Source organism: Tenrec ecaudatus, chromosome 12 (assembly GCF_050624435.1).
Source record: "Tenrec ecaudatus isolate mTenEca1 chromosome 12, mTenEca1.hap1, whole genome shotgun sequence".
In the NCBI taxonomy this organism is placed as follows: Eukaryota; Metazoa; Chordata; class Mammalia; order Afrosoricida; family Tenrecidae; genus Tenrec; species Tenrec ecaudatus.
Genome location: NC_134541.1, coordinates 5217432 through 5286800, shown reverse-complemented (window position 1 = coordinate 5286800; position 69369 = coordinate 5217432). Strand labels below are relative to the sequence as shown.

Here is a 69369-nt window from a genome sequence, read left to right as displayed (position 1 = left end):
AAGACAACTCGCGTTAGATTTCCCCCTTAAGTCCTATTTTGGGGCCCAGAGAGTTTGTCACTTGTGTCCAGGTTGATGGATATTTCCTGGTTGAGCTGTGAACAACTTGTGGTTTGAGACTGTTCATTTGGTCCTGAGCTGCAGCTTGTTCTGTGATTGGTCTCTGGGATGCACCTGGCACAGATGTCATCTGGAAATTTATGCAAATGAAGTGACTACTGTCTGCTATGCAAATGAAGTGCCTGTGGCCTACTGAGAAGGATTGGTCAGTTCATGGGCCTGATGGGAGGGCTGAGGTTTGAATTTGACTTGGAGTTTTCTTATCCATCCAGTCAGCCTGCGGTAACAAGGAAAAGGAAAAGGCCCAGGGAAGAGCAAAGACAAGAGGGGAAAAGAGATAACGACAGAAGAGAGAGGGAAATCTACCAGATCTCTCTCAGGGGCTGAAGGCAGGGAGTGAAAGGCCCAGAAGAGATCTTGCACAGGGTCAGTGGTGACAGATAGCAGGGCTAGGCGCCCTGTCCTGGAGACTCAGGTTAAGGAGACTCAGGGGACATCTGTGAGGCAGGAAGAAGCATCGCCTGACTGTTTGCTGGGTGGAGAGCTTCCCTGCCCGGAAGAAGGGAGAGCTTCCCCTTCGGTGCTGCTGTCAGGCTTTCCAGCCCTGCTCCAGATCCCAGTGTACTCCTTTACAACCTCGATCAGAACCCACGGCCATGGTCACAGTGAGCCGGCATCGGGTTTCTGAGACTGTACATCTTTACGGCAGCAGCGAGCCTCATCGTTCTCCTTCAGAGCTGCTGGTGGCTTTGAACCAACGACATTGCAGTTAGCAGCCCCACCCCTAACCCTCAGTGTCACCAGAGCTCATTGACTTCCTTAATAAAACGACTTAACTGGTCAGGGTCGTCTGTGAGACTCCTGCCACACATGCCCGGACCCAGCGAGAAGGGGAGAGCGTCACGAGGAAGACAGCTGGTGCCACAGTCGGCAGAACGGTGGAGTTGGAGAGCGGAGGTCTGTCTCACATCCACCTCACAGGGACCTGCCTTGGGCTGATCTTCATGCTCCCGAACCCCAGAGGCATGTTGTTGTGAGGTGCCGCTGAGTCATTTCTGGCTCACAGTGACGCTATGGACACCAGAATAAAATACTGCCTGGCCCTGCAGCATCCTCACGATCTGCCGCCATTGTGTCAGTCCAGCTCCTTGAGGATCATGTTAGTCCGGGTGGACTAGAGAAACAAATCCAGAGACACTCGTCCATGTAAAAGAAAGAGCGTTATATAAAAGCAATTGTATATTGAGAAAACATCCTAGCCCTGTCCAGTTCAAGTCTGTAAGTCCGATATTAGCTCATATGTCCGATGCCAGTCCATAAATTCCTCTTCAGACTCACGCAACACATGCAATGACGCCGAGTGCAGGGAGATCACAGGCCAGTGGGTGGGAAGTCTCGTGGATCCAGTGGTGGTGGAAGCATCTCAGCACTGCCATGGGTCTCCAGGTGGCTCCTCCAGCTCCCGAGCTCTGGCTCCATCAGCGTCGTTCTATGCGGCTTGTCAACAGGTATGTCTCGCAGGGAGACAAGCAGCGAGAGTGGGTCTGGCCTCCAGTGAGCTATTTATCTCCTTAGCACCTCCAAATGAGGTCATCAAGTTGCGACCGGACTGAAAGGCTAATCTCTCCCACTTCACTCTCAATAGTCTCAAATTGACACCAGATTATGTAACCACCACAGGGTCTCCCTCTTTTCGTTATTTATTTATTTTCAAGACTTCCTATAACGAATATGGAGCCCAGTGGCTGGTGTCCAGCCCCAAGTCAGACGATGGACTAGAGCCCTGTGCAGCCCCACGCCCTCTAATACATCCCAGATGTGCACCTTCTGCTCGCCTCTCCCCTTCACTGGAGTCTACCTGTAGCCCAGGGAGGTTTTCCTTCCCCAGGATGGAAGGCGCTAGCTAGCTTCATGTTTTGTGGCCACGTCCTTGCTTGTTGGGGGGACAAGTAGATGCCAGTCCATCCCCCCCACCCCCCAGCATCTGTCAGTTGCATGTGCCTCCCGGGAGGGTCCATTCCTTCCATTCAAGAGAGCATCTGCTCAGCTGATTTTCTTTCTCTATTTATTTCTCCAATAAACAAGCGGGCACAGGCAGGGTTCAGTTATATTTTGACAACTCCTACTGCTCGTGCCAAGATCTAATGGGATACAGAGATAATGGTGTTGAAATGCAGGCCCCGTGACCTGAACAGAACAGAGCATGAGGCTCTGGAATCGCCACGCAGAAGCTGAGTCTGTGCTGGGACCACTGGGCACTAGAGGTCTGGGCTGAGTTGACCAGGCCAGGGGACAGCTGAGGCCATGGCCTTGTGGAATCCCCTCTTTCCTAGTTCAGGAGTTTCAAGGTGGGCCGGAAGTTCTTCCCTAGGTTTCCAGCAAGGACCATAGAACCCAGGCCTGACCACTAGACGCATTCCATTTTCCAACTCTTGTGATTGGGGCCACAGTGGTCATGTGACCAAGAATGTTCTAGAGCCCAGGCTGACCACCGGACTCATTCTCTGTCCCAGCCCCTGTGATTGGTTCCACCATGGCCGTGGGGCCCAAGTTGGGCCAATGCCAGTCAGCCCGGGACATGGAGGGAAACTGTAGAAGCAAAGATGGATTCTACTTGGATCCAGGTAATTCCACTTGGATAACTGCAAAGATGTGTGGGCAAGCCAGAACTGCTGGCGACCCCCTAGGTCAGTGGGGAGGGAGTGGGTAAAGCCTGCCTGAGCATGAAGACTCCACAGCGAAGACCAAAGCGGAGGGATGGAAAGACCCAGGTGTCTGAAAATTCTGTTTGAGCGACTGAATCGAGCTCAGCCTGAAGTCCCCGGATGTGGGGATTCAGTCATTTATTTTTGGCATCCTGGCACTTGCAACTGGCACAGCCCAGACTGATTCACACACATGCAGCCACAGGGAGGTGGAAGGATGGCACACATGGCTCACGTGCTCACTTGGTGGCTCCCAAATAGGCTGGAGCGTCAAGGTTACCTAGAAGGGCCTTGGAAGGGAAGCCGGGCCTCCAGCTTCTGGACGACCATTCACCGTTAGCCTCTGAAACCTGGGCTACTCTGAAAGTCCTGGCGTCACCGTGGGGAGGAGTCTCCAGCTGGTTTAGGGTTTTGGGTGGGAGAGGGAGGCCCACAGATGGGTGATAGCGGAAGAGAGGGCTGGGAACTGGGAAGACACTCCGGGTGGACCCTCTGGTGTGTTCCCAAGCCTGGAAATCGGGGGACAGGAAGGGGCACCCCCAGAAGTGCCAGCTCACCTGCTCCTGGCACCAAGCTCACCTTCTTGGATTTTGCAGAAGAAGCCTCCTTCTAGCAAAACCAATATCCAGGAGCCCTTTTTGAAACATGGAAAACAAACAAGAAAAGCAGCAGCCGACAGGGAGGAGAATTATTGAAGAAGTCTTAAAGTCTCCTTAAATCAAAGCAACTCTCTGTAGTGTCGAACAACTTTCAAAGAGGAAAGTGAACAAGATGTCGGTGCTGTCTGAGAGCTGTTGTGGTGGGGTGTCCCAAGGTCATGGCCTCAGCGGTCCTGACCTAGGGGGAGGTGGAGGACAGGGGGAGGGGTGGAACCATTAGCAGCCTGGCCCAACTGTGAGGGAGAAAGACATAAAGCTCTGAGCAAGTGCAGGAATCCGGCTGGGCCAGCAGGAAACAGCCAACCCGCATTCTCCGGGAACCATTTCAGGACCTCCTGCAGATCCGGCTCTGTGCACTGAGCAAGGGCTGCTCCTGCCTGACGCTCCATCCCAGTGCCTGGGCCAGTTTGGAGGACTTTTGTACAAGAGCCCTGGTGGGGTAATGTGTTACATGTGGGGTGCTAACCTCAAGGCCAGCAGTTCAAAACCACCAGCTGCTCCGTGAGAGAATCCCACGCCTTTCCACTCCAAGAAGGCGAACAGACTCAAGACCCACGGGCTGGTCTACCTTGGGGGTCGCTACAAGTTTGAATGACTCCATGGCAGTGAGGGTGGGATCAGGCTGGTGGGCGAGTCAGCTGGAACCGTGTTTAGCAATGAGAGGCCCAGACCAGCTCGGGACTTCCCAACCTTAGGGCTCTCCCATCAAAGGCCTACACATAGAGCGGAGAGCCCCAACTTTCAAGCCACACATGAAATCCTGCCCCCTAAGTCATCAAACTTCAATGAAATCTTTAAATAGGACCCTCCATGGGCGACAAATACCAAGGGCAGGGAAGGTGAGGGTGGTGGGCTGTCTGGGGTGTTTCCTTCGGTTAGACAGGAGGTCACTATGAGTCGGAACCCGCCTGACAGCACTTGACCACCACAGGACCCAAACATATTCTGATGGCAGAGATGGCACAGGACCAGGTAAGGTTTCCTGCTGCCCCACAGAAGGCCGCCATGAGGCAGAGCCGACTCTGCGGCAAAAAGGGCCGTAGCAACCCAGGGCCAGCCACGACCCGCTGTGATTCCTGAGAGCTCGAACAGACGACTTTTGAAAACCAGGACCCGACTTTTGGAATTTCTCTCTTCGGCTGAAAGGAAGGAGTCCTTAGTTTGCAGAATCACATCAAAGAACAAGCCACACCTCTCCTGTGCTGCCAAGGGCCCTTATGAATACATGGGTGTTGAAGCCTCCCTCCTTTTGAATTAAAATTTCCCGCTCTCCTTTGTGGAACAAGAAGGCTTTGTTAGCCAAGTTGCATTGATTTAAACACAAGCAGAGGAAACAGAAAGATTGCTAGATGCCTTTCATTTGCATTTTAATATTGCTTTAAAATAAAAGTGATTGTATTAAAATGAAAAGATAGAAATCCAGACTGGAGAAGGCTCAGCAGTGACGAGGAGATGGGCCCTGAAAGTGGCATCGTCGGCAGCCGTCCTCTGGCCGTGGGATTGCGATTCGGGGGTGTTCCTGGTCTTAGGGTGCTTGTTTTCAGGGGTGCAGACAGGTCAGGGCTCAGGGACTCGCCTCAAGGTGGGTAGTGTGAACCCAGCTAGGAATGCCTCAGGAGATAAGGCTGGCAGCCAGGCTCCCTGACCGTCCCAGCCTTGAAGCCCCTGTGGAGCAGTCTCCTAGGCACAACGGCTCACCCCGAGTTGGGACGGACTTGGCAACAACTAGGTGTCTCTCGCAGACACAGGTTGGAGTATTTGTGTGCAGAAGAGGATGAGCCCTGAGCTTTGCTGGAAGGAGAAGTGGGCATGAAACCAGGTTAGCCGGGAGTTGTCAGTGATGGAAAATGATGCTGAGGGCGGCTGGGCAGTGAGCTGTCCCCCTCTCTCTGAGAGCAAACAAACAGACTTGTTCATCTGTGACAAGTAGGACAGCCTCTTCCTTGGCTACTTGTCCCTTGCCTCCCCCTCCTCCCCCCTTTTTTGAAGGAGGTGTTAGAACTGGAAGGCGCAGCCCTGGAAGCACAGTGCTGCTCATCCAAAGGTCAGAGGTCATATCTCCATGGGAGGAAGAGGAGGCAGACTGCCCCTGGAAGGGCCACGGGCTCGGCCCCTCTGGGGTGGCTATCCTCTGTTTGGTGGGCTTGGGTTTGGTTTCCCGAGCTGAAACACTAATTGTGCCTGTGTTCAACATGACTCGAAGAGGAGGGTTGGACCTGAGATTCTGGGGTCAGGTTGGCTGCTGGGAAAGACTCGCCAGTGTGGATTTGATGGTGAAGTCTTTGTTTCCCCCAATGAGTGAAGCTGGGGACACTGGGAGAGGACCTGGGAGTGGGTACCTGCCAGCTTCAGTTGCCAGCTGCCAGAGTAATTTAGCTGGGTTTCTGTCTTTGATCTGGGGTGCTGTAAACCGCTGATGGGGAGGGGGGAGGGGCTCTGCTCCTGTACCTGCATGGAGGCAGGTACCTGGAGGCCCCAGACGGAGGAGGAGGGCAGACACATCTGGGCTGGAAGGAAGGCCAGGCTAGCACTGCCTGCTTTTGTCTGCCCAGGTGGGAGCCCCTTCCAGGCCTTTCAAGTCTGCCCCTGGGGCTCCTCCCCACAGGAATGCCAGGTTTATTACAGGGTCTGCTCCCTGTGGACTTTTATTCCCTGTCTGTGCCCCTTCCCTCCCCAACCCTCCAGGCCCGGACTTTCATTCTGTGTTGGATCTTGTAAGGCCGATGCCCTAGGCTGACTCCAATGCCAAGGGGTAGAGAAAGGGTCTGTGCAGTGCAAAGATTCATTCCAAAGAGCCAGAGCCATGCCCACCCACCCCCGATAACATGCCCAGATTGACCCGCTGGCCTTCAAGGCCATTCATGAGCAGGAAGGAGAGCCCCTTTGGCAGGCAGGGCCATACACGCAGAAGCCCCCCTGAAATGCTGACATACTGCTACCAGGTTCTGGGTTACCTCATATGCTAGGGGTCACTGAGGTCAGATTAGAGTCCTGGGGAGCCCCTAAGCCTTTCACTTAGAACGCTTCATTCATTCCGCCTCATAGCAACCCCAGAAGATAGAAACCTGCCCCATAGCACAGAGACCACCCCCATAGGACAGAGACCAACCCTATAAGACAAAGACCGACCCTGTAGGACAGAGACTGAACCCAAAGGGCTTCCAAGACTGCACCCCTGATGGGATCTGGCTACTCCATCTTTCCCCCCCTGATCCAACAGCCAAGCTTAACCACTGTGCCACCAAGGTGGGGGTGCTCTGTAATTTGGGGGAGGCGGTGCCATCTTGTTCAAATGGTTCAGCCTCTCCCAGCCTATGAAAGAGGAAGGTGATTGTATTTACCTCTTTGTCTGATTCTAAATGCATTTACTGGTCTGTCAACCCAAGTGTTGAGATGGTCCCCTGCTTCTCCTCAGAGTCTGCCTCCCCTTGGGCTGTGAGCAGCGTTACGTGCGATGCAAAGCCAGCTTCCATTTTGGGAACTGCCTGGTATCTGGGAGCTGAGGGATCAACACGGTTCTCGGGAGTAGGTGGAGTGGGGCCTTAGGGGTCCAGTCTCCGACCCCCATCTGTGCAGGAACAGGCTCCCACAGGCTCCGAGGCCCCACCCAGTCCAGAGAGGAGCTTGCTCCTGTCTCTCCCATGCAGGCATACAGACAAGAACTCCGTCCCTGGTGCTTCAAAATTCCTACCATCGGCTCCGAAGAGCCCTGGTGGCTGTTTGGGGGGCACAAAAGAGACCCCAATCACAAATGTAATTTAAGGAGACAAAGACACATCTTCCGGGGAGGGAGGCCATTAGCATGCGGTTGTAGTAAGCATTCGTAACCACTTACTTATCGAAACTTTCATGGTCATCGAGGTAATGGTGACTCAGAGACCCCCTGTGGGTTTCCAAGACTGTCACCATTTATGAGAGTGGAAAGCCCAGTGTTTCTCCCAAGGAGCTGCTGCTGGTGGTTTTGAACTGCTGACCACGGAGACCACAGCTCAACTCATAACCGCTACACCAGGACTCCCTTCATAACCACACTACTGTTTAAATAAGGCAGGGAACACAAGGGAAACTCCTGGGTGGGACCACAGAAGTGGAAAGGGCACCATGGGTGGGAGACATTATGTCAGAAGAATTTACAAGATTGGCCTCCTGACCAAATCACTCAGGGCATGGCTGACAGGGCATTAACACCCTCCACCCATCGCACTCACCTTCAAGGATCTCCATAGAGGGTGCATCCAGGCAAGTCCCTAAGGGGCACTGGGCTTCCCTGGGCTGGCTGGAGAGGGGTGGAGGTAATCCACTTTTCAATGCACTCTGTACCAGGGCAAGACTGTTCTCATCCCAAGTTCATGATCAGACAGAATTCAGTGGAGGCTTAACCCACGTGGGGACTCTGCAAATGGGTGTTGGCTTTTCACTGCTATCCGCAGCCTTCTGCAAACCGGGTGCTCAGAGCATCCGCTCTAGTACATGGTGCAGTAGTTAAAACACTTGACTGTCACCCCAAGGCTGGTCCTGGAACCCAGAAAGTCATCAGCTGGAGAAAGATGTGGCAGGCTGCTTTTCTGTGGTTCTAGTCTGCCCTGTAGGGTCCCAATTCACTTGATCCATGGCAGTGGGCTTGGGGTTTCAGGACTTCTGTTCCAGAAGGGTATGTGCCCCTAATGCCTTAGCGGGAAAACTGGGTGCAGCTGCAGCGTCAAAAGCAACAAGACAACAGCAACAGAAGGATTCCAATTAAATCTGCCCTTCAGATAAAACCTGAATACTATTTTTCTTAATAAAATTGTGTGCCCCAATAGCCGTTGTTTTCTTTGAATTCCCATTTTCACCCGGGTGTTCTATATTCCATTTGCTGACTCTGAGAGCCCTCCAAAGTGGTCCATCTGGAATTTGAAACCAGGGCTGCCAGAGCAATATGGACCTCACTTCCTCCTCCTAACGAAACCGGGGTGATGGCATTAGGGACCCCTTGGTTGCTGTAAGAATTAGAAGAGATCGGCTATGTGAAATGAATATTGTAAGACTTCAACCACGATGGAAACGGTAATAAGGGTAGGGTTTTTGTTTGGCCTTAATCAAGGCCGAACCCAGAGTCTAACTTGCTAATGGGACATGCTGTACTTGAGCCCATTGTCGGAGCCATGATGGCAATCCACCTCGCTGAGGGCCTTCCTCTTGTCCACTGTTCTACTTTACCAAGCATGACAGCCTTCTCCAGGGACTGGTCTCTCCAGACAATGTGTCCAAAGTACATGAGAGCAAGCTTGGCCATCCTTGCCTCTAAGCAGCACTCTGGCTATACTTCTTCCAAGACAGACTCCTTTTTGCAGTTCGGAGTACTTTCAATATCCAAACGCATCAATTTTCTTCAGTCTTCTGTATTCAATGTCCAACTTTCTCACGCATATGGAGCGATTGAAAATACCACGGCTTGGGTCAAGCACCCTTTAGTCCTCATAGTAACATCCTTACTTTCAACCCTCTAAACAGGTCCCGTGCAGCCGATTTGCCCGATGCAATGCAGCCTTTGATCTGAATGCCTAACTGGGCCTCCATAATTCTGTTTTAATGAAAGTCGCTGCTGCTACTTCAATCAGCAAGAAGAAAGGGAAGCTAAATATAATCATCTCAAGGAATTCTAGGTCCACAATTCCAAGCTGCCTTGCACATCCACGTCCTCATTCACCACACCTTGTGGCCCAGGAGGCGAGCACCACCCACACCGACTAGCTTCCAAGGCGGGACCACACCTGAGAAGTGGGCCCTGGGCGCATCCGCTCAGCCCGGGGGAGGAGCTGCGACAAGCCCCGCCTCCTCATGGCCCCGCCCCTCCTGACCCCGCCTCCTTCTGGCCCCGCCTCCCACGGATGACGTGTGCGCATGTGTGGCCAATGAAAAGCCCGGAAAGGCGTGCTTCCCTCAGAAGGGCTTGCGGCGGCCAAGAGCTCCGTGCCCTCATGGCCTTGGCGCCCGAGGGGCCTGCGGCCTCCTTCTTCGAGGCCCTGGACCGGCACAGGGCTTCGCTGCGGGCCGCCCTGAGGAGAGGGGGCGAGGCGCCCGCTCGAGGGGAGACGAGCCGGGCCTCGAGGTATATGAGGGACCGAGCATGTTCAAGGAAGGGGCGGACTGAGGAGGGGCGAACGTGGGGCGCCCATCACCACCTGTCTGTCTGACGTCACGGGAGCAGGGCCTCCTCACTGCTCCCCCACTAAGGGCACCCCTGGGCGGCCCACCCCGAGCCCGCTCTGCCGCCCCCCAAAGCCTGGTTAGGGCGCCCCTTGCGCGGCTTCTAGAATGTTCCCTTCCTAGACGTGCCCCTTCTGCAATGCTCCGGAACCCCCACAGCCAGACTGACGAGGGTGGTGGGTTTCTTTTGCTTTGATTATACTAATGTTTAAAAGATTTTGGAGCTTCTTTTTTTCCCATTTTTTTCTTTTAAGGGAAATTCAATAGTCATTAGTCAACAACCGTTTTCTCAAAATTACCAGGTAGTCAACATAAATGTTTGAATTGAATTCTATTAAGACAAAGGGGAGGTTTTCTTGACATGTAGATGGAAATGGAAAGAATGTGCATATTTTCATTATTTTTTCTTTAATATTAATTTTTTAAAATGAATCTCAAAAATTGACCAGTTACCCAATCAGAATTCACTGCAGGAACACATTTCTGCTGTTGGTCTCCTTTACTTCCGGTGCTTTGTTGCTTGGCTCCGGTCATCTGCCCTCTGGTTGCACCAACAGGGGTTTTCATGGCTAAACAAATGCCTGCCTGTGATTTGTAAGTCTGAGCCAACTCCCTGAAACAAAACAAAAACAACCATAAACAAACACATTTTTAACAGAAGAATTTCCTTGGAAGGAGTGGGAAGCCCCTTGTTTATACCACAGATATAAATTAATTTGTTTGTGTCTTTCAGGTTGGTTACAGTTTTGTGGAGCATTTTCCCATCCTCCAACAGGAAAACTTAATGAGATGTTTGTGTCCGTTTTTACTTACCTCTCACTGTTAGAAAATCTTGATTTTAAACTTCATCCTCGGAGATCTGATTTTTCAGTGAAAGCTTTGGCGTGGGCATAACATTAAAACGTTGCGCTCTTTTCTGTATTTCATTTGGGTCACCCACTCCAGGCAATAGGCTAATTGTGTTTGGAACAGAACATTTTTTAAAGCTAATGGCTTATGAAATTAAAGAGTCAGCTGACAGAAAACTGGGCTCAATCTTAATTTTGTGCTGTAAAACGGTCTAATAGTTGCCAAGTCAACCATTTGGTACAGGCCTGACACTTTATTTTCATGGTAATGATTAAACTTTTTTTTTTTCCTTTCTGTATCACCAAAATTCAAGAGTTGATTCCAGGCATGAGATCAATTAGGGCGATGTGCTGCAAGCCTGTTTCTTTTGGAATAGTGTTGTCCTACGTTTTAGAAAGGGGGAAAAAATGGAGCTCAAAGCCAGTGGTCCGTCACTTCTAATAGAAAACATTTATCAGTAGACGCTCAAACCAATGTGTTTGTTTCTAAATTCTAGATGAAAAGTTGATAGAAAAATTAGAAAGGATACATTTATAAACTATATTGTCTACTTGATTGAAAGGGAACCCTGACTTCAAGTGGAAATTATTTGAGGCTTGCAGGAAGTTGTAAGCAAATGACACGTCTCCCTAAGTACTCGCTATGAAGGCAATGGTCCTGGTGTGCTGCTGTCAAGGTTCAGTGGGAGAGAGCATTACTGACATGGACTTCCAGTCTTAAAAAACCACAGACAAAATCAAAAGTTCCTCTTGTGTTGTTCTCGTGTGTCACATGCTGTAAAAGCCTGCTCTATGATTAAGGTGGAATCAGAGTGTATTTGTGATTTTAGTTCTGAAGTTCTTGCATCTATCGAAAATATTATCCAAGGCGTAGTCGCCAGCTTGGCAAGCAATGAAGCACCTGTGTTCATGATGGACAACAGATCAAGCTGGGAAAATATCAAGTAGGCATTCAGCATTTTTCCTTTTAGATACCATATCTGTGTCGTTATTTGCATCCGAGTTCTAATCAGATTGTTTTTGTTTTATTGCCTCTGCCCTGCAAAAAAAAGGGGGGGGGACTTGAGGACGTTTACAAAATATATCCAAGGCACGAAGGTTCTATAAACCAGTAGATGTGACAGAGGCAGTGGAGGAAAACAATGCTGTCCTTGGGTGCTGTCGATTCTGAGTCAGTAACACCTTGGGACAGAGGACGGTTTTCTACAGAAGCGGGTATCAGGGCTTTTTTCTCTGTGGAACCAGCTTCTAGTGAGTAGGAATCACCAGCACTTAACCGTTGCACCTGCAGGGCTCATTTGGGTAGGTGGCCGGGGCGGGGGGGGGGGGTAGATTATGCTAGGAACATATAATGGAGCACCAATAGAGGTTGAAACTGAATGCATATGATGAAGCCACCCACTGCCATCCAGCTATTTCCAACTCAATAGTGACCCCACAGGCGGAATAGGTAGGACAGAGTAGAACTGCTCCTTAGGAGTCCCAAGACAGTAAGTCTTCAGTGAGCAGACAGCCTCATATCTCTCCTGGGAAGCGGCTGGTGGGTTTGAACCAGCAACCTTGCATTTGTCAGTCCAACGTTTACCCCATTGCAACACAGAGCTCCTCTGAAAGCTAAAATAGACCCCAAACTTGTATTGAAATGTTCACAGCACTCAGTGGAAGAAATGACAGCCAACACCCAAGACTAACATAGACATGTTCAGAACAGAGCTGCACATTTGAAAGGCCTTTTCTTTTGCCAGATCTCCTCCCCCTGCTAAGTCATCTTTCCAAGCAGAGTAAAGTCAGCCAACGGCATTGCTACTACTCAACAGCCAAGTTTAGTCACCACATATTCTTTGATAATAAATATAGTGAATGTAAACTGTCATATATTGCATATTTAAAAAGAAAAATTTTCAGTGAATATTAGGGTCCCATTTTTTTTTTTTTTAGCCATTTCTGTGTAGTGTACCTGCATGGTATTTCACTCAAAGATAACTCAGGGTGGTTTGGGTTCAAAGTTCCAAGGGCAATGGTTTTGGGGAGTCTGCCAGTCTCAAGTGATGAAACAAGTCTGACTTTTTAAGAATTTTAGTTCTGTTCTGTGCTTCTCCCATTGTATCAAAGTCCCAAAACTGGGTGGTGGTGGGCGGGCACCAGCGACTTCTTTTGCATAGTACTTTGATTTCATCCAGGTTTCCAGAAGGACATGTGACATCTTTGCCTGGTGTATTGTGCCACCTTTAGGTCAGGTTTGGCAGTGCAATTTAGTAATATAAATGATTTAATGTAACTTCGGGTGTTCAATAAGAATGGTAAGGTTTCCAAACTAACAATTATTGAGAGTAATAAAACTTAAGAGACTTGAAAACATACTACATAAACCCAGTGTCTTCCCAGCAAATAATAAATGAATATCAATAAAGAAGGACTTAATTCATTTGCTTTAAAAACTTTATTGTGGTGCCTTGGTATATTACAAAGCTAATCATCACCTGTAATGACCACAGATTACAAAGAAGTTATGCCAAACACTTCAGTGATTACATTGAAAGGAGACGTGGAATTTAAATAACGAGAGGGACATAAAATATATGGGTTTTTCCCTCCTTTAAATGTTTTATTGTGTTCTAGGTGAATGCTGACACAGCCCTTTGTTTCCCATTCAACACTTTATACTTCTGTTGCCTTGGTTACGATCCCTCCCATAAAATATGTGTTGGTTAATGTTCAGAATATACTTACTTTTTCATCTCACTCTCCTGTTTTAAACAAAATGACAGGTTTGAAGATTCCGTGGGTCTTCAAATGGTATCTCATTGTACCACAAGAAAAATCAAAAGCGATTCGCCAAAATCTGCTCAAAATTTTGGTAAATTCATCTTTCTTGGCTTTTAGTGATTAAGAAAAAAGTAGATATATTTGACTCCCTTTTAACCTTTAATTGTTCCTAGTCAGACAGCAGTACTTGTTCTTTAATAGACAACTTTTGTACTTGAGAGAAATGTCTAGAACTTCATGCTGTCAACTTGTGGAGGCAGATGTTTGAAGGTTGATGACTTAGTAAGAAATTATCCTTCGTGTTTGGCAGTCCATGGAGAAGTTAGTTTTACCCAATTCTTCAGGCAGTTATTTTTCTGTCTTCAGCTTTTCTATTTTGAAAAGATAAAAAGGAGTAGATAGTAATTGGAGATTTGCAATATCCCTCAAGTATCATCTGATGTTCCTTTGTGTTAAATTGAATGCAGTGGTCATTTCTGTTGGCTGTGTCCTTTTCATTCAGACGAGAATCACAAGTAACTGTCTGTCACATCTCTTCCCAGCACTAATCCTGAAAATATTATCCATGATTTATAGGCTCGTACAAAGCAACACGTATGCAACCAAAAGGTAAGCGTATTGGTCTGGCCACTGACTCTGTAGTACAGCATGAGCTGTGGCTTAGTCGACTGTGGCTGTGAGTGTTTCCAGAATTGCTGGCCACAGGGGCAGATTACTTTCTTCATGCGGGGGGTGGAGCTAGCTCATGTTTTCTTCAAATGAGATCACAGTTGCCATATTCAGAGAATGTGCCTTAATTAGAAATGTACCTTTTGAAATTTTCATAGAGACATCTATTACACCGACAGCCAGCTCTTTGGCACCCAGACTGTTGTGGACAATATAATCAACGACATTTCCTGCATGCTGAAAGTGCCTAGGAGGAGTCTGCACATAGTAAGTTAGCTTTGGGCATCAACAAGCTTCGTTTAAAGCAGCAGGTATACAAAATTGTTACCAAGATAAACATGTAATCCGCGCTTTATCTTGACATTATTTCCTTGTCATTATAAACGTATGCGATCTGTTTTCAATACCTTCCCTTCGATAAGTGAACAGAATCAGAAAACCCCAAACCAAACTCTGCCATTAAATCCATTCCAACTCTTAGCAACCCTGTAGGACAGATGTGAACCGCCCCTGTGGGTCTGGAAGCCTGTAAATCCTTACAGGAGCCGACAGCCTCATCTTTCACCCGCAGAGTACTTGGGGTGGGGGCGGGGCTCAAACTGCTGGCCTTGTGATTAGGCGCCCAACGTGGAACACACTACGAAGCCCAGGCTTTTGCGCTAAACCAAAGGAGCTCCGCAATACGTGCCATTCCCCAATTCCCTGCCCAGTTTGCTCTTCTAGGTTCCATCCTGAGTTAGGTCGCCTTGCAGGTGAACAGGTGGACTGGCTTAACAGCATATGGTCATGAAAGGGGTTTCATATGTGCCCATTACTTTTCCAGTTATCAACGTCGAAAGGCTTAGTAGCTGGCAATCTGAGCTTCACCGAGGAAGACGGCACCAGAGTGAGCTGTATGGGCTGCTCCACAGTAAGCATCCCCCCGCTCGGCTCCCGTCAGACCCCGTGTTTCTGAAGTGCATTCCTCTTCTGGCGTGGTTGTGCCGTGCAGAGTTGAAGATCTGGAAATACCCTTTTCAACTATTTGTGTGAGAACAAGTTTTCTTACAGTGATTTACAAATACTAAGCTGCCACCTCCCTGGAAAAAAAATTCTGGAAACAAACCTGAACTATCTGCTTCCTAGGGTTCTACGTTCCATTGTCTCAGAACATGCCAATTGCCAACTGCTGTGTTGCATTGTATGCAGGTGTACATGCCTTTCAAACGTGCACTGTTATGTCCAGGGAGCATTGCCGGGGCAGACAAGCACGGCTATTTCTGTAAGCCTCTGAAGACTTACCTACCCTGAAGTTCATCTCTGTCCTGCTCACCTGCTGGGTGACTTTGGGATGAGCAAGGCTCTGGGACTAAGCTAGCACTGTTGTTTGGAAAGGGCCCAGGGACCTGTTGGGGGAAAAAGGCGATGTTTCGGAGAGCCAGCCCAAGGAAGCCTCACTGCCCGTGACTTCAGGGTCTGCTTGTTGAACTTTGTCCGCAGGGCTTTCTAGAGGGTCTCACCTGCTGGGAGGTAGTGCGGACCATGCATCCGTTTTCTTGCTAGGGGTCAGCGTATCGCCTTCCTGCTGTTTGACTGCGGACAGCATCTCTGCTGGTGGGTGCAGTGGAAGGATGAAACTAGATTCCTGTGATTGATTGTCAAGCGTAGTGATAGTTGCTTGTTAAAATGAAACGAAACACCACCAACCCCCTTTCTTGTTTCATTAACTCAGGCTGTTGCTGTGCCATCTAATATTCAAGGACTCCGGAGTATCCTTTAAGTGGGAAAACAAAGCTCGGAGGATTCTTCCTACGCTCCTTTGACAAATCAGGCCTTCCTAGTGTGGGAAGAGCAAGTTAGACCCTCTCACGTCAAAGGCACATGCCGTGGTTCCTGGAGGCCTAACTTGTTTGCCATCTAGCAGGGCAGACACATGTCTAAAAGTATGAGTTGCAAAAAATGTTTTAAAATCAAACTCAGTGCCCTCGAGCTGATTCTGGACTCAGGGCGCCCTTGTAGGACAGGATAGAGGGGTTTCCGTGGCTATAACTGCTTAGTGGGGCAGATAGTGTCGTCTTCCTCCTGGTTCCAATCTGCTGGCTGCTGTGGCTGGCAGTCCGGCCCGTGCCCCCAAGGCTCCCTACAAGGGTGGGCCGATGTCTGCTTTATATAAAGGGAAAATAAAAATGTTGCACGTGTCGCTGTTTGGCTGTGTATGGCCCCATTATGGTAGTTGGTGGACATTAAGTGTAAGTATCCTCGCCTTCAAGGTGCAGCCTTAACATCACAGATGTCATTACAGATGCAAAATTCCTCTTGATTGTAGAAAAGGATGCAACATTCCAGCGCCTCCTAGATGACCAGTTTTGCAGCAAAATGTCCCCGTGCATCGTGGTTACGGTATACTCTCTCTCTCCCTTCCCTGCAACTCCGAGGCGGTGCTTGGTGAGATGGGTTCATGCCATCTCTGCGCTTGGATATTCTTTTAACCACACAGGGTCGTAGATCTAGATTTTCAAGGTGTTTGTTGAAACATTGCCAAGCCTAGCTAAAATCAAAGTGGGGGACCCGTTTTTAAAGACATCAAAGGTGAGTTTCCCATGCTGGGAAACCCCATTTCTCCCAGGGCTATTGGTTCCCACACAGTGCGGTAGCATGGGCTCTGGGCAGGTGGAAGTCACGGAATGCTGCCCTGGTCGTCCTCCACGGCTGTGTGCCAGGCAGTTTCAGTGATACAGTCAAAATGGCCCGGCTGCCTCCCACCTCACGCGCCACACCCGCCGCTTCCCCACAGCCTCACTGGGCAAGAACACAGCCCTGCCTCCCGCCCCCTGCGCCCCGCCCCCTGCTTCCCCACAGTCCTGCCTCCCACCCCACGCCCCTGCTTCCCCACAGCCTCACTGTGCAAGAACACAGCCCTGCCTCCCACCCCACGCGCCCCCGCTTCCCCATAGCCTCACTGTGCAAGAACACAGTCCTGCCTCCCACCCCACACGTGCCCGCTTCCCCACAGCCTCACTGGGCAAGAACACAGCCCTGCCTCCTGGGTGGAGATAGCACCCTCGAGGGAGCTCCAGGCATCAGTAAGTCAGTTCCAACTACATCCTGACTTTATAGAGTGTCAGTCTATCAAACCCTAAGTTTGAACCAGGCATTCTTCTGCATGCTTTGTGATTATAAAGTAATTTAATTCCTGTAATAGTCTTGTGAGAGATGACTGTGTTGTTGGAGGCCGTCAAGTTCATTCTGACTCATATCCACCCAAATGGTGGAGTTGAACTGCCCCCCACCCACTGCCCCGTGGGCGAGGGCTTCTTTCCAAGGGGCCTCTCTGTGGGAGCACACCACCTGGTCCTTTCTCCCAGGGAGCTGCTGGGTGGGTTTGAACTGCCAGCCCTTCAGTTAGCAGTCAGGCTCTCAACCACTAGGCTGCTAGGGCTCCTACAGACGAGGAAAGTGGCAGGGCGCAGGGTCTGTCACTGCGGCTGCCTGAGCCTGTGAAGAAGTGGCTGTGCTGAGGTGTGCCCAGGCTGCCTAGCTCCCATGGCTGCTCATGACCCCTGTGCTGGGCTGCCTCTCTGTGGTGCCATTCTTAGAGATGTTTAGGTTATTTAGAGTGATTTGTAATATATTGTTACCTGCAGCAATTTAAAATGAAACAGCAGTGAATATCGTCAAGTATATCAGGTATTGATGATTTGATTTCTGTCTCTGCTGAAGTCTGTCCCTAGGACCACTGCCTAGGATTCGGATGACCGAGACCCAGGTGTGCGTGTGAGTGTTGGGGGGCTGGCGTCCCTGCTGCCCCTGTTGCCTGCTCCACGCAGCCAGCACCACCCCTTCCCCGCCAGACCCTCGGGGGCAGCTGGGCGGTTCACTTTGAGGTTATTGAAGAGGCAAGCATGCAGTTTAGCCTGCTGTCTTCCACCGATGAAGCTGCATCATTTCCCTTTCAGGGAAAGGGTGTTCCAGACCTGAACACAAGACTGCTAGTCAAGAAGCTGTGGGACCTGTTCCACCTCCCTCTTTTCACCCTGGTGGATGCCGATCCCCACGGTAACGTCTCCTTGGCCTGTTGGAAAGAGCAGCCAGGAAGAAGAGACCTGGTGTGCTTGTCGGCCCCAGAACCCTTCTCACAGAATCTTTACTGACTGTTATTTACTTCTGTGTCTATGCTTCCTGTTTGAAACGAACTTGTCTGTCACTGAAGACTCCACGTCCACTTCAGTTTTACTTTTCCTCCCGTTTTTAACCATTCAAACCAGGGTCTAGGTCTGGGAAATAAGGAAGTCGTGGAGTATGTAGAAGGCCACTTGTTCATTGTGTGAGAATTAAGCACTGTGATCATCTGAGAACATGTATTGCTTTATTTTGCCACATCAGACTGCGAACCATGCATTTTCATGGTAACATCTGGGAAATCTGACGCATACCAGATAAAATTTGCAGGGCAAATGGCAAACATGTCCTCTGCTGGAGGATGGATTTTCCACTTGGCTTTCTTTGAACAGGCATAGAGATCATGTGCATCTACAAGTACGGCTCCCTGGTAAGTCTCCTGCAGACTGACTATACTTAGCCTGCCCCAGTAACTGGCGGGCCCCCCTTGTCCTGGGTGAGCCTGTCTCTGAGCTTAGGACCAGCCTGCACATCTGTGACGGTTATTCCAGCCTGGCCAGGGCACCCTGGGCTGACAGCTAGGACTGGCGGTGGGCAAGAGGCATGATTATCCCCCACTTGCCCGGCCGTGGAGCCCAGGGTAGCAACAGGGTAAGCTGACAGTAGCAGCTCCCCCCTGAGTATGAGGGATAGCCTTGACCAATTCCCTTTTCTCCTGCTATCAGGAGAACTGGAACCCCCACCAAATCTCACCCGAGAGTGTGGGACTAACATATACCATGGGTCTCCAAGTCTGGGCCTGGACTGGCGGAATCAGCATCACATGTCAACTTATTAGAAATGCCCACTTCAGCCCCATCCAGACCTAGGGGATCAGAAATTCTAGGGATGGGGCCTTCCCAAGTGAGGCTAAGGCATGCTGGGGTGTGGGGACCGCGATCCCACTCCTACACCTGAGGTTTCCTGAAATGGCAGCAGAATGGTGGGCCAGGGGCTAGAATATGAATCTCAGAGAATGGTCAGTTCAGGTCAGGCGGGTCCCTTTATACTTCTGCTTTATAGGAAATCGATACAGAAACACTAACTCACTGCCATGGAGTTGATTCTGACCCCCAGTGATCCGATTGCACAGAGTAGAATTGCTCCTGTGGGTTCCCAAGGCTGTCAGTCTTTTTCAGCAGCAGCAGCAGTCCCCAAGGAGCAGTTTTAAAAGGGTCATGGAGAGTATGGCTTAGCCAAGCTCCGGGGGATTCTTTTCTGTGGACTCGGGATGTAACGTTAACTCTGGTCCTTGTCCCACTGCCATCGAGTCAATCCCAGCTCACAGTGACCTTGGAGGGGTGAGTGGAACTGCCCTGTGGGTTCGTTCCCGAGGCTGTGACTCTAATAGGACCAGACAGTTTCATCTTTCTCCTGTGGAGCTCCTGGTGAGCTGAAACCAGCCCAGAGTATAACCTCTGCCACCAGGGTGCTTCCTAATAACTAGGAGTATGCTGGTTCTCCGCAAAGAGCTCTTGTGATGTAGTGAGTTACTACTTGGGCTGCTGACCCACCAGCACCTCAGTGGTGAAAAGATGAGATTTTCTCCCCAAACCTCAGGGGCAGTTCTACCCTGTCCTGTACAGTTGCTATAGGTCAGAACCAACTTGATGACAGTTAGTCTGGTTGAGTGCTTTCTCTGCAAAGGAGTCCTGGTGGCATCAGTAGGTAATGTGTTGGGCTTGTTATCTGCAAGGTTAGCAGTTCGACTACCAGTTCCCTCCAAGAAAAAAAATTTGAGGCTTTCTTCTCCCATGAAGAGTTATAACCTGGGAAACACTGTCCTGTAGGGTTTGATGTGAGTCAGAAGCGATTCTAGAACAGTGGGTTTGGTTCTCTGCAGCTGAGCCTGACCTGATGTGTACTCCCTCTTTATTCCAGTCCATGTCTTTTGAAGCTCATAATCTCACGGTTCCAGCGATTAGATGGCTTGGCCTCCTCCCTTCTGATCTTCAAAGGTTAGATGATTGAGCACAACTACGATATTTGACACAACTCGTTATACTGTGTGTTAATAAGCCTACAACAGCATAGAAAGGCAAGCTTAGTGTTTTTTCCCTTGGACTGTCCCTGCATCAGAATCATGTAATTGTGAATTAAATGTATCAGGGTGTCTTTTTCAGTTACTAAAAAACAAAAACAAAACAACAAATCAAGCTGGCCAGGCAGCCAGAACACATTTTTATTTTACTTTATAATTGAACTTTTTTTGCAAATTCTTTTATAATTAGGAGGTAAAATACGGTACTCTAATTCAATATTAATTGTTGACATCATTTGCCTTCCCATGTTCTCTAGCAGTTATAATAAGTCAATCTGCATATGAGCCAGCCCCATCATAAAGTTCTCATTTCATGAAACATCTCGTTTCAAGATAACTGAATGCTTGGGAGTCTGATGTTGGGTAAATATATGTGTTCATGATAGAAAACATATCAAGTACTGAGGTAAAAATCACCTACAAACGGGTACCTCGAATGCTTTGTCTCTATCCTGCGAGGCTATCTTCTGTGGGTAGCTATTATTTTTCATAAAAGATGGGTCATACCTCTCTCTCTCTCTCTCTCTCTCTCTCTCTCTCTCTCTCTCTCTCTCTCTCTCTCTCCCTCCCTCCCTCCCTCCCTCCCCTCTCTCACTTTCTTCTCTGGCCTGGTTTTGGTACCTCTGTTACTGAGTCTGGTTTGGGACATGGAGGGGTTGGTTAGGTCATCCACCATCATATCGGACAGGGGTGGTGCCCAGCAAATCCCTGATCTCAAAGGGAGCACTCCAGTGGAGGCGCTGTTACCAAATCCATGCCCATACCTCCAAGTAGTCCCACTGGCAAAATTCCCAGAATTTATGGGTCCAAGTGTGTACCCATTTTTATGACTCTGCCTGCACTCTGGGGGGCTCATCATTCCGCTTTTCCACCGGAGCATAGGAGGTCTCCTGACCCTCCGCAGAAGGCATCATGACTGCTTTCTCATCTTCAGCGATGTGCCGTTCAGGAAAGACGGTCTTTCTGTGATCTCGCTGTACTCACTGGTTAAGGAGGGCCAGTTTAAGATGTGTATTGGGTCTCTGTAAGCCTCGAGCGACCTGGGCCCACAGGCTCTTGTTTCCTGCACATGGGAGGTGACAAGTTTGGGGTGGTCGGCCTCCCCTTAAAAATGAAGGCCAGAGTACTGTGGGGGTGATCTCTTTGGATGAAGGCCATTTCTAAGGCAGGTGGTGGCTGACTACCTGGTCATTATGAAGGCGGGGGCCTTGGAGAGGTTCCAGTTGCATTTCACACCAATACCCCCAGGACCCCGAAAAGCTACACTGTCAAGGGAGCACAGGGTGCTGCGAGCTACACAAACACCCCTTCCAGAGCCGTCCCACGGGCCTCCCTCTCACTCACATTGCCCCCACCCAGCAGCTGCCACTGGCAAATGCTCATAATTATGGGACAGTGATGTAGATTATTTGAAACCAAAGCTCCCGGGAGAGCAGGATATATGACTTCAAATGCTGCATCATCAATGCCGGACTTCTCCTGTTCCATTTTAAAAACACATCCAAAGATAAAATCACAGGTCTACTTAAAATTTTTTCCTCCAATTTAAGACCAGAGACCTGTGTGTGTATGAGAGAGAATATTAAATATCCTAACTTCCCTGGTCTGGCATTGTTAAATGATTAAAAACGAACAAAAAAGACACCCCCATTGTCTGAGGTCTCTCAGTGTTGTGCCCCCCTCCCCCCCTGCTGTCCACGCATGCCCCTGGGCACTACTGCACCAAGAGCCAAGCTCTGGGCTGTGAGACCTCCCTTCTGTAGCTGCCTGGTTACAGTGTGAGGGTGAGAATGGAGTTAGAGGCGGATGGGCACCCCTTTTCCTAGGTCTTGTTCCTGGGTCTCTTGAAAGAGTGCAGGAAGTGTCAGTGACATGGAAGTAGCATGCAAGTTCGAGGAGTACCCACCCCAGCCCCCTCCCCTTTCAGGTTAAACGTACCTCAGAATACTTTAATTCCACTCACCAAGCGGGACCAGATGAAACTGGACAGCCTCCTGAAGAGACCGTATGTCACCTGCCAGCCGTTTTGGAGACGAGAAGTATGTTTCTTTTTGAAGCGGAACTAAAAACTCCACACGTTTAACTTTAGCAGTGGCTATTCATTTAGTATTTTGAAAATAGCCTCCTTGAAGTGATAGTTACCCAACAGCCAATGTCTGTGTTGTTTGGCAGTAAAATAGTCATTGAAATGTTGCGTCATGTGAATGCTGATATAGCTAAGACCAGCAGATTGGAGCTGATTTAGAACCATGGTCTGTGACTGTTATCATTGGTTGAGGGTGGGGGAGATAGTAATTGATTAAAACATAGGAGAAGAAATCACTTTAAGGAGCTCCAACCATTCCTAATTGTTGGAGGCACCCGTATTGGGTGTACTCATTCCCCATGTTTTCAGGGATAGCAGCTCTAGGGGGTCTGACTGACTGACCCTGAGGGGTGGCGGCTGTGCTTCTGGAGAATAAAGGCAGTCCAGAACAGTGGGCTTGAGCAGAACGGCTGTGAGGATGGCACCACCAGCAGTGGCTGTTCTGTTGTGTGCAACCGGTCAGACCGACTCCAGGGCCCCCGACAACCACCACACACCCCTCCCCCAGTGGGTGGATTGGGCAGAAACGCAGCAATGGCTCTGTCTTGTTTTTCTGGCAGATGGAAATAATGGCAGCCTCTAAAATGAAGGCAGAAATCCAAGCTTTGACCTTCCTGTCACCTGATTATCTTTCCCGAGTGTACTTACCCAACAAGTTGAAATTTGGAGGATGGATTTAAGAACATGTCAGGAGACATGTGATCACCAAAGGCTTTCATTCATGCTGAGTTAATTGGTAAATACTGCTGTGGAAGGAACATAGATGTTTAATTCTGTAAGGGTTAAATCAAAATGATTTTTCAGTAATATTTTTTTCTCAGAATAAATGCACTTATAATTTTATTTAAAGGCTTAAATTTTCTATTGAGACAGATCACCTATGATTTCAGTGAATTACATATATATCATATACATGATTTCAGTTAAGCATATATATACTGCTTTTAGATTGTATTTGGACAGGTTGTATTTTAATCAATTACTTTGATCAAAGTCTGAAAACATGTCTATAATATAGTTAATGTTAAGGGATGAAATATCTCATTAGTGACAAAATAGCAATCATCTGAATTTGAGGAGTAGCTTGCTTCTTAATATTTTCCTATGTCTTCCTAGTGTAAGGCTCATACTCTGTTCATTCACTTATGAAATTAGTAGCATTTAAAATTTATTATGAATAAAGGTTTGAGCTGGTGTTGCCATCAATGTTATGTTTTATTTTGTTTCTGAACATACATTTTTTGATGCTTTGAACTGCTGATCTTGCAGATCCAGCCCAACCCGTAACGACTATGCCTCCATTGCTCGCCCACTGACAGTATTCTTTCTTTAAAAGTGTTGGTCTGCAGGGTTTTAATGAGCTATTGCTCCAGTTCAATTCGCTTGAATATTCTGCAGTCTAGGTTTATAGGAAAAAGAACGTCAGCTTTAAGATTTACTGAAGCCTTACATTTTAATAAGGTGCTTCCCCACCCCCCCCACACACAAACCAAACACACAATCTTAATTTAGAGACCTTATCTTGATTTTTTTAAAAACCTATCTTAATTTGGTAAATTGAGTTGTAATCAAGCCTTCAATATGAATTGCAACTCCATGTAAAAAAGACCCAAACCCTTACAAACTGAACCCCAATAGGTAACACTGGGATAAATGGGAAAAAGATCAAAGTAGTCTAGGGTTTCGTCTTGCTTGGATCCACAATCAATGCGCCTGGAAACAGCAGTCAAGAGATAACAATTCATTGTATTGGGTAAATCTGCTGCAGAAGACCTCTTTAAAGTGTTGAAAAGCAAGGATGTTACTGTGAGGACAACGTGCACCCGACCCAAGCATGATATTTTCATTTACTTCATATACATGTAAAAGTTGGATATTGAATAAGGAAAACAGAAAAAGAATTACTACATTTGGATTACAGGGCTAAAGAATATTGAAGGTACTATGGACTGCCAAAAGAGCAAATAAATCTGTCTTGGAAGAAATTTAGCCTGGAAAAAAAGGTAAATAAATAAGAAGTATAGTCTGAATGCTCCTTAGAGGCAAGGATGGCAAGACTTTCCTTGCATACTCTGGCTCTGCAGTCGGAGGGAGTCGTGTCTGGAGAAGGACACAATGCTTGGTAACGTAGACGGTCAGTGAAAACGGGGAAGGCCCTTTTGACAGTGGCTGCAGCCAGCAGCTCAAACGTCAGGACAATTGTGAGTGCCGTGCAGGACCAGGCAGGGTGTCATTCTATGGTGCGGGGTGTCACTGGGAGTCAGAACGGACTCACTGGCACCTGATTGAGAGGGGAAAACTCAGTCAACTTCGAACTGCACTGATGTTGGCATGGTGATTCCCTATGCAGCTAGTTTCCACACGACCCACATTTATGGCTGCTTGGTTTTGTTTTTCACACATTATCATTAGCACTATGTACAATGTGGCCGCGTGGAGTTTTCTGACTTTTCGGTTCTCAGATATTTACTCAAAGATTTTTCAAGATTCGATTTTAAAAGATTACAGATGATAAAGGACGATAAAAAAAAAAACTCCGCAAAGAAAAGGCATTTCACTAATGACAGGACCAACTTTTAGCAGTCAGGGGGAGGTGACTACCTCTCACTGGAGTGTAAGTGAGAAGATGGTATGTAGGAACAGCACTTGGCTTTGGGGTGAGTTATTCTGAAAAGAGAAATGGTAACTGTCAGGCCGGGTTCTCCAGGGAAGCAAAACCAGTGTGCTGGTATGTCCATGTCTTTAGAGAGAGATTGATGTCAAACAATTGCAGTTTAGTTGTCGAAGTGGGTAAAACCAATCCAGCTCAAGACCAACCCAGCTTCTCCTGACTGTGTAGCTGCAGGGGCTGCTGAACAGGAAGCAGGAAGATGAAGCGGGAGGGCCACAGGCTGGTGCATGCAGAGGTGAGTGAACCGAGGTCAGCAGTCCACTGATGGCTCCTGGGATCTGCAGGGGCTAGAACAGGAGCTCCACGAACCAGACAGGGGACCCAGATCCCACAGAAGATGAAGGCTAAGAGCAAGCTGGGTGCTGCTCAGGGCCTCTCAAACAATAGGCCACACTCCTAGGGAGGTATAGCCAGCTGCAACCTGACTGATTGGTTGGGCTCCACCCCTTCCTTCACTCAGCTCCACAGAGTTGACATAAAATCCAACCATCATAGTAACAACAACAACAACAATCTAACTAATACCAGATACCATTTCTGAGAAATTTTACATGCCAAGCACTGCACACACATCTTATTTACACCCCCAAGAGCCTTATGAGGTTGCTAGGAACACCTGAAGTTCACAAACTGTCCCTTGTCCAGAGCCACTCTTAGCCACAATATCACAGAGCACCCACGAGAAAGCAGGACCAGTTATAGAATGTGGGGCCCAGTGTAAAATGTAAAGGCAGGGTCCCTAACCCTAAAATTCTTAAAACAGTAAAGAATGAGACCAGGTGTGGGGCCCTGCTTAGCATGGAGCCCTGTGTGAGTGGCGGCAAGAGCTGCACCCTGGAAGCCAGCCAGAACTCGAGGGGAAGGCTGGGTGTTTCTCTGAGTGGATTCCTACTCATGGCAACCCAATCTATCAGACTGGGTCTTTCAGGCCATCATCTCTACAGCAACAGCACCAAGCCTTTCTCCCATGGGTCTTTGGGTTCCAAGTGCTAGCCTCCAGGGCCCCATACCTGATTACCCGCTGGGAGTTGGAATTGACTTGATGGCAGAAGGTTTGAGCTCGTTCTTACTCAGGAAGCCTTGTCGTCATAGTTAACCACACCTGGCCTCATTATTTACTGTTATCTTGAAAGTTTTAAGAACTTCTGAATTAGGGACCCCACCTTTACATTTTACACTGGGCCCCTCACATTCTGTAAAACTTTCAACTCACAGTAACCCTATGGTGGGTTTCAGAGACTGTATGATTTTATAGGAGCAGGCAGCCTCGTCTTTCTTCTGGGTTCAAGCCATTGACCTTGGATTTAAGTCTAATGCCTAACCCACAGCATCACCCAGGTTCCTTACGGCATCACTCATTCATTCACTCATGGCTATTGGGTTGATTCTGACTGATTGCAACCCTATAAGACAGGGCAGAACTGGCCCTGTGGGTTTCTGAGACTACCTCTTGACAGGAGTAGAAAGCCTCCTCGGTCTCCCCAGGAGCAGCTGCTGATTTGAAAGCAGCCCAAATACACAACTCACTGCACCCCAGGGGTCCTCTTAAGGCTGAGATAAGCAATTTAATAACACTAGGAAAAGGCTTACTGGGCACTTTCCTGCGCCAGGCATTTTCTCACTCAGTTTACAAATGAGCGCTTATTTCATCTTAACAGAAACCCGATGAACTTTCCCAGCGTCACATAACCAGTAAGTTAGTGTGAACCTGAACCCAGACGGTCTGGCTCATAAACCTCATGCTTCTCACCCCTGCCCTGGTCCGTGTCCCAGTCCATGCCCCAGCCTGGCAGACACCCTGCTCAGGAAAGCTCTGTTGTGCTCCTTAGGGGCTCTGTGAAATAAGAGTTCCCTGCTACAGGGCTGTGAGCAATGACCTTACCTTCCTGGTCTCAGGAAGCCAGTACTTCATGTTGGGAGCATACAGTCAGGGGAAGAGCCCCAGTTGCATAGTGATTACACGTAGGGCTGCTAACAATAAGGTTGGCAGTTCGAAACCACCAGTTGCTCCAAGGGAGAAAGAGAAGGCTTTCTGGTCCTGTAAAGAGTTACAATCTTGGAAACAGTTCTAAGCTGTCCCATAGAGTCACAGTGTGTCAGACCCGAGCCCATAGGAAGGAGTATTTGATTTGGTTTGCCTGTCAGCAGCGGTTTGTTTGAGTGATGTGAGACTTAACAAAAATTCTAAAAGCATTTTCACGTATCACAAACATATTTCTTTGAATTTACACCCTACTTCCTCCTTTAACATCAAGGACATCACTGAAGGTGGATATTTTTGCCAAGGAGAAGATGACTCATTTAGAAATCTATAGATGTCTTATTAGTGTGTTTGGTCAGAGGATCCATAATTACACAGGTTCTTTTCTTTCTGAGGAAGCAGCCCCAGTGTATTTTACACTGGGCTGCTAACCCCGAGGTCAGCAGTTTGAAACCACCAGCCACTCCATGGGAGAAAGATGAGGTTATCTACGCCCAGAAAGAGTTAGAGCCTTGGAAATCCACAGGGGCAGTTCTACCCTGTCTTACTATGTTGTAAGATGTTGGAAGAGACTCAATGGCAGTGAGTTTGGTTTATGGATGTTTAAACTACAACATACCAGACTGCTGAGATAAGAAAAGATGAAAAATCTTCAGTCATTAAAATTGGGAGATAGAATGGAAAAGGCTCACAGAGACCTTTAGTTGGAATAAGCTCATCTCAAGATGATGGTGGGCAGCCTGTGTGCTCATGATGTGTCGATGGGATCAGGTATCAGACATCAAAGACAGTACAAAAATCATATCAATGTGAATGAGTGGGAGTGTGGAGTGGAGACAACTGGACATCCCTTCACAGAATAGTTGAGCCAGTCAGGGTGCAGTATAGCACCATTGAAACATACAACTCTCCTCTAGTTCTTTTATGCTTCCTCCCCCCGCCCCCATCCCACTATCATGACTCCAATTCTACCTTACAAATCCGCTAGACTAGAGCATGTACACTGGTACAGGTAAGAGCTGGAAACAGAGAATCCAGGACAGATAAACTCCTCAGGTCCAATATTGAGAGTAGCGATACCAGGAGGGGAAGGGGAAGGTGGTGGGGAGAAAGGGGAACCAATCACAATGATTGACATATAAATCCCCTCCCAGGGGGACAGACAACAGATAAGTGAGTGAAGGGAGACAGTGGTCAGTTTAAGACATGAAAAAATATATAAATTATCAAGGTTTCATGGGGGAGGAGAGTGGAGGAGGGAGGGGAAAAACAAGGAGCTAATACCAAGGACTCAACTAGAAAGAAAATGTTTTGAAAATGATGACAACAAATGTACAGATGTGCTTGACACAATGGATAGATGTATGGATTGTGATGAGTTGTATGAGCCCCTAATAAAATGACTTTAAAAAAATGATGATGGTGGGAAATGGAAGTGAAAGATCGTTCACTTATTGAGGAATGGAACTGGGTGGAGTGGAGAGGCTGTCGATATGTTGGTGTGGCCACTGCTCTGTATTAAGTGCAGAGGAGAAACGAGCCGTTTGGGAATTGTCTGAGTCGTAATTCCTAAAGTTCCGTTTCTAGTAAGCAAAGGAGTCCTGTCCAACAAGAAGTGTATCGGAAGTGGCCGCTGACATCAGACACCCTTCCTCACCACCACAGGTGGGGTTTGTTTTGTATAGTGCCTTACTTTTCCTCTGAAGCAACAGAATTCAAAGTGGATAAAAACCAGCACAACAAAAGGATGTTTGGAGAGTCGTGCTTTTCCCTGCTAGGTTCACCCTGCCCTCGCAAGAGAACAGGCGCCGGGGAACCATCCCTGCTGATGCTCAGCGGCTGTCTACACAGCTGGCAGAACACTCTAGAACTCGCGCCCAGGACTTCCTCCCCGAGAGCATTCCCCATGGGGTCAGGGAGTGGTTGCCCTCAGTGCAGCGCCGCCCGGGCATCCACATCGCAGAACCCTGCTGCAGAGAAGCGCGGGGGCACATTTCCTTCTCTCTGCCAAGTGGATTGAAGGGCCGGTGTGGATCCTGAAGAGGAGCCCTGGAGGCTGAGGGGGTTGCACAGGAGGTTACTAACTGCAGGGTCAGTGGTTCAAAACCACCAGCTGTTCCTGGGGAGAAAGATGATACTTTCTACTCCCCTGGTGAGTTACAGCCTCAGAAACCCACAGGGGCAGTTCTACCCTGTCCTATAGTGTCTCCGTGAGTCAGAGTTGACCTGATGGCAGCGAGTGTATCCGAGAAACGGTGGTTTAGTGTGTGACTCATCTTTCTACCGCAGAGCAGCTGGTGGGTTGGAACTACTGAACTTGTGGTTAGCAGCCCAACTTGTAACCCACTATACTACCAGGGTTCCTTCAGGGTTCCTAGACATAAAAACAACCTACCAAATCATACCAACGAACACAGAAAACCTAAACAGCACTAATACATAGTCAAAGCAGGTATGATGTGATAAATACACAGCCTACCCAAGTAGAAATCACCTATGGACAGTGGGGTTCCCGGAGAGGAGATTGGCGACCCCACTCTTGCTACTTGGGTAAGGTGACCAGATTTTAACATTGGTAAAGTGGGAACCCATTGATAAAACTCATATCCTGGTGAAATAGCCACATGGCAGCCTAAAACTGCATACCCTAGCTTGTGCATGCTTTCCAAAAATCGGGACTTTTAAAAAAATGCCTCGGGATGCGGGAAAAATTGTTAAAAATTGGGGCTGTCCTGCCAAAAGCAGGACGTCTGGTCACCTTATACTTGGGGTGCCCGCTGCCTCTCTGCTCTGAAGCTCCAAACCCACTGCATGGAGTTGACTCTGACTCATAGAAATCCTGTAAAGCTGGACAGAACTGCCCTGTGGATTCTCAAGGCTACAACTGTCCACGGGAGGAGAAAGCCGGTCTTTCTCTCGAGGAGCAGCTGGTGGTTTCGAACTTTGCCGTTAGCAGCCTGATTTGAATCAACTATGTCACCAAGGATCCCAATAGCTCCCTGTAAAACCGACACTCTCACTTCTCGCCGTTTATCTTAAGAATGGAAATCTTCCTCGGATTTCTTTTCGTTAGGGAAAACAAGTCCTAAAGCAATAGGTCTTCTGTCGGGAGAAAGATGAGGCATTCGACTCTCCTAAACACTTACCCTCAGGGCCAGTGCTGCTCTGTCCTACAGGGTCACTGTGAGCCGTTTGGACGGGATGGCAGTGAGCTAAGGTCTTTCCTAAGTGCAAAGTGGCGTGACGGAACTTTCCTAAAGCAGCCCAGCTCCTAACCGCTCTGCCACATGTGGTGAGCCGTAAGGAAAGGGGCCATTGGACAGTGTGTACTTGTTCAGAGACGACTCTGGTTTTGCTAATAGGGAATCAGGCACAGGGAAGATTTCACTGGATGGGAGATGTCTGGCAAATCACATTCCTCTCAGCCTCCTCTCGTTAGCTCTGAAAGGGAGATTATTCGCGCTCCAATGGAATTGCAGGGGAGGAAGCACCTAAAGGGCTTGACACAGGCTCATGCACATAACCTGTTCTCTAAGGAATGATTGCTGCCACCATTGTCTAGAACAGAGCCTCTCCATCTTGGTTGCACATAGAACCACTTGGGGAATTTGTATTTTGTTTCGAAGATGAATTTCCTGGGCTCCACCCCAGATCCACAGAATCAGAATCCCTGGCAAAAATCTATAAACGTTTTTCTAAGTGATTCTAAGCCCCTAGTCTGGATCCTTAGTTTTCAGCTGTGATGCTTGAGAGCAACGTGCGTTGTTAGGCCCTGGACCTACGGAGTCTGCATTTTCTAGCAAGCTTCCTCGGATCTAAACCTCCCAGTTGATGCCAAGGCTCTTGGTATGCAGACACAGAGAGAGGCTCTGGCTTAGGTGCCACAAGCTCAAGGTTCCTCTCTCTCTCTTTTTTTTGTTGTTGTTTCCTTTAGTTTTCTCCAGACACCCCTACAAGAAGAAAGTAACGAGGTAAATGTGGAGCAGGGCCGTGTGAGGGAGAGATTTATATTCTCCAACTGTGAAGGAGTTGATTCTGACTCGTGTGCTCCATAGGTTGAAGCAGTTGCCAAGTTAATAGGACGCTTGGTCGTTTGCGCCACCTAGCGGCTCAGGTGTGCTATGAACCGCTCCTGGACATTCCTTTGAGACCTAACGCGACGCAACCATCCTTCGCAGTTCTTTTTTCACTTGAACCTAATTAAGAACAGCCCTTGAAGACAACCATTGTTTTGCCCATTTCAGAGCCCCAAACTGAGGCCCTGAAGGCTCAGGATCGCTCTGGATCTTTCGTCGGCAACCAAGTCAGTGCTGGGACTCAGGGTGGCCGGTGCTGAATTACACCCGTTTTCCCTGGAGTTAAAAGGACTAGAGCATAAATGAGCAGTAATCAGAATCTTAATAAGTTTTGTTTGTTTGTTTTACGGTAATTCATTCCGACGGAAACGGCTACCTGTCCTCAACCAATCGCGGCCAGGGATTTAGAAACTCTGTCGCTTGGCAACCAGCAGCTGCGTTCCCAACTTCCAGCCAATCCGGAAACCGCGGGCATCAGGACTGCCTCTTGGCGCCGCTTGTTCACGTACTCGCGGAGGGCGGCGCGCTTTCCTTTCCGCGCTTCCGGGAGGCACCGGAAGTGACCCTGGAACGCATGCGCAGTGCCCTCGCGGTTCCAGGGGCCGTTTCTAACACTGCCGTGAGGTGATTCCGGGCTCTCGAGGCTCTGGCCCTTGACTCCGCTTCACAGCGGGGTCGCAGACTCCCCAGTCCTTCCAGCCTCCGGCTTTCCGCCGCAGAGCGACTGCCAGGTAGGCCCCGTGCCGCCTCCCTTGTCAGCTGCCGCCCTGGGTCTCGTGGACCGGGGCGCCCTGAGGTGTGGCCCCTGTGATTGCTGGGCGACAAACCGAGTGCTGACCCCGCTTCTCTAGTGAGCCCCTGGAAGGGATGTCAGCCGCGAAGAAAGGGGCCTCAGGCCCTCTCAGGGTCCAGCTCCACCTTTCGGAGAAACTGAGGCTCCGGGAAGGTCACATGGCCGATGGCATTGTCTATCGCCTCTGCCTAGAACACCTTAGAACACCGATGCCGCCTCACAGCGACCCTCTGGGACAGGATAGGGTAGGACCGCCCCTGTGGGGTTCCGAGACGGGTTCCGCGGGAGTGGAAAGCCTGATCTTTGTCCCGCGGAGCGGCTGGTGGTTTCAGACTGCTGGCCTTGCAGCCGCCCGAGCTGGCGCCCCGCGCCCGCCGGAGGGATTGACCATGCGGGAGTCAGCTCCTGAGAGGGTCAAGGTGCAGCAAGCGGGGGCCTCTGCGGAGGCAACTTTGAAAAATTAGACCGCCTGAAAGCTTCGTTAGAGTATAACTTACATACCACAGGAAGCGTGTGTTTGGGCAGTTTTAATTCAGCTGTGTCGCCCTCCCCACTGGGCAATCTTAGAATGCTTCCTTCACCCCAGAAGGTTCTAAGGTGGCAACTGGCCTGGAGGCAGCTGGGGGAGGGATGGAGTGGGCTGGGGAAGTTGTCCCTTTAGTTTTCTCCAGACACCCCTAGGGAGGAGGGATGCTGCAGGGCCGGGAGGAGTGTGCTGTGTGGTCTGAGGGGAAGGGCCCAAGAGAGAAGTCAGCAAAAGGGGGCATGCGGGAGGAAGTCCTTGGGGGATGCCAACACATCTTCTGAACTTGTGGGATGTTCTCCATGCCCACATGTGCATACCGCCCATCTCGAATCCCAAGCTCTTTCCCCTAAGTTCATCCTTCAGAGTAGCAAAGCTCTCCCCTAACTTGGTGATCGGGTGGGGGTGGAGGGGTTGGAGAGGTACTTATGAAGACCACCTTGTCATCCCATCGCCCAGGGTGGCCTGCATATTCAGGAAGTTGAAGTGCCTACGAAATTCTTGGCTGTCTCCATTCCGTGCTGCACTGAGAGTGCAGAGATGTCACCCTTGGTATTATTAACAACTGCCAGGCTTCTTTGGGGGAGGAGTAAGCTTTAAGGGTGCGGCTCTCAGCCTGTGTGGGTCGCCACCCCGTGGGGGTCGAACAACCCTTTTACAGGGGTCGCCCAATTCATAACAGTAGCAAAATGACAGTGATGACGTAGCAACGAAAATAATTTTATGGTTGGGGGGGTCACCACCACATGAACTGTATGTCAGGGTCACGGCATTAGGAAGATTGAGAACCAAAGGGATTAAGAATTTGCTGACCCTTAACAGAATTGAAAATATTGTCTTTATATATCTGTGGATGGTGAGTTCCAGGACACCCCCCACCCCCAATTGGATACCAAAATCCAGATTCCCACGGCCCTCATATAAAATGGTGGGGTGTTTTCCCCCCTATAACCCATGCAGATCCTCCTGAAAACTTTAAATAAATAATCTCTTTGCCAAGCCCACTGCCATCCAGTCAATTTGGACTCACAGAGCCCCTCTGTAGGTCTCTACGGCTTTGTAAATCTTTACTGCGGAAGACAGCCTCATCGTTCTCCCCAGGAGCCACTGGTGGGCTTGAACCGCTAACCTTGCCATTAACACTCCTGACAACGCCACGGGGCTCCTGAAGTCATCCCTAGATTACTTATAAAACCTAATGCAACATAAATGCTATATGAATAGGATGTTATACTCCTTTTTAGCCTTTGAAGGATTACTTTGACCACTTACTGGTAATGATTTTCCTTCCCAAATATTTGGATCCTTGGTTAGTTGAATTGTCGGATGTGGAGCCTGTGGATATGAGGGCCAGTGTGTGTACGTGGTCAGGGCTTATGCACAGACTTCCTCCTTGGAAGGAAAAAGGGAAGGGCATGGCCTTTACTGTACTCACTGTGCACCTGATGCATGCGCTTCTGCATATATAATCATACGGACCTTCAGCTCACTGCCATCGCGTTGATTGTAGCACAGGGTAGGATTCCCCGTGTGGGTTTCTGAACCAGTAGATTTCACAGATTAGCCTCCTCTTTCTCACTTGGAGCAGCTGGTGGTTTTGAACTGCTGCTCGAGGTTAGCAACCCAACTAGTAAGCACTGTGCCATTCGGGCTCCTGATGCTCAGAGTAACCTTCAAAAAAGCCAAACTAACTCATTGCCACAGAGGCAGTTCTGACTGTTGGCAAAGCAGGAAAGTGCTTCCCGCATCCATATGACCTGATCCTCAAAAGTTCACTGCCATCAAGTCAGTGGTGACTTATTTTGACCTTGTGTAGGGTAAATCTTTAGGGGAAGAGAAGCAACTGGTAGACTTGAACCACAGACCTTGTCCTTTGTCCACCACCTAGCCCACAGCACAACCCACGTTATACCCCAGTGAAGTGCCTCTGCCGTGGTGCCCAGGAAGAAACTGGAGGAGGGGTGGGTGTCTTCAAAGCGAAAGCCCAAAGGTGTTCGTGCTCTGCCAGGCCTCTCAGAACCCAAGCTGATCACAGTGACTTCTTGAAACGCCTTTAAAACCACAGCCAAGACCAACTGCTGCCTGTTCCCATAAAACTCTTTCTCGGGAACCCTGGGGAGCAGTTCTGCTCAGTCTTAGAGTCGCTCTGAATCAGAATTGGCTGTGCGGCCGCTGTGGGAAATGTCAGCTGTTAATGATGGGAAACTGGATGTGGGGCAGATGGAACAGCCTGCCCCGTCTTCACAGGTTTTCCTTGTAAATCTGAAGTTTATAGGAAAAACACTCCGCTTGTTACATTCGTGATTTTGATCACTTCTGGAGAGGTGCCTGGTGTCCTACTACTTAGAACCTTTATTTCCCTCCTGGGACTTGGAGTCATTCTGTTTCTCAGTGACATTAATTGCTTAACGAACCAATTCTTAGCATTTGCCTTTTTAAAAAAATTTTTAAGGGCCACAATGAGTCTGTTTGGAACAACCTCGGGCTTTGGAACGGGCGGGACCAGCATGTTTGGCAGTACGACCACAGACAACCACAATCCTATGAAGGTACCACAGAGAGCTCCCTGGAGGCTGTCGGGAGAGGGCGGGCAGGGGCCGACCTCAGCAGAGGTGGTGGGAAGAGAGCCCAGGTGACTTGAGAGCCGTCTTTGGGCCTCCCTTTGCCAACACAGCGTTCTCAAGCCCTCAGCCCAGAAACTGCCCTTGGACTGATGTCTGTCCAGCTCGGGCACACCACGTCCCAGGAATCATCCAGGGCTGCTTGTTGGAATTGTAGATTCCTGGGACCTTCTGGCAGTTCTGGGGCACAAGGGAAGTCCATGATACCAAGTTTGGTAGGAAAGAAAGCAATTTGGAGTTGAATTATCAAGATGCGAACATTTTAACGTTGCTTCTCCCCCTTCCCAGGATATTGAAGTGACATCTTCTCCCGATGACAGCATTGGTTGCCTGTCCTTTAGTCCACCAACCTTGCCAGGGAACTTCCTTATTGCAGGATCGTGGGCGAATGATGTAAGTGCTCCCTAAAGACATGTGTGCTCAATCATCACTTCTTGCTATGGGCAAGGGTCGCTTTTATTGTGGTGAGCAGGGCGAGCGAGGGAGGGAGTTCAATTCTTTCCAATGCAGATGACCCCAAGGTAAGGCTTACCTGGGGCTTCAATAAAGAAGTAAGGTTAGAGGGTGTGACCCCTCCTGGATGGCAGACATCACTTGTTCTGACTGATTCTTTCAAGGAAAACAAGCATACAGGATCACTTAGAAATGCTAACCCAGGTCTGTACATGTGTTCCCAAAGAAAGTGCCACGTTTACTGAGGGTCAGTGTGGCTGTCGGTGGTACATGGGCAGAGTTCCCGCCTCAGCATCCTGAGAAAGTTCTTCAGGCCTGTGTTGCAGTCTTAAGACCTAACAACACCCTGCAGAAGGCTTATCCCGATCCAACCACTGGATACCAAAAGGAAAATCTGATTAAAAAACAACACACACACACACACACACACACACACACACACACCCCCAAATAAAGCGTTTAGAAAAAATAAAACAGGCCTGGCAAGGACAGGCCAACTCCTTACAGGTGCGGTTGGGCAGTCTGGAAATTGCTGCAGTTCTTGAAAAGGGTAAGTGGCAGTGTTGTCAGGATCCTTATGTATATACCTGTGTTCTCTTTCATTTCCTTTATGGGACTTGAGGAAATCAGACAGTTCACTTTATGAACAATATCTGATTTAATCTGTATGGCAGCCAAAGTATTACAAACTGATTATCCCCTGTTGTAGGGGTCAGGATACTGGGAAGAAAACACCTGCCCTGAGGTTCCGTGTCTGAGGGAATGGCCAAGCTGGGTGCAGCGCTTTTCAGGCTGGCCAGGGGTGTGGCTCATAGCCATTGCCCGATCCTACCCCCCCCCAATAGTCTCTGTTAAATTGTGCTGTCTCTAACAAGTGTACAGCATGCCCATGCGCTACATTACCATTTTTTGAGATTGTAGAAAACAGTCTTCAAATGAGGGCCCATGGCTTGAGAAAGAGGAGGCACAGACATTTGCTTTCTTCCTGTAGTTTCTGGAGATTTCTGTTGGTTCACTGCTAAGAAATGTGTGAGGACATCTGTGATACGAGAACGTTTCATGACAAATTGCCTAATGGCCCAAGGGAGACAAAGTGCCATTGTAGAAGTGAGGCTCCTGGATAATCACGTGTTCTCAAGAAGACAAGCATATTGAAAAACACATCGATGTGTTGATGGTGGTCTCTGGTGGGATTTGGGACAGTTTTTTCTTTCAATGTTGTATTTTGATTTGGATGTAGGTTTACAGAGCAGACCTGTTACCTGTTCAATAATTTACACCCATTTTGTTTCGTGTCATTGTAAGCCTCACATTCTGTCACTTATCCCACTTCTTCCCTGTGTTTCCCTCTTCCACCCCTTTTCCTTTCCTAACTTGGCTGCCCCTGCAGGGGTGTTGGTATCCAAGACCTTCTAGAGCAGTGGTTCTCAGCTTTCCTAATGCTGTGACCCTTTAATACAGTTCCTTATGTTGTGGTGACTCCCAACCATAAAATTATTTTTGTTGCTATTTGATAACTGATTTCGCTACTGTCATGAATTGGACAATCCCTGTGAAAGGGTCATTCAACCCCCAAAGGGGTCACGACGCACAGGTTGAGAACCACTGCTCTAAAGTGATTCCTTTCAGAGCAGATGGGCACCATCTCATTTCTCTGGAGATTGAGGTTCACATGCCTCATTATCCCATGAGACTTAATTGTTTCCACGTTTCTTCTTTCCTCTGGATGGAGAGAGACCAGTAGTTGTACCTTAGGTGGCTGCTCATGAGCTTTTAAGACCGAAGTCGAACATTGTCTTTGTGGACTGTGTTAGACCAGCTGACCTTGGTGTGCCCAAGACCGTGGACCTGAGCCCCAGGGTTTTCCTTTCTTAAGTCTGAGACGTTTCCGTGACTTTGCCTCCATGTGCTCCACCACACTCAGGGACATATTTGCAGCATAGGTAAACACCCCTGCCCGAGTATCCTGTGCCAGAGGGTAAGGTTCTGTGGAGAGACTCCTACTCCTGCCGGTACCTGTTCACCCACGTACCTAGTCAGGCAGCTACTCCGAGTTCCAGGTCTGCATGCAGCAGTAGTGACCTCTGTCCCCTCTGACTCTTGCACTCCTGCCAGCGTCGTCCCTTCCCGCTTAGCTCTTTTTGCTGACCTGTCTCTTACTGTCTATTGCCTTCCCGTTCACCCATGTGTCTACCCTCCTGGGGGAATTTGCTCTTTCTTCCCCATACACCCCTGGTAGCCATCAAAGAATGTGTATCCCAGCGTGACACTTTTTTTGTCTTACAATAGTGGCCTTGTACGATGTCTGTTGTCCTTTTGCTACTGTCTCACTCAGCATCCTGCCCTTCACCTGTACCTATGCACTGAGCAGTTCCCCAGAGTCATTGCTATCCAACATTGCGTGGTCCTCGTGGTGTCATAGTCTGGGAATGCGGGCAGTTTTTATGTTCTCAGCTTTACAAAGGCAAGAGCTGAAGGAAAGGGCATCACTTATAATCAGGGGAAATGACAGATGCACTTAGAGTACAGTATCAAAGAAGACAGGCAGGCTTCCACTTTGGGCTCGATTCTCTGTCTGGCACGGGGTAAGTGACATTCTGTCATTTCACAGATGTGAGGACAGTACCGTGTATAGTTTCTTGGATAGGCAGTAGACACTGTATTTTTTAATGCCTTAGAACTAGAATTGTAGCTGCTTGCAAACACCTCACTTGCTTTGTTCTTCAAGTTCAATGATTAGGCTGAAGGAGAAGTCCATGTACAGTTAGTTATCGGTGCTACAATTCTGTGCTGCGTTGTGAGTGGTTTTGCTGATGCCTGGTTGCCTTACATCTGCAGGTCCGCTGCTGGGAAGTTCAGGACAGTGGACAGACGATCCCCAAAGCCCAGCAGATGCACACTGGGCCCGTGCTTGATGTTTGCTGGAGTGATGTATGTCCCTTCGACCTTCCTTCCATCTTCTCTGCTAAAAAGCCCTGTGGGGGTGTGTCATAGCCTGGAGCACGTTCATATGGCACCAGGAGCCTTACCTCCTCGCCTGGGCCTTTGGTGGGTTGTCTTGTGTGCAGACCCCTTGGGTCTGGCCAGCTGCTGCTCCATGGGGCTAAGGACTCATCTGGAGCCACATGGGAGCCTCTGGGGACTGGACGGGGTTCCCTCAGCCCCAGAGCAGCACTCCTCTCCTCTGGGATTATTCCCTTGATCTGGTCACACCTTCACTTACAGAGTGAGGAAAGCTTCATCTCTGCTTTGACATGAGGTTGACAGACTGCAGTCCTTGGGCCAAATATGACCCATCCCTGGTTTTGTCAACGTTTCACTAGAATTCAAAAGACCCAACCCAAACTCACAGTCACCGAGTCAATACCAACTCATAGTGACGACTCCCCGTGAGTGTCCAAGACTGTAATATTGCTGGAAGTAGGAAGCCCCGGCTTTCCCGAGGAGCTGCTGGTGGTTTCAAACTGCCGACCATGCGAGTCTCAGCCCAGTGCGTAACTACTGTACCACCAGGGCTCCTGGAACACAGTCATACCCCTCCTTTCATGTGATGTATAAGGCTGCTTTCAAGCTGCCACAAGACAGTCTGATGGTTGGGACAGACCTGGTCCCAAAGCGCTGTGCTGTCTGCCGCTCCCTTGGAGGGTTGCTGAGCCCTGGTCTGCACAGCCCCGCGGTACTTTCTTTATTCGCATGAGCTGAGCTGCCCCATATTTGACTGAATTGCTTTTGAGTTCCAGATACAAGTATTTAAGAATTACCAGTGAGATAATTTTAAAAACTGACACAGTTTAGAAAGATCTATAATTCTTATGAAGTAGTATAGGCGTGTGCCTGGTACTTTGGAGTGTTGTTAAATATGGAAATGAATAAAACTGGGTAGGTGTAGAGAGAACATGTAGCCAAGTGTCTAGGGAATCGAGGTAAAGAACTTGGGTGTCCATTTTTATTCTTGTAGCTTCTTAAAAGATTTTGATGATGACATGGACATCTGACAGTGCCCCCTGGTGGTGTGCACGGAGACCGCTGGAGAAGAGCAGGGCCAGGGCTGGGAGCAGGTGGATATTCTCACTCTGTGACCCACGTGCCACTTGGCTCTTGCACCCCTTCCACATGGGATCCCTGAAACACAGCTGATGATCACATAAAGCAGGGCTGAGAGAAATGTGGTTTGTGCCTGGCACTATAGTTCGTAGTGCACCAGCCTCCCCATAATTAGAAACTCGTTAAAAAAATAGCAAGCAGAAAGCTTCCTCGGCGATGTTGACCAAATCTCAGTTGGTGCGCGGCACTTGCTTTGTGTGAGAATGCCAGCTGTCTCCTCGCCTTCTCTATTGTAGGATGGCAGCAAAGTATTCACAGCCTCGTGTGATAAGACTGCCAAGATGTGGGACCTCAACAGCAACCAGGCGATCCAGATTGCACAGGTCAGAGCCCTGCCACTGCGGCCGTGCCGGCGTCCGGTGTCTTTACTGTCACTGCCACCACTTTGTTTCAAATGTACACGTCTGATAGCACCACATTCACCGACCGCTCTGTCGCAGGAGACCCTTTCACGCGAGAACACCACCAGTTTGCTCGCTGTGCTCCACCTGCTGAGTGTTTCAGAGACTGCTCTGCTGGGAGTCTCCGGTGTGCACCCGAGGGAGGCCGGAGTGCAGGCTGGGCCAGACTGCAAGGGGGTCTGCTCATTCACACACAGGCTCTCAGCAGCTGTGTCGGGCTGGCCTCTGACCAGCGGGTTAGGCTCCTTGCTGTGAGAAATGCCGGAGTGCCCTCCCTTAAGATGGGGCTCGACTGTCCAGTCAGGGGGATGCTCCCGTGCCTGTCGGGGTTTCTGTTACTCCTCAGGCAACAAACAGGTTTTTGTGTCATGGACTCTGAGTAAGAGATGTTAGAACCGGCCTGGTTGGAGAACAGCATGCTTCGCACGGTGTGATGTGCTGAGACCGTGTGTGTTGGAAGCCTTTCCCGGTTTCCTGCTTGCATCTGCTTCATGAGCAGACATGTGGCGGTGGGGTCCCCTCGTTGCTCCTGAGGAAGGGGTTACTTGGACTCTCCAAGTTAGTTGCCTTTGACACCCAGGGAACGTTTGTGACAGTGGAAGGTCAGTAGGTGCTGGCACCCCAAAGAGCATGTGGTCATCATGGGAGGGGCTGCCAGGCTCGTTGTGTGGTGTGATCCCCACAGCCAGATGAGTCCCTTCCCTCTGGAACTAACGTCAGGGGGCCCTGGGTCACGGTGACCAGATCTGTGTTGCTTTTGCCTCGTTGGCAGCACGATGCTCCCGTCAAGACCATACACTGGATCAAAGCCCCGAACTACAGCTGCGTGATGACCGGGAGCTGGGACAAGACCTTAAAGGTATGCCGCCCCGTCCCCGCGGGGCCCTGTGAGCATTTGCATGGACGGGCATCGGGCTTGCTCCAGCAGTCACTTTCTGATTGCATTTTGGTTTTAGTTTTGGGACACGCGGTCATCGAATCCTATGATGGTGCTGCAGCTCCCGGAGCGGTGCTACTGTGCTGACGTGGTAAGGGGCCGCCTGCGGACTGATGGCCCATAGCTCGTCCCGTTGAGAGTCCCAGCAGTTTCCTTTAGAAAACGAAGCCATAGCGATTCTTGCCAGGAGCCCTGTTGCAAAAGGGCGATCTCCCAGCACCTTGAGCTTCAATGCCTGGTCTGATTGATGACCTTAAATTGGGACAAAATGCCCAGAGTCCAAGGGTCCTCACAAATGGCTCCATGAGGCTGTTAACACGGCCCTTCCTTCTGGAGGTGCTGTCTTTGAATGGATGGAAAGATACGCCCATTCGTCATGCATATCAGTGTAGCAGGAGCTTGTGGTGCAGCAGGTTAAACATTGGGCTGCTAACCAAAAGGTCTATGGTAAACATTCCTTTCCTATGTGCCGAGAGACCACAAGGCACATGACTTGCCTGGTTGCGATCTTTGCTCAATCACAGCGGTCTAGGGCCAAGCCTGCATCGTCTCTGAGACCTGCCAGTCTGAGGTCTACGGGTACTGTCTCTGAGTAGGGTAGAGGATGAAGAATTTTCTCCCCAGGCATCTGTCCCCATGACTGTTTAGGTTTTTGTGTGTGAGTGTGATGAAGTAATCACAGGGGGAAGACAGCATGGTTACATGGGCCCTGAAGTGCCCCAGCTTGTGTTTGAAAAGGTCTGTACCGGTGCTCGGGCCCCTCGGGGAAGAACCAAAGGACGCAGAAACACAGACCTGTGTGCAGTGCTGGGAAGGCCGGGGCGGGGCGCTGGTGAAGTGGGCCAGTTATCATTTGAAGACACCATATCTTTCCTTTCTTAGGGGCATTTTCTAAATGCTTACCAAGGACTTTTATATTTTATAGCTAATTCTTAAGGAAAAGTCTTCTGAAAGCACATGGAAGTTTTGTTTTGAGATCCGATTTACATGTTCATAAAGCCCTTCACTGGGCTGTTAAACAAAACAAGCCATGAGACTTGGCTTTGTGACACTAACCCAGGCAGCGCACCCAAGTCCTTGGGTGTGAGGACAGCCCCCTCCTTGGCCCTGGGGCACCTCACATCCCTCTGCCTTAGATATACCCTATGGCCGTGGTGGCGACAGCCGAGAGGGGCCTGATCGTCTACCAGCTGGAGAACCAGCCCTCAGAATTCCGCAGGATAGAGTCACCGCTGAAGCATCAGGTGAGATTGTCCTGCCATCCAAAACCTGTGAGCGCTTCAGAGCAGGTGGGCGCAGAGTAGGCGGTCCTCTCCCGAGTGTCACAACTGGAGGGGGAAGCAAGGACCCCTTTTGTCCCTAGAAAACTCTGGTCACCTGGTCCTCCACCCAAGATGGTGTATATGTGGGAGGGGTCGAGGGAACAACCTCTTGCTGTGAGCTTTAATGTAGAGAGCAAGAGCGCCTTCCTCGAGCCCTTGGGAGGGGATCTGGGTGGCCAGCCGCGTCTGCCTTCTGAGCACCAGGGCCACCTGGCCACTTCCACTTGACCCTTGTCTCCCTGCACGGTGGGCAGAGTGGACCAACTGGCTACTAGGTCAGTGATACATGCGCATGGTGAGCTCATCTTCCTGCCATGCTGGTCACCGTGCGGAGGCTCTCAGCCTTGGGGCAGAGGAGCGAGCGAGAGGCTGGGTGGTGCCCTCTGGCTGGAGGAGGGAATCCGTCCCTGCCTGTGCTCGCTGGGTGGGCACTTTGCCCTCGTGGTAACCTGCTGTTTTCTTTGTAACTAGCACCGGTGTGTGGCCATCTTTAAAGACAAACAAAACAAGCCGACTGGTTTTGCTCTGGGGAGCATTGAGGGGAGAGTTGCTATTCACTACATCAACCCCCCAAATCCGTAAGTGGGATGCAGTTAACTTGGGAGTTTTCACTTCCAACTGTTTGTTCTGTTTTTTTAAGGGAGCGCTTAAGCGGGCTTTTGTTTTTCAGTGCCAAAGATAACTTTACCTTCAAATGCCACCGATCCAACGGGACCAACACTTCAGCCCCTCAGGACATCTATGCGGTAGGTGTTGGGCGTTTGACGAACATCGCCTTGGGGGGGCGGTGTCTGGAAACTCGGGTGGATGGGATCTGTGTCCACCCAGGAGCTGCAGGTCATGTGGGCACGCTCATGCGGCAGGCAGGCCTCCATTCCTAGACTGTCTGCTTTCTCCAGCACCACGAGAACAGAACGGGGGGCACCTGCAAATGTACCACCTGCACTCGCGTATAAGCGAGTTCTCCAGCAGTTTTGGTGGTAACATTTGGTGCCTCAGCTGGTATTCGGGTCGGCTTATGCTCGAGTGGGTCTGTGCTCACGGCTGTGGAGGCGAGTCTCAGGGTGCCGGCTCCAGGCAGGGCTCGCTGCTACTTGGTGGTGCCTTCAGGCTCCGTGGGTCTTGACTCCAGTCTTGCCCCAGGACCACCTCTGTTCCCTTGTTTGCCTCTCTCCTCCCCAGAAGAGACGGCCTCAGCTAAGCCTGTCCCGTTAACGTAACAGTGGGTCATAGCGGGCTTGATAGGGCTGACGCTTAGTCTAGGTTCCATCTGTTTCTAGTTCTCAGAACGCTTTCTGAGAGTCCCCCCCCCCCCTTGGCGATGCTGGGGCCCAGCTACACAGGCACCCCAAGCAGAACTGGCCGTTGGCAAACAAAGACAATGACATCGCTTTCCCAGACTCGCACCTTGGTCTCCTAGTGCCCACGTCTGCTGCTCCCTGCGCCTTGGGCTGGCCACAGCGACTAGCCTCAGCTCTGGGGCCCATAGGCTCTGCAGGCAGGACAGGCTATGCACTGGGTTCCAGGCCTACATCGCTGTGAACTGCCTCTGTGCTGCTGTTCACGGTGCCTTGTCCTTGCAGGTCAACGGAATTGCCTTCCACCCCGTCCACGGCACTCTGGCCACAGTGGGCTCTGACGGCAGGTTCAGCTTTTGGGACAAAGATGCCAGAACTAAACTAAAGACTTCGGAGCAGTTGGACCAGCCCATCTCAGCCTGCTGCTTCAACCACAACGGAAACATATTTGCTTACTCGTCTAGCTACGACTGGTCCAAGGTGCGACGCCTGGGCGGGAGGCCCGGGCTGGGAACTGACTCCGTGGGAACTTAATGTCTGCCTGTGGGCTGGACCAGTTCCTGTGAACAGCCTTGGGGGACGGGGTGGGGATGCGCAGTTTCAGCCTTCTTGCAGCTAGGTCTGGCTGGCTCTCCACAGGGTGCTACGTAGTCGTGCCACGTGAGGGATGTGCCCGGGAAGTGCAGTCAGTGCACAACTGCTATGGCCACATCTGCATCCACCCAAGACACCTTGCCCTCCACATTCGGGAAAGCAGGGCTCTTCTAGAGTTTTCTATTGATGCACCCATACTAATGAGCCCCAGTGGTGTACTGGCTAGCGTGCTTGGCTGCTAACTGGAAGGGTCAGCTGTTTGAACCCACCAGCCCCTCCTTGAGAGAAAGATGGGCAGTACACCCTGTGGGGCAGTTCAGCTCCACCCCATAGGCTCACTGTGCGTCTAGATGGCCCCACACAGTGGCTGTGGGGGAGTCGGACCCTTTGCACCCTGCTTTTGCCAGGCTGTTGCACCCAGCTCCCTCAGTGGTGGACACACCACCAATTGGACTGTGCCCTGGGTGAAGCAGGTGCCATGTCTGGCGTTTGGGGCCTTATACATCAGTCTGCAGCCAGCTTGAGACCCCTGCAACTACCCATGTAGCTGACCCGTCACTGCTTACGTTCCACTCTTGTGCTTCACTGTTTTAGGGGCCTGTGGTTCCCGAACTTCCTTGCCTGTCTGCTGTGCTAGGCCCAGTCCTCTGTCATTACCGCCCCACTGGGCTCTCTCTGGATCTCCAATCAGTTCACTGCACTGGCTCACTGACCAATCCCGTGGCTACTGTTCCTCCCCGCCGTGGGCCCAGCCCCACAGCACAGCTCCCCTGCGGCTGCGCTCACCCGTGGCCTCTCCTGTTAGACGTGTCTCCTGAACCCTCATGGCCGAGCAGGCTGGGCTTGGTCTCCTCGAGGGCACAGGCACCGTGTTGGTTTGGGGTCTGACACTAGCAGACAGGCATGTAAACGGGTGCTAGGCTGAGAGTCATGTCGTCGTCGTCCCCCTCAAGAAGAACATTGAAAACAGGTCACGCTTGGGCCTTGTCTCTTGAAAACTCTGTTTTTGGGGGTAATTTTTTTTTGTACGTTTGTTTATTCGTCTCTTTTTGTGATTTGGGTGAAAGATTACAAAGCAAATAGGATTTCCGTTCAGTAATTCACACATTGTATTTTGTGACAAGGATCGAAATCTCCTCAGTGTAACAGCACTGTTAGCACTTCCTCCTGTGCTGCCCGTGACCCCTGCACGAGTTGTGGGGTCACACTTGCCGCGGTGGAGTACAGTCTTCTGTGGAGCCATTCAGACACGTGCTCGTTGGATGCGTCCCTTCCTGCGTCACCACGTGCCACTTCCTGCTCCCGTGTCTCCTGTTCCACTCCTCCTCTCCTAACCCCTCTCCTGTCCTTGGGCACTGCTTCCCTTTGGACTTGAAAGCTAAGGGCCCCCGTCCTAGGGGTCCCACCCAAATGTAGCCCACCAGTAAGCTTGATCCCTGTATACTTTTTAGTTCTGTTCCACGTTTTTCTCCCACAGTCCAGCCCCTAACGTGATCCTTTTCAGAGCAGTTGGTGATGGTCGTGGGCACCAGCTAGTTCTTCCGGTCCCAGGCTTCGGGAGACTGATGTGTGTGTGTGCTCTGTTAGGTAGTCCACTGCACTTCCTGTTTGCAAGTGTCTCCTCTTACTTCTGGATGGGGAGAGACCAATAGGTGCGCCTTACATGGCTGCTCACGGGCTCTTAAGACCCGAGTCACTATGCTGCTCACCAAATTAGGATGTGGTTTTGCACTTTGCTAATTTACACTGGTGTCCCCAAGACAGTGGTCCTGATAGTGGCTCTTGCCTTCAAGGTATTTGTCCCTACATATAACTATAGCAAAAGGAAATGCCATGTGTGAATATCCTCCGCCTGTGTGTGTTCGTGGAAGTACTCCCAATCTCTTAGCCACTCACCCCACGGGTGCAGTTGGGCGTTTATGGGTATTTGCCTTTCAGTCTAGGGCTTTGTTGTGCTGCTTGTTCTCACCCTCCTTGTTCATTGGTCCTGTCCCTGAGAGGGCTGATGCTCCAGCACCTGGCCCAGCCTGGCTGAGGAACAGTGCCCACCAGCTGCTGGCTTCCTGGTAACCAGACGGCTGGTTTCTCTTTCTCTTTAGGGACACGAATTTTACAATCCCCAGAAGAAGAACTACATTTTCCTGCGTAACGCAGCGGAAGAGCTAAAGCCCCGGAATAAGAAGTAGTGGACTGTGCCTGGGCTGCCCCGCCTCGTGTCTCTGTGAATTGGCTCCCAGCTTGTGGACCTCACCCTAGAGAGCAAGGCCAGCCCAGCACCCAGCCCACCAACCTCGGCGACTCCCATCTCTACCCCAGCGCCTGTTACAGGTGTTCTCAGCCACCTGGAGGACTGCAGTGACTGTGGGAGTCGGGTGCCTGCACCACTTCCCAATTGCCCGGGGCTTCCTTCAGCGGCGCACGGGTTAGAGAATACTGGACCCCTCTCTGAACCGCTACTGTATTTTGTAATAAAATATTTTCAAGACAGACTACCAAGCCTTCTGTCCCTTCTCTCTCCCCTCACCCATCTCTCTGAGTGTTCTCCTACTCCCGGGGGAGGAGGGATGGGAGCTGCCCTTGCCCTGGCATCGGCAGGCAGAGTTGTCACGTGTTTCCTCTTGCGTCTGACCCGTTTCTGACTTGAACATTCCTGGGTGCTCAACTCTGCTAGGCCGTTGTCCTGAGGGGCCATGGTGGGTGCCCCCGGCCTCTGATGCACCAGCCCAGGTCCTGCATAGGATGCACTTTTCATCCAGGCCCTCGGAGGGGTGGCTTGGTGCTTGGTGCTTTTTTGTTTCCAGGTTGCTAAGTCTCTGCAGTGAAATTCTGCTTTGCACCAGCTTTTTAGCTGGTGATACCCCGTGCCCCTCAGCCTCACCTGCGCAGGGGCTGGTGTGCAGCTCCAGACTTGCTGTTGCCACCTCATAAAAAGTCGTGAGAATCACGTTCCTGGCCAGAGGAGCTGCCGGCAGGTTTCCTGGGCAGTCAGATGACTGACACTGCAGCCCCTTCACTGGTGGCTCAGCGCAAATGGTTCTGTTATTGCCGAGAGGAAAGCAGGTGTGTCAGAGTCTGAATTTCAAGTGAACTGTTGACAGCTCATTTTCCCCTTCCGCCCTCTGAGTCATCCCTGTGGTTTTCTGAAGGCACCTGGAGAGGTAGGGGGGTGGGGTGGAGGGAAGCTCCCAGCGCTCATGGGAGGTGGGGACCCAGTGCTTTGGCTGCAGCAGGATGCAGTGTGAGCAAGGGGGTAGCTTTTGGTCTCACTTTTCATGGACAACAGACCCAGCAAACGCGGTCCCCACTTGATTCCTGCACAGTCCAGTGATGTGACCTGCACTTGTCTCGATGCGGCAGCCGTGTAGTGGTCTGTTTCCGGGACTCCAGTTTCCCCGTACCTAGCCTTCTCATCCTTTCTCTTCTAGAGCATCTGAGGTTCCCAAGTTGATTTGACCTATCTCCCTCTTTTTCCGGGAAAAGTGTGTGTGTGTGTGTGTGTGTGTGTGTGTGTGTGTGTGAGAGAGAGAGAGAGAGAGAGAGAGAGGCTCAGTCCCCGCTTACCCCCAGCAAGGGAAAACGTACACTATAACCCATAATCCGTGTGTGTGTGTGTGTGTGTGTGTGTGTGTGTGAGAGAGAGAGAGAGAGAGGCTCAGTCCCCGCTTACCCCAGCAAGGGAAAACGTACACTATAACCCATAATCCAGGAGCGAGTGTGGCTATCTGTTTCTGCTGCCCCCTTTGGATCATTCCAACGGCCCTGCCTCCCCGCTGGGGTGGTGTTGGCCATGCTGGGAAACACCTTGGCAGATTTACTGGCCGGTTGGTCTTATATAGAAGTTTTTTGTTCTTACAGGAGCCCTGTACTCGTGCATGCTTTGTGTGCCTCTCATTTCATTGAAGGTGACCTTGCGATCGTGTCCACTCTGGGTTTAAAGAGGGTCTCAGGGTGAGAGCCTTGAGCGCTTCTCCAGACTCAGCCGGTAGGTCTGGACTTGTTAGTGTGAGTTCTGTTCATGTTCTCCTGTCCTATCAGGGCCCGTCTGCATTGAGTCTGATCAGAAGATAGCTGGTAGTCGCCAGGCACCGTCTAGTTCTGGTCACGGGGAGATTGAGCTGGGGCTCATGCCCTATAGACACGTTTCTCCTCCGAGACTGGTGTGTGTATTGGGAACTGTGATGGTATCTTCCAGTCCAGAGAAAGGACATTCTGTCAAAGCCTATTCTGCACGAAAGATGTCCTGAGCACTCTCGTGGTGGCGCCATGTGCTTCAGGAAGATGTCCTGAACACACTCATGGTGGCACCATGTACTTCAGGAAGATGTCCTGAACACACTCACGGTGGCACCATGTCCTTCAGGAAGATGTCCTGAACACGCTCACGGTGGCACCATGTCCTTCAGGAAGATGTCCTGAACACGCTCACGGTGGCACCATGTCCTTCAGGAAGATGTCCTGAACACGCTCATTGTGGTGCCATGTGCTTCAGGAACTCTGAACTTACTTATTTTGAAATGTCTGTGTAATGTTTTATATAAGAAGGCAAGGTTGGGGTAAAATCTTGATGGTCGAGAACGGATTAATCCGTTTTCTGTTATTACGGGAAGATTTATACAGAACTCCACTGCATGGCATCTCAAACGACACTCCTACAACGGATTAGCGTTGAGGTCTGGGGTTCTGTAGGTTGCTAAACCTTTCTTCTGAGGTGCCTCCAGAGGGATTTGAACCATGAGCCTCTTGGTTAAGTAACCTCGCACATTCACCACATGCTGCACCCCAGGACTCCTGTTAGAAATGGGACTCCTGCTTTCTCAGAGTAGAGTGTATCCTGCCTCGGATGGTGGGGGAGACAATTGGTATTTTTCCACCTCCTATTTTCCAACATTGTATTAGGAAACCTGAAGGAACTTTGCAGCAAACACCCGATGAGAGGGCTTCCCAAAGCTCCCGGGGAAACGGAATGAGAAGATTATAGCATTTTCCTGTGAACTCCACGATGCCCCACGTCTGGCGTCTAGATCAGGCTCACAGAGTCTTACAGGCAGAAGAGCGACGTGACCGTGGTAAACCTGCCCCCACACAGGAAACACCAGTTTCCCCGTCACAGGAAACACCAGTTTCTTCCACTGATCTTTGCCGAGCGCTTCCTCCTGCGTGTTCACATCACGAAGGAGCCCTGGTGGCATGATGCTTTCGCATTGGGCTGCTGACTGCAAGGTCAACAGTTTGAAACCATCAACCTCCAGAGAACGAAGAGACTTTCTACTCCTGTAAAGAGTTACAGTTCCGGAAACCCACAGGGGCAGTTCTACCCTGTCCTATAGGGTCACTGTAAGTGGACATCCACTTGATGTCAGTGAGTTTGGGGTTCACATCACCACTCAGTTACCAAGAGCGGGCGCAGGCCTGGGGAGATGGCGAAACCAGGGCTCCAGAGTTGACTGAGCTACTGCCCTCTGCCTTCCCGGCCCCGCTTGACCTGGCTCTGTATTCTAGGGACAGGCACCATAAATGGCATGGACACCCAGTGGTGTGCAGTGCCTGTCTGCCAGTCCACCCCAGGGGTCCCACTTGTCAGCAAGCTGCTCAGGGAAAACCGCTTTCTCTGAAGCGGGGAAGCTCACCCCTGGCTGCATTCTGAACCCCGTCTGGGGGTTACTTCACCCGCCAACAGGAGCCCGAGTGGCAGTGGGGAAAGGCCCGCTGCTAATCAAATGGGCATTGTTTGGAACTATCAGCGGCCCCTAGGGATATAGGTGGGGCATCAGCTTCAGTAAAGACAGCAGCCGGGTCGGGGTGGGGCCCCCGTGGGCTGGTTCTGCTCCGTCCTAATGGCAGTGAGTGTGGGTCTTCTGGTTTTCGCCCACCAGGGACCCCACACAAGAGGAAGCCCCCGGGGGAAGTCAGTGCAATCCCTTCCCAGAGATGGGGGAGCAAGGCCCGTTCACAGGCTGTGAGGACCTACCCCTCAGATGCAGCCAGTTCGTGTCCCGCTGCCCACGCCCAGTCACGCGGCAGCCACCGTCGCGCCTCTTCAGCTCTGTCCACTTTTTACAAATGGCAAGAACAAGGCCCTTGCAGTGTCTGTAAAAGTCGGCGCGCGGAAAGCTAGTCTCTCTTGCCCAAAGTTGCAGCTCACCGATTGGTGGGGAGGAGGGTGTGGGAGGCCTGGTAGGGCGTGATCAAGGGTAATATAATGAAGAGGAATTGCTGAAACCCAGGTGGGGACAGAGCATGATAGTGGGATAGGAGGAAAGTCAAGGGAAAGAGCTGGGAGGCAAAGGGCATTTATAGAGAACTAGATAAAGACATGTACATATGCAAATATATTTATATATGAGGATGGGGAAATAGATCTACGTGCCTATATTTATAGGTTTAGTATTAAGGTAGCAGAAGGACATTGGGCCTCCACTCAAGTACTCCCTCAATGCAAGAATACTTTCTTCTATTAAATTGGCATTCTATGATGCTCACCTTCCCGACACAACCACTGAAGACAAAGTGGGTGAATAAGCAAATGTGGTGAAGAAAGCTGATGATGCCCGGCTATCAAAAGATATAGCGTCTGGGGTCTTAAAAGCTTGAGGGTAGACAAGCGGCCATCTAGCTCAGAAGCAACAAAGCCCACATGAAAGAACACACCAGCCTGTGTGATCACGAAGTGCCGAAGGGATAAATTATCAGGCATCAAAGAACAAAAAATCATATCATTGGTGCACACCTCTCTGATACGATCGCTGAGGACAAACAGGTGCATAAGCAAATGTGGCAAAGGAAGCTGATGGTGCCCAGCTATCAAAAGGCATAGCGTTTGGGGTCTTAAAGGCTTGAAGGTAAACAAGCGTCCATCTAGCTCAGAAGCAACAAAGCCCACATGGAAGAAGCAAACCAGCCTGTGCAATCATGAGGAGTTGAAGGGATCAGGTATAAGGCATCATCAGAACAAAAAAATCCTACCATAGTGAATGAAGGGAGAAGTGCAGAGTGGGGACCCAAAGCCCATTTGTTGGTCACTGGAGATCCCCTTGCAGCGGGGTCTAGGGGAGGAGATGAGCCAGTCAAGGTGCGATGTAGCAACGATGAAAAATACAACTCTCCTCTGGTTCCTAAATGCTCTGCCCACCCCCCACCCCCGTCCCCCATCATGATCTGAATTCTACCTTGCAAGTCTGGCTAGACCAGAGGATGTACACTGGTGCAGATGGGAGCTGGAGGCACAGAGAATCCAGGGTGGATGATCCCTTCAGAACCAGGGGTGTGAGTGGTGATACTGGGAGCGTAGAGGGCGAGTGGGTTGAAAAGGGAACCGATTACAAGGATCTACATGTGACCTCCTCCCTGGGGGACAGACAATAGAAAAGTGGATGAAGGGAGACGTCGGACAGGGCAAGATATGACAAAATAATAATTTATAAATTATCAAGGGCTCATGAGGGAGGAGGGAGCAGGGAGGGAGGGGGGAAATGAGGAGCTGATGCCAGGGGCTTAAGTGGAGAGCAAATGTTCTGAGAATGATGAGGGCAATGAATGTACAAATGTGCTTTACACAATAGATGTGTGTATGGATTGTGATAAGAGTTGTATGAGCCCCCAATAAAACGATTAAAAAGGAAAGGAAGAAAGGAAGACAACAAAAGCAAAGCGATCCAAAAGAAACTGGAACTCGAACAGCGCTTTCAGACATTGACATGCGCCACCTCGAGTCTTTGCAGAGAGTAACTGTGACCGCTGGACTGGAGGATTCTACTTCCCACTGCCATTGAGCCAGTGCCAACTCAGCGTGGCCCCCGCGGGCAGGGCAGCGCTCCCCCTCGAGGTCCCCAGGGCCGTGAACTTTCGGGCAGCAGACCTCACATCTTTTTTCTCAGGGACTAGCTGGTGGGTTTGAACCTCCAACCTTTTCATTTGCAGCTGAGAGCTTAACTGTTGGGCCACCAGCACTTCTCAAAATTCTCCTGAGATGTTTTTATTCTGTGTGCCTCAAGCTCCTGTGGAGGATCCTCGGTGGCACGGTGGTTACCTGTTGGGCTGCAAGACCCACAAGATCACCAGTTCAAAGCCAGCAGCCGCTGCCTGGGAGAAAGATGGGGCTTTCTGCTCCTGTAAAGCGTGACAGTCTCACAGATCCACAGGGGGCAGCTCGGCCTTGTGCTCGAGGGTCACTATGAATCCACATGGACTCAACGGCAATGAACTTTGAGTTCGAAGGGTACTGGATAGAATCCATCCGACAAATAGGTGTGGACTCTCAGGGGTGGGACAGAGGCACCTAAAAACCACTTTTTCAAAATGTGCATCTTCTTCAAACAGAGAGGTTTTAGGAGCCAAACAGGAGCTCCCGGGCGAGGGCCCTGCCGGGGAGCAAGGACAGACATGTGGACGCAGGCATGGTTTTCAGATGAACTTATCACCCACTTGCAGGTTGTGAGGTGAAATGGGGGCGGGCTTGGGGGGGGAAGCCGTGGGTACATGGAACCTAGCCACGGTCAGTGCTGCCCTGTAAGACTTGGCTTCTTCACCACGTGTGGGGGTAGATTTTAGTGATAGCTTAGGTTGGGACATTTTTGTGGCTGCGTGTTTCTTTGTGCCTGTGAGCGCCAGGTTTGAGGTGTCAAAACTCACCAGAGTCCCAGCCATGACTTTCTATGCTTTCTCCCCCAAACAGGAGGGCTACTTCCGTGGCTCAGGCGGCGATGACCCTATGGGCCATTGCAGGCCCATGGTCACTATGAGTCAAAGCGCTGGACGGCAACTCCCAACAAAAGTTTCTTGCGGCTGTGGGACGACGTCTGAAACCTCCACACGTGCTGATGTCTAGGAACACGAGCTGGGGGGTGGCCTGCCTGCCGCTCTCCATCCGAGAGCGGGTGGTTTCCCCTTCCTGGGCCCTCACACTCTCATCCGTGAAATGGAAAGTATTAAAAGTCCCTGCCGTCCAATTCTTCAAAGAAATGAAAAAAAAGAATCAACTTTCTATGGAAAGGAGAGAAGCCCAGGATAAATAACACACTATTAAAAATAAAAGCAAAGCAGGAAGCCTTTTATTCACAGACGTCAAACCGTGTTAGGCAGCCATGGTAATCCAAACAGCCTGGTCTTGGTACCGTGATAGATGCGAAGCCCAGTGGATTAGAATCGAGAACCCAGAAACACAACCATGTACCTACAGAGACCTGTCCTTGGATAAAGGACTAAAACACAGTAAGTGGGAAAGAGATGGCTTTTTCAACAATTGGTGCTGGAAAATTTGGATCTTCACCCCAAAAACAAAGAAGGAAACATGATCCACACCTCATACCATATACAAAACTGAACTCAAGATGGCTCAAAGGCCTAAAGAGACATAAACACCACACAATCACAAAGACCGTCAATGGAAAAACAGGGACAAACAATACAAGGCATAGCACATTGCTGACGACAATGAAAAACATCCACACAATAGAAGAGAAAATAAAGAACTGGGTCCTACTAAAAACACCACATTTATGCACATCAAAAGACTTTATCAAAAGAGTCAATAGAGAACCCGCAGATTGGGGAGAATATTCAGTAATGATACTAGATATGGGGCTAATCTCCAAAATCTATAGGAAATGACATCTTAAGAAGAAATACAAATAATCCAATAAGAATGAGCACAGACATAAATAATACACAATTTACCAAAGACGACATGCAGGCAGCCAACAACCATATGAAGAAATGTTCACAGTTTTTCATTAGCATTAGCAATAAGAGGAATACAAGTAAACCAACAACGAGAGATCACCTCACACTAACACTCTTAGTGAAATTCACTAAAATAGAAAATAAATGTTGGAGAGGATGCGGAGGGATTGGACTGCTTTTACACTCCTGGTAGGACTGCAGAATTGTACAGCCACTGTGAACAGCAATAAGGCGCCTCCTTAGAGAAATGCAAACGCAAGTGCCTGATGATCCTGCAACCCCTCTACTGGGAATACCCTCACGAACACGAGAACACACAGGTGCACACCTATGTTTACGGCAGTAATTCCATAGCAGCAAAAACATGGAGACAACCCCAAACTCCTTTTATAGAGAAACTGATTTTAAGGCTCTGGGATGTCCATACAACGGACTATTATCTGTCCATAAAAAGTCATGACAACTCTTAAACACCACAAGACATGGACAAAACCAGAGAATGCCAGGCTCAGCAAACTTAGTCACTCTTACAAAGATGGATATTTAATAACATTGTCATTGTAAGGAAAAACAAAGAAAAGAGAAACAGGACTTATACCCCCAAAGACCAGACTTTGAAGACTATGAAGCGATCCGGGATGGGGGAGAGAGCAGGGAGGGGTAGACTCTGGAGGGAGGAAGAGGATGGGCGTGGGGGGTTGTGGGGGGTAGAGAGCCACCTATGGAGGGTTTGACAGGACCTGGTTAATGAGATGGGCTGTGTAATGAGAAGGGCTGTGTAAATACATAGAGTATGTTTCTTTTTTTTTTTTTCAAATGTGCCGCTTTTAATGGAAGCTGTGTACAAGATATTTCACTCTTGCATCTTCTCAAGTGATTCTTCCTTGTATTTGCCCTTTTCCTTTCCGACTTGGCGAGATTTGGCTTTCCGCTCCAGGATCTTTTTGCGGTCTTTGTCCAGTTTTAACCTCGTAATCACCACCTTGCTGGGGTGAATGCCCACATGGACAGTGGTGCCGTTAGCTTTATCTCGCTGCACCCGCTCAATGTAGATGACGTACTTCTTCCGGTAAACCTGGACCACTTTGCCAATCTGCTGACCTTTGTAGTGTCCTCGCACAACCTGAACTTCATCATCCTTGCGGATAGGCATGGACCGGACATTGTATTTCTGTCTAAGTTCCTTGGAAAGCGGGGAAGACATAATCTTCCTGCGAACGTGGGAAGGGGCATTGAAATGCCTTTTCCGGTTTTTGCTCCGGTCCAAAGTCACAAAGGGATTGAACTTCATTTTGGCGGCTACTCCTTCAGTGATGGCCCCAAAAGGGGAAAAAGCGAGTATGTTTCTTTAAATATAAAGATAAAAATAAACCCTCCTGATTCCTTGTCCCTCAAACACAAGTTAAAGAGTGACTAAAAAAAAAATTAAAAGGAGGAAAAGCAAAACTGAAATGGAGTTGAAGTCTTGACAAACAAGTTCATTTCAAACAATGAAGGGAAGGAAGATCGAATGAATGAATGAATGAATGAATGAATGCTCCTGTGGTAAGTGACAGAAAGCCCTGGATGGCTCAGTGGTTACGTGTTGGGCGGCACGGCCAGCAGTGCCCCCGTGAAGATTCCCAGTCTTGGAAACCACGAGGGCAGGTCCACCCTGTCCTGTAGTGTGCCTACGGGTTGAACCAACTCAAGGGCAGTGAGTTCGGGTGGTAAATGATGCTCCGTGGGCATTCAGAGGGAAAGCCCGAGGTGGCTGGTCCGGAAGAATGCCCCAGAAGGAGCTGCCATTGTATGCCAGGTGGGTCATCGATGTCCGAGGCAGTGACAAAGTGCCTCTACATTGAGGGGCTTCCCTGAGGCTTCCCTGGGGGGCCGCAGTGTTTCAGCCCAGCCAGCAGGTGGCGCCAGCGACCCCACCCCCACCTGCCCAGGTTCTTGTCACGTCCAATGCTAAACTTGAGACAGTTCTGCCTTTACTACGGGACTGGACCCCCTCCGTTTCTAAGGGACTTGGAAAGTTCATGCTCACAAAATGCAAACGGGAACAATATGCCGGAGATTTAAAGTCCTCATTGGTTTCTTTGTCAGCAATAGAAGCCCGTGGATGATGGGATTCAGGTGGGCTCCCCTTTAGCCGGATCAGTCCCTGGTGACAAAGTGGATTACTCATTGAGCTGATGATCTCCAGGTCAGCAGTTCAATACCACAGGAGAGAGATGAGGTTTTGTATTCCTGTGAAGAGTTGCAGGCTCAGAAACCCACCGGGGCAGTTCCGCCCTGTCTGCCCTACAGCACCGAAATGCGTCAGTGTGGGCTCAGTGGCAGGAGCTGGCTGAGGGGAGTCCTGATGTGGAAGGGGAAGACGCCATGCACCGCTGAGTTGATTCTGACTCAGCATCTCTATGGGCTACAGGAGGACTGCCCCATAGCGTTTCGGCACGGACAGCTGGGTCGTTCTCCCGCGGAGCCTTGAGGGGGGTTTGAACTGCTGGCCTTTTGGTTCGCAGCAGAGTACTTCACCTCCTCAAGGAAAGAGCAAGGAGTTCAAATCTTTTCTGAATGGGGCCTGGTGGCAACCAGGGCCACTGGGAGGCCAGCTTTAGGGTCTTTGCAGGCTCTGGCCCTGCTCTGTCCTGCAGCCCCGAGTCCTGTGTGAAGGAGCCCAAGAGGTGCAGTGGTGAAAAGAGATCGGCTGCTAACTGAAAGGTTGGAGGTTCTAACCCACCAACTGCTCCAAGAAAGGCTTGGGCCTCAGAAGCCCTATGGGCAGAGTGCTTCTCTGCCTGCCGGGCTGCTCTGAGTTGGAATCAACTCACAGTGGGTTTGGGCCACTGTTGGGCTAGCCCCTGTGACTCAGAGCGACAGCCACCAGTGGCTCTTGAGCACTGGAACGGGAGCCCTCCTGAAATGAGGCGGGCAGTGAGTGTAAAATGCACGGTGGATTTCAAAGACTTAGTGCCCCCCAAATGTAAACATCCCACGGAGTGAAACTGCTCTCATATGCTGAAATTATCACCGTTTGGATGATAACATTAAAATTAACCTCACTTATTTCTTTATACTTTTTGTAACCTGGCTATAAAACAGACACCCCTCCCCCAACATCGGCCCTCTAGGGGTTTCGGAGAGCAGACTGCCCTGTTTTCCTTCTGTGGTCAGACGGCTGGCATCTGGGTTAGTGGCTGGGTCCTGTGGCCACTGCACCCCAGGGTGACACGTCACGCAGACATCTCATGGAACGAAGGTGTTTGAATCCGTGACTCTTAATTCCTTTTTCTTTCAGGCCTGGAAGGTATTTCTGTGAATCTGGGGCCGCCGGGGCCGACAGGCCCAGGGAGTCTAATCCCTGTCTTGGAGACAACATCGTGAGGCCAAGACCCACAGGTGACATGCAGCGCTGTAAGCCGGAGGGCGTCCTGGGTGCATGACAACTGCCACCCGACCGCTAAGCAGACGGAGGCGGGAGAAGCATGAGACGCCAGCGGGTTAAGAGCTTTTTTGTGTGTTTTGAGTTTTTGTTTGTTCTTTTAATCAGGACAGTTGACATGTCCCCACAGGGCAAACATGAGCAGCACCAACCATGGCCTGGAGCCTCTAAGCGTATTTCAAGTCCCATGTCCATAGATTCAGACATCTTACCTCTGGTTCCAAAGCAAACAAGAAAAACCAGTTGCTTAAAACATTAATTGGGCCCCTTCAAAAACTGGCATGGGTTCTTCTTCCCCGACCCTCCCCCAGGGAGGGATGGGTGGGGTGGGGTACAAAGAGTGGAGGGGCAAAATAGAAAAGTCCAAAGAAGGAACCATCCCAGCCTCCCCTGGGCCTGTGTCCCTCAGCACCTTCCCGGCAGCTCTGGGAAGCTCCTTCCTCCAACCTGCTGTTTCTCATCCCCCTGGGGGGTCGTGCAGACTGTGCCCCACTCACTACCATCCAGGGACCCTAGGTGGTGGCTCATAGCAGTTTGAGCCTGCCCCAAGGTGGCACGGAGGAAGGGCCTGGGGATCCATCGACTCTGAACACCTAGCCCTGAGCAACCCTGTGCAGGGCCGTTCTACAGACACACCGGGGTCTCCAGGAGTCCAAACTGACTCAAAGGTGAAGGCCACCGAAGGAACCCTCCCCTGCAGCCCCCAGCAGTGGGGGTGGGGGTGGGACTTGAGGCCTCCCCAACCCCTAGGGTTGGGCCCAGGGCGGCCTCGGGTTGGATCTCGGACCGCTGGAAACTGTAGGCTAACAAAGGAGTTGTCCAAGCCACTCTGTGTGTGGTCACTTGTCACAGCAGCAGTGGGAAATGTACAGGAAAGGGTTCTGACCTGGAGTCCACAGACTGCCCCCCCCAAGCCCCATCATCCCCACCCCCAGCCCACTTGCAGCCTTCAGAGGTCAGGAAAATGGAAGTCACCAACGACCGATGGGACCAGCTCCATGGAGCAGGGGCTGCGAACCCCACCCCACAGTCGTAATAGCAGCACCCTCTCACTCCCATCCAGTATGGTCACCCTACAGGACAGGGAAGGACTGGCTCTGCGGGTCTCCAAACAGCAACTCTTTCCAGGAGCAGAAAGCCATGGCTTTCTCTGGATGCCCGGCCCGCCAATGCTTCCAAACTGAGCTCCTACCCCCACACGCCCCTCAGCAACTGCAACAGCACCTAGGAGCCTGCCAGCCTCGCCCTGCTCCAGAGGGAGACTCCTAGATGCCAAACCTCAGTTCAGGCGTCACAGGCGCCCCCACACCCTGCTCTTGCTCCCGGAGGGGCTCCCACCCCGCCCCCCGGCCCCCCTCCCCTGAAGAAACTCGGTGGGTCTCTAGGATCCAGTGGGCTGTGTCCGCCTGCCTTGGCAAGTCAGACGGTCCTTTACAAGGGGCTTCCAGAGGTGGTGGTGGTGTTGCGGGGAGGAGGGGCGAGTAACCCTTTTCATGAGCGTTTGGGAGACCCTTTGTGTTTTTATTTAACTTTCTTTGGTTGTGGTGGTGCTTGAGCATGAAGACGGCAAACCCCACACAAGTCCCACGGTCTCTGTGTGTACCCTGCATGGACAGGCCGTCGTTCCTCTCGCTGGGCCGCCCTGCCTCAGCCGCCTAGTCTGAGTGCCCCTCCCCCTTCGCCGACACTCACGGCCCCTTAGGGTTCCCATGTATGTTAGAGATATAAATATCACACGACTTTACTGTGACGTGTCCTCGCGGACATTTACAGAGCAACATCATCTTCCCCTCAGAGCTCCGACACGTTGGGGTCCCTCACATCCGTCCCATCCAAGCTTTCAAGCTTCAAGGGTTCATCTTTTTTCCATTAATAATTTTATTTGGGGTGCAGTTGTTCATGTGACCCCGCAGGGCAGAGCATACTACCCCAATGGGTTCCTGAGACTCTTGACTCTTTTCGGGAGCAGACAGCCTCAGAGCGAGTGGAAGGCTCAAACCAGTCACCTCGCTTACATGTAAGCCACCAGGATGCCCTGGGCTCCACGTGCCGTCTACCCCACAGCTCTCTAAGATCGGGCTGCTCAAGGCAGGCACTCTACTGGCCCAGCTAAGCGAGCGTTAGGCTGAAAGAGGACTGCAGGGGGTAGGGGGTTTGAGTTGGGGTTGATGGTTTGGATTTGGTCTGGGGGCAGTGGTTCCAGGGGTTCATGCAGCTTCGTTGGCTCCCGCAAATCTGGACCCCGGGAGGGCTTGATATCCCATTTTGCTGGTTGCCCCTTTGGCTCAGGATTCTGTGCTGGAACTGTCGATCAAAGTGGAAGCATTTTGTTTCCGTGCTTTTAACAACACTGCTTAGAGAAGGGTCTGGGATCCTTGGAGGCCCATTGGGGCCTTTCCCTGCACCTTTTCCAACTCAGGAGAAGCTGGAGGGAGGGAAGAGTCACCACCAGCCCAAACTATCACCCTGAGATGGCCGTGCTCTGGTCCAATTTCCACATCTCTTACCGTGGGAAGACCAGCCGATTGACTTACCTCGATGGCCTCTGAAACGCCACCTAACCTTGGAGCCCCGTCTCTCACCTCGTGAAACCAGACTGTATGGTGGTGAGGCTGTGGTTAGTGCCGTCCACCTGACTCCACCTCGAGTGACCCTAGAGACAGCAGAATCAGAGCCTGTCTGCTCTCTCTCTCCACCATTCTCGTACATTGTCAGTGCGTCTCATGAAATGGCTGCCCCCCTTTTTGGCTGACCCCTGTTTTACCAAGCATGATGGCCTCCTCCAAGGACGTGTCCCTCTGACAAGTTCAAAGTTAGTACATGAAATGAAGCCTCACCGGTTCCTTAGAGGGAGCATTCTGTCATATCTCCCAAGACAGCTTGGTGGTTCTGCTGACAGCCCACGGTACATCCAATACCCCTCAACACCACAATTCAAATCACTAGTTCTTCCCTTTTCCTTATTCACTGGCCAATCTTTGCAGACCCACGAGGGGACTGAACATACGAAGGCTCAGGTCAAGTGCACCATAATCCTCAAGGTGACGTCTTTGTTTGGGAGCAGGTTAGAGAGATCTTTTGGAGCAAATCTGCCAAGTGCAGTAAGTTATTGGATTTATTGTCTCTTCAATGGACATTGAAGACTTGAGTTCCAATAATGAAGGATTCTATGAGCAGAAATATTGAATGACACAGGATGCATCAAAGCAAGATGGAAGGAATACACACAGTCACTGTACGAAACAGAATTGCTCGGTGTTCAACCATCTTAGGAGGTAGCATACGACCAAGAGCCGAAGGCTTGGGAGGAAGAAACCCTAAGGTACTCTGACGGGACTGGGAATTGCTTGGGAATGGGAAATGGGAGTGAGAATGGGAAAACCAAGTCTTCATGCAGGGGTTGACGGGACACCAATGGAAAGACTTCAATAAACTGACCTACTCGTTGAATGCTGTGGATTCTCAATAAGGCTCTCCTACCATAGCCTTTGTGACTCCCCAAATCTCCTTTTCCCTGAGGAGTCTGGGTAAGAATGTGGGCGAAATGTAGGCTGGGTTAAATCAGTGTTTCCCAAACTGAGTAATATCTGTGGGTACTGGAATGATCTGGAGGTGCTGCAAAGCAGTATACTTTATCCCAGGTTATGGGCCATAGGTAATAAATAATAATAATAATAAATTTCCAGGGGGCTCTGAGTAATTTTTTTCTGAAAACGGGGTGGTTGGTCACATAGATTTGGGAACCTAGGGTGTGCTAGTCTGGGTAGACTAGAGAAACAAACCCAGGGAGACTCACATGTATACAGGAAAGAACTTTATATCAAAGAGTAATCGTATATTGAGAAAGCATCCCAGTGCAGTCTAGATCAAGTCCATAAGTCCAATATTAGCTCATATGTCTGATACCAGTCTGTAAATTCCTCTTCAGACTCACGCAACACATGCAATGATTCCAAATACAGGAAGATCACAGGTCAGTGGATGGAAAGTCTTGTGGATCCAGTGGTGGTAGAAGCATCTCAGCGCTGGCATGGGTCTCCATGTTGCTCCTCCAGCTCCAGAGCTCTGGCTCCAACAGTGTGTCTCCATGTGGCTTGTCAACAGGAATGTGTAACAGAGAGTGTGTCTGGCCTCCAGTGAGCTATTTATCTCCATCGTGTCTCCGAAGGAGGTCATCAGGCTATGACCTGGTTCAGAGGCTAGACTCCACCCCTTCCTCAAGTTGACAGTAGATTATATAACTGCCACATAGGGATTAAAGGATTCAGCTGTGAGTGATTGTTAATGGGATTCATGGGATAAAATCAGTCATCTCAGAAGGAGGAAGGATCTCACTAGCTGCTAGTGACTAGCTGCAAAAGGTCCTTGATTCTGAGATCTTTGTGCATTGAACCCCCTTGTTCCAGGAGGAGCAGTTACAGCACAACCAGCAGTCAGAACATGAGACAAACTGTGGACTTCCCAGCCGACAGAGAAAGTAAAGCTTCCAGGCAGGAGGCTGGCTTGTGGAGTAGGGTGCCTCTGGGCACTTAATTGGGAGAGTTGGGTTTGCTGACCCATGGAACCAGAACCGAGTGCCTTTGAGTTAAGGCTTACAGCAGAGTGGCACATTTGGGGGCATTTATGGGCATCGGTAAAAGAATTTTGTGATTTCGCCCTGAGCAGGGCACAGGTCAGAGAGAAACCTATCTGTGGGCATGGAAAGAAGACACTGTCCCCTGAGTATTTCTCCCCTGAACTGTCAGCTGTTGATGTTTCTAATAAACCCCATAATCGTGGACATTGTCTGTGAGTTGTGTGTGACCACTGCCGTGAATTGTGGAGCCAGCTGAAAGGCAGAGCGTGCGGTGGGAGACAGAGACACTACTATGGGGGGTGGGGTGGCGGGGGTTGCTGCAATGGTGGCAGGCTCATGAAAGCCTGGGCTTTGGCTAGAGAGAGACTGAAAGGGGCACAGCTTTTGATTCTCAGTTACTTTGGCTGTTGTCACTCATAAGGATGAAAGAAATGTTCAAAATTACAGGTTGCAGCTGAGGGCAGAGAAGGTGCTGCTGAAGTGGCCTGGGGCAGAAGCTAGGCTGGTTTCTCAAGGTGATTACTAGGGGTTCCATCCGGGGCCTGCTGCATCCCTACCCAGCTGCAGGCTGAAGGCCATGGCCATGTAAGTGTAGACAGTCCAGGGTAGGGAAGAGAAGATCAAATGTGGGGTTATTCAAAGGGCTAAGGGTTGGTTACAGGTTTACCTGACAGCATTATGGATATTGGCTGTTTCTCCCACCTGGTATTATAAGATGTGTGATGGACATCAGATATAATTAGAGAGAGCTTGTAAGCCTACCCTCCCCTTTGCTTGATTGGATATGCTAAAAGGGGTCTGCGGGATTGCCCAGAAGGCACAGCAGTGGAGATGGGAGCCTGGCACAGGTGGTTAGCACTGAGGTAACTAAACCCCAGCTGAAGGAAGGGAGAGGAACTCAACCCTGTGAACGTGCTAGTGTAAATGCTGAAATTTGATGATTGGCTTGAAACTTGGCTTTGCGTATGGACCCATTGTGATCCCCTCAACCCTCCTCATGCCCCGCCCCTTTCACACAGCAACTCATGTGGTGGTGACCCCCCAACCATAAAATTATTTTCGTTGCCACTTCATCACTGTCAAAGGGTCCTTCAACCCCTTTCCCAAAGGGGGTCTCGACCCACAGGTTGAGAACCGCTGCTCTATAGGGCCTCTGAGATGGCACATCTTTCCAGGAGCATAAGGTCTTCCTTGGTCTTTACCTGTGTGTTTACCATCTGAGGGGCTCGCACCATGGATCTCGCAGGCAGCAGGCCAGTGCTGACCACACTTGGAGACCAGGACCCCTCTCTCAGTGTAAAGAAAGCAAGACTCCTTGCCCAGGGCCAACAGACACCATCGTGGTAAGATGGAGGAAGATGGGGCACCCAGGATTCCATTTCACTTGGCTGTACAGCCCATGCTCACGAGTTGGCAAGTCAAAGGGCACCCTGCGTCCGGCAAGTCTGCCGCACAGGACTCTGGGAGGTGTTGGAGAACAGGGCCATCACTGTGAGGACTACGGTGCTCCTGGCATTTTCCAGCACGTCACGGGCATGTGAAAGATGGACCATGGATGAGGCAGATTGGAGGAGGATAGGCGCAGGCGAATGACGGTGCTGGTGAAGACGACTGGGCTGCCAAACACAGCGTGCTCTCTTTGGGAGTGCGGATGGTGAGGTCTTGGCTCACAGACTTTGGACATGCCCCCAGGAGCGTCTACGCCCAAGAGAAGGGTATCGTGCCTGGCGAAGCAGAGACGGAGCCGATGCTGCAGCCTGACCATGGCGAGGAGGCATGGGACCGGGCAGTTGTTTCTTTTGTGGTACAGAGGGTTGCTAGCTAGGAGGCCGAATCAACCTGACAGCACACAACAACAACAACGTGGACAGAGAACCGAATGATGCATGAAAGGAGAGAAAGAATATACAGCCCCAGTCTCAAAAAGAAGTGATCGACGCTCAGTCGTCTCAGAAGGTAGCGTATGACTGAGAGCTGAAGGATTCAAAGGAAAAATCCAAGATGCCCTGGGAGGGAAAAACCCAAATCAAAACATGGCTTGAGGAATTGATGGCGTAGCAGTAGAGATGTGTCAGCAGACAAGTGCAACACTGAAAGTGCTCACGCTTCTATGCCAAGGAACTTGGAAGGCAGCTACCTGGCCAACCAACCGCAAGAGAACCATACCTGTGCCCACTCCAAAGAAAGGAGACTCAACAGAAGGCAGAAGTTATCAAACAATATCATTCATCATCTCGGTAAAGGTTGAACCTCAGAAAATGGTCGGAGCAGTACGCCAGTGAGGAACTGGCAGAAATTCAAGCCGGATGGAGAAGAGGATGTGGCAGGAGAGATCGTGACTGACCTCACAGGGGATGGGTCTTGGCTGAACGAGGAATGTGTGGACCGTGACACTATCGACCCCTGTGTGAAGAGAGGGGATTCCAGAACCCCTCTTTGCGCTCACGTGGAGCCTGTACGTGGACTGAGAGGCAGTCCTTGGACCGGGACAGGAGGATACTGCGTGGGTTGAAATCAGGAAAGGTGTGGGGGCTGGATCCTTTCAGCACACGTTTCAGCCTGGGTGTTTGCAGTTAGCAACTAATGTTTGTAAGTCCCCCTGCCCGGAGGCCTGGCCTACAGCAGACCCTTGAGACAACCAAGCCTTGTTGCTAGAGGAGTGTAAGGGGGTCTCCCCATAACTGCCCGGCCCACAAAACCCATTGTCATCAGCCAAGTCTAACCCACAGCGCCCAAGACTAAACCTTTATGGAAGCATTCAGTCTAATCTTTCCCCTGTGAGGGGCTGAAGGATTTGAACAGCTAACCTTGAGGTTAGCAGCCCAACCCCTGACTCCCTGTCCTATCAGGTCTGCCCAATCAGTGCCCCCATAGTTCTGCCTCTCGGCCTTTGCTGCCCGCCTCCTCTGCCCTTCGTGTGGTCCTGGGCTGACCTCCACCTCCTGCCAGTCCCCGAGACCTGCCTTGTTCCTGTCCCAGCTGCTGCTCCACACCTTCCCCAGGACTTCCCTGGGAAAAGGCCATGTCAATGTGTTATCCACATTGCTTCCGTTTAGTCAGCTGTCCAGGACTAAGTTGATTCTGACCCTTAGCGACCCCAGGTCACTGGCTGAGTTTTTTAAAGTAAGTGCCCAGGCCTTTCTGTCAAGGTGGACATTATCCTCCAACTTTCGGGTAACAGCCCAGCTCAGTGAGCAGTCTGTAGCAGCCGGGGACCCCGCTGTCTTTCTGATGCTGTTTGCTGTGCTGGATGTGGTGGTGGTTTAGACTCCTAGTTGCCGTGTGACCGGTGGCGCTGTCCCATCGGGTTCTCTTGGCTGTCTTCTGTGGCTGCAGATGGCCAGAGCCCTTCTCCTGTGGACTGCTGGCTGGGTGTGAACTGCCCACTTCTCCAGTGTTGCACCACGGACGGCCAGGCTCCTTGCTGATGGACACTGGTCCTTCCGTGGGCTCCCTGGGCTGGTAGAAGCTGGCCAGGCACCTCAGGAGTAGGGCTCAGGGGAATGGCTGGTTCTCAGGAGGGACTCGGTGGCCTGATGGACGGAGAGGCTGGTGACCCAGAAACCAAGGGGACCTTAGGGACAAAGGAATAAAGGGACAGATGACCAGATTTGAACATTGCTTTTTAAGTTCCTGATATGTACGTTGCCCCTCCTTTTCCCCGACCCCAGAAGCTCCTCCACTTTGGAACCCATGTCCTCATCCTAGGCCCCAGAATCCTGCGGTGAACACGTGCTTGTCCGGGTTCTCAAACTGGGGAGATGTGGGAAGAGGTCAGTTTCCACAGGTTAGGGGCAGGGAGCAAACAGAGGTGGTGGTATGCTATGGAAGGGACAACTGAGGCTTGACAAAGGCACCCAGCTTTCTCAAGACCACGAGACAGCAGCAGCACCTTCCCTGGCCTGGGGGTGGGGGTGGGGGCACCCATCAAGGCCACAAGTAAAAGGGGGTTTTCCGAGGGCGCTGCAGGGAGGTGGGGGAAGGGCGCTATCCCGCCTTCACTCAACAAACATCCGCTGGTTTTCTGGGCGCCCACCTTGCAGCAGGGGGCTTTAAACAAGCAGGGGAGGTGGAGACAGGGGGGTGTCTGGGAGAGGGGGGAAGCGGCGGGGGGGGGGAAGCGGGGTGGTGTAAGCAGCCCTCAGCGTCCCCTTCCAGTTGCCGACATTTAAGCACACCCTTAAAAGCAACCTTCAGCGTCCCCAGGGTGCACCAAGGGCAGAGGAAGCATGTGTGTGCCCGCCGAGGGCGGGCAGGAGGCGAGGGTGACTGGGGGCGGAGGATGCTGGTGCCTGGGGGGTGGGCAGGCAGGGGGGAGAGGAAGGACGTGAAGCCCTGGGCGTCTTCTCCCTGGGTGACGGGTCCGGGGGGTGGGGACGCGTAGGTTAGGATCAGACTTCACTAACCGCTGGTGGGCCCTGGGTTGGGAGGTGGGGCGGGGGTGTCTAGACTGGGCGCACCCCGTGGAAGTAGGGAAGGTTCTTGATGGATGCAGGAAGGCTGGAGCTGAACCAACTACCAGAAAGGAAATCTTTATTCCCTCCTGCCTTGCTGCTCCATCGATCTTTGCTGTGGGGCCCTGTTCCCGGTGCCTACCCTTCCCCCTGGACCCTCCCCCTGGACCCTCCCCTTCCTTCTTCCCGGAAGCACAGCTTGGTGGTGCAGCCAGTCCACTTGGAGGAGGGCAGAGAGAGGAAGGCAGGTCTAAGTCCCTCGGGTGCTTGGCTAGGTGAGGTGACCCAGGCACAGTGGGGGATGTGGTGCCAGGACTGATGGTGTCCAGGTCGTGGGAGGGACCTCCCTTGGTTTAATGCTTTGTTCCTGTCCGTGGCTTGAACCAAATTTCTGACCCAATGCCCGGAGTCTTCACTTTTTCTGGGTTCCATTAACTCTGCAGTGGGTTCTTTCCCCTTGTGATAAGTGTCTGTGGAAGGAGGCAGGGACCAAACTGGAAGCAGCTTCTCCCTGCTGGGCCCACCCACAGCCCAGGAACCTGAGCACTGACCGGGCACCAATGTGGAGGAACTTGGGGCAGTCGTCTGCCCACAGTGGCCCCTCAGAGGGACCAGTGGGGCGAACCACCCTGGCAGCTAAAGTGCCCTGTTCGGTCACAGCACCTGATCTGTGGCTGTCCTGAGTGTAGGCTCCAGACAGACTTGCTGAGTTATGTCTTATGGATCAACGTCCCATGCGGGTAAGTTGAGGGCCCGGGCATCCCTGCGGCCCCAGGCCTGGTGCAGAGCACACAGCGCAAGTCAAAGCCACTGCCAGGCGACCTTGGCTCATGTTCAGTTGGCTCTGACCCATAGCGACCCTACGCACAACGGAACAAAACTCGGCATGGGCCTGTGCCGCCTTCACACTTGTTGCTGTGCTGAGCCCACTGAGCACCACAGTGTCAGTCCAGCTGGTTGAGGACCTTCTTCTTTTCCCTTGCCCTCCATTCTTCCAGACACGATGCCCTTTCTCCGGGGGCTGGTCTTTCCTGACGACACGGCCAAAATATGTAAGACAATGTCTTGCCATTCTTGCCTCTACGGGACCCTCTGGCCTTACTTTCCCCCACGCAGATCAGTTTGTCCTTGTAGCAGTCTATGGTACTGTCAGTCTTCTTCCCCAACATCGCAATCCAAAGGCATCGATTCCTCTTCGGTCTTGCTTATTCAGTGTCCCACTTCCACAGGTACCTGAGGCAACGGAGTGGAAATCTCCCATATGAATTCCCCATATGACAGGCCCCACAGTCCCAAATGACCTCCAAGACGATAGATCTGTACGAGAGCAGACACAGCCTGTTCTCTCTCCTAAGGAGCGGTTGGTGGGTGTGAACTTTCCACCTTGTGGATAGCAGCCCATTGCTTATCCCACAGTGCCAAAGGACTCCTCAATAACAACTAACTACTGTCAAGTCACAGCGATGCTGCGTGGGGTTTCTGAGACTGTCAAGCTTTCCCCATAGAGAAGCTCGTGGGCTTTAACTGTTGACCTGGCTGGTGCAGCCGAATGCCCCACCCACACGGATAAACCAGAAATCCTTTCACCTGTTAGTTAATATGGACCAGGGCTGCACGCAAGAAGTCCTGGAATCAAAACCAAACCAAAATCCATCATGGCAGTAGATTCCTACTTGTGGTCACACTGTGTGATTCAGCAGAGCACCACTGTGTTTCCTTGGTCATCTTTAAGTAGATGGCCAGGCCTTTCCTCTGCAGGACCCTGTGTGGTATGATCCACTTTTGCCACCTAGGGATCTAGCCCTGGGATAAACATTCAATAAGCAGGGTGCAGAGAATATTTGGATTTAATACACTAGGCCTGACAGAGGCTTGGCCTTTCTGGTGCAGTGTCTGGTATTGGACTGTCACTTAGTAGGTGCTCAGGAAAAGGGATAGGAACAGGGCCGGGTAAGAGGTAGAGAAAGGCCAGGTGCGGGAGGGAGGACAGACGATAAAGAGGAAGGGTGGAGAGAGAGGAGAGGAGAGGAGGGGAGCGGAGGGGAGGGGAGGGGAGGGGAGGAGAGAGAGAAAGATCCATTAATTCAACTCCATGCACAACTTCTGTCTGTCCACGTGCGCGCCCTCCCAGACCCAGTGCATGCCCGGGCGCGGCTGGGACTACACTTCCCAGCGGCCCTCGCAGTCTTGGGCTGGGGCGGAGCCTGGTGGGGGCGGAGACGAGGGCGGGGCCAGGGCCGGGGCGGGGTAGGTACAAAGCCCGGGGGGCGGGCTCCGGGCTCAGAGTCCGGGCGGCCGCCGGCTTCGGGAGTGCGTCTCTTAGCGCTGCGCTCAGCTGCACGGCGGGAGCGAGCGTGCCGGCTGGACGGCCGGCCGCTGCCCGCGCCCTCGCGGCGCCCCATGCGCACAGCCCCGCGGAGCCTGGCCCCGTAGGTGGCGGGCACCCCCATGCTGCTCCAGCCTGCGGCGTGCGCCCCGAGCGCGGGCTTGGCGCGGCCCCTGGCTGCCCGCGGCGCCATGCACGGCTCGCAGAAGGACACCACGTTCACCAAGATCTTCGTGGGGGGCCTGCCCTACCACACCACCGACGCCTCGCTCAGAAAGTACTTCGAGGGCTTCGGGGACATCGAGGAGGCTGTGGTCATCACGGACCGCCAGACGGGCAAGTCCCGCGGCTACGGCTTCGTAAGTGGCCCTGACCGCCGCGCCTTAGCACGGCCCCGGGCGCAGAGTCCGCTCCGGGTGCCCGCCGGCACTCGTGCCCGCACTTGCCGCACCCCTCGGGTCGGGCCCGTCCTCACGGACTCCCCCGTTTCCAGCTCCCCAGCCCCACTTTGAAAAGGAGCCCTTCCGCCGTGCTTTAATGAGGTTTTCTGGTTTTTCGGAGAGCTCTGGGGAGTGGGTCTCTCTCGGGTGGGTGGGGGTTCTGGGGCCACATGCGAATGAGGGTCCGAGGCGTCACCCAGGGGTGCTCGGGGGCCCTTTAGCGCTCTCCCTCGTGTCCTCCAACAGCCCCTCTGCCTCCTCAAGTAAACATCACCTGAAGTGACAAGGTTAGAGAGTGGCTGCTACGTCCCTTCCGACCAGCGTGCCCCCAGGCCCCTCCCATGCGGAAGTTCCCGGCCACGTTCTGGGGGCTGGCTGGAAGGGGCACGCCTGCCTCCCTTTGGGGTTCATGTGTGCCCAGCCCCTCTAGGAATCGTTTTTGCCTTTGACTGAAAGGTGTGCCCCCTGTCAAACTGGGGTGAGCGGAGGAGGGATCGGAGGTGTGGTGGCTGGGAGAGAAGCTTAGTGTGAGTG

General features: G+C 51.0%; 4 protein-coding genes across 5 annotated transcripts in view; 3 read left to right on the top strand and 1 right to left on the bottom strand.

Moving 5' to 3' along the window:
• Positions 1-9384: 9384 nt before the first annotated feature.
• SPO11 (SPO11 initiator of meiotic double strand breaks) lies at positions 9385-22840 on the top strand. 2 transcript variants are annotated; one of them, XM_075527828.1, is made up of 13 exons: positions 9385-9515; positions 11292-11405; positions 13230-13318; positions 13770-13836; positions 14055-14163; positions 14720-14806; positions 15608-15644; positions 16166-16275; positions 17832-17931; positions 18387-18424; positions 19915-19991; positions 22002-22113; positions 22721-22840. In XM_075527828.1, exons 1-13 carry the CDS (start codon positions 9385-9387, stop codon positions 22838-22840), a joined length of 1191 nt encoding a protein of 396 aa, XP_075383943.1. The 2 variants fall into 2 exon arrangements, with proteins under 2 accessions (XP_075383943.1, XP_075383944.1); XM_075527829.1 differs by lacking the exon at positions 11292-11405.
• An 8616-nt stretch (positions 22841-31456) lies between these two features.
• Positions 31457-46426, top strand: RAE1 (ribonucleic acid export 1). Its single transcript, XM_075528401.1, has 12 exons — positions 31457-31619; positions 34657-34753; positions 35114-35218; positions 38117-38209; positions 39619-39705; positions 40556-40642; positions 40740-40811; positions 41857-41964; positions 42514-42620; positions 42713-42788; positions 43626-43820; positions 46034-46426. Exons 2-12 carry the CDS (start codon positions 34664-34666, stop codon positions 46118-46120), a joined length of 1107 nt encoding a protein of 368 aa, XP_075384516.1. The 5' UTR covers positions 31457-31619; positions 34657-34663; the 3' UTR covers positions 46121-46426.
• An 8010-nt stretch (positions 46427-54436) lies between these two features.
• Positions 54437-54925, bottom strand: LOC142422333 (large ribosomal subunit protein uL24-like). Its single transcript, XM_075527733.1, has one exon. The coding sequence runs from the start codon at positions 54901-54903 to the stop codon at positions 54466-54468; it is 438 nt and encodes a 145-aa protein (XP_075383848.1). The 5' UTR covers positions 54904-54925; the 3' UTR covers positions 54437-54465.
• Positions 54926-68517: 13592 nt separating this feature from the next.
• The window catches only part of RBM38 (RNA binding motif protein 38), a 16767-nt gene continuing 15915 nt past the window's right edge, over positions 68518-69369 (top strand). The window contains exon 1 of the mRNA XM_075527735.1: positions 68518-68754. Within this exon, the coding sequence (XP_075383850.1) occupies positions 68518-68754 (237 nt within the window). The remainder of the gene's footprint in view (positions 68755-69369) is intronic.

Excerpts from the sequence above, each read along its gene's own strand:
- LOC142422333 (XM_075527733.1), bottom strand. The coding sequence starts at position 54,903 with ATGAAGTTCAATCCCTTTGTGACTTTGGACCGGAGCAAAAACCGGAAA.
- SPO11 (XM_075527828.1), top strand. The coding sequence starts at position 9,385 with ATGGCCTTGGCGCCCGAGGGGCCTGCGGCCTCCTTCTTCGAGGCCCTG. Across the intron at positions 14,164-14,719 it reads CTAGGAGGAGTCTGCACATA|TTATCAACGTCGAAAGGCTT; the intron begins GTAAGTTAGCTT and ends TTACTTTTCCAG. Across the intron at positions 16,276-17,831 it reads CCCCGTGCATCGTGGTTACG|GGAAAGGGTGTTCCAGACCT; the intron begins GTATACTCTCTC and ends TTTCCCTTTCAG.
- RAE1 (XM_075528401.1), top strand. The coding sequence starts at position 34,664 with ATGAGTCTGTTTGGAACAACCTCGGGCTTTGGAACGGGCGGGACCAGC. Across the intron at positions 40,812-41,856 it reads GGTGCTACTGTGCTGACGTG|ATATACCCTATGGCCGTGGT; the intron begins GTAAGGGGCCGC and ends CCTCTGCCTTAG. Across the intron at positions 42,621-42,712 it reads TACATCAACCCCCCAAATCC|TGCCAAAGATAACTTTACCT; the intron begins GTAAGTGGGATG and ends TTTGTTTTTCAG.